At 40.3% G+C, this 72,089-nt stretch overlaps 2 protein-coding genes across 3 annotated transcripts; both read right to left on the bottom strand.

The window, feature by feature from the left end:
- Positions 1-2,899: 2,899 nt before the first annotated feature.
- Positions 2,900-11,357, bottom strand: LOC108668083 (double-stranded RNA-specific editase Adar). 2 transcript variants are annotated; one of them, XM_018155214.2, is made up of 11 exons: positions 11,169-11,357; positions 10,796-10,971; positions 9,591-9,727; positions 9,124-9,217; positions 7,426-7,640; positions 6,398-6,669; positions 5,502-5,746; positions 4,954-5,141; positions 4,616-4,758; positions 4,161-4,357; positions 2,900-3,897 (listed from the first exon to the last, which is right to left on the bottom strand). In XM_018155214.2, the coding sequence occupies exons 1-11, from the start codon at positions 11,269-11,271 to the stop codon at positions 3,745-3,747; spliced, it is 1,923 nt and encodes a 640-aa protein (XP_018010703.1). In that variant the 5' UTR covers positions 11,272-11,357; the 3' UTR covers positions 2,900-3,744. The 2 variants fall into 2 exon arrangements, with proteins under 2 accessions (XP_018010703.1, XP_018010706.1); XM_018155217.2 differs by having other exon boundaries at positions 10,820-10,971.
- A 25,757-nt stretch (positions 11,358-37,114) lies between these two features.
- LOC108668082 (solute carrier family 2, facilitated glucose transporter member 8-like) lies at positions 37,115-48,040 on the bottom strand. The gene is made up of 8 exons (XM_047880210.1): positions 47,749-48,040; positions 46,631-46,759; positions 41,996-42,202; positions 41,414-41,580; positions 40,779-40,929; positions 39,843-39,986; positions 38,656-38,759; positions 37,115-37,396 (listed from the first exon to the last, which is right to left on the bottom strand). The coding sequence occupies exons 1-8, from the start codon at positions 48,038-48,040 to the stop codon at positions 37,196-37,198; spliced, it is 1,395 nt and encodes a 464-aa protein (XP_047736166.1). The 3' UTR covers positions 37,115-37,195.
- Positions 48,041-72,089: the final 24,049 nt, after the last annotated feature.

Raw genomic sequence — 72,089 nt, 5'->3', positions numbered from 1 at the left:
TCTCGTGCCTCGTCGCATCTTGTCTTGTGCTTCGTCTCATCTCATGTCTTGTCTCATCTCGTCTCATGCCTCGTCTCATCTCGTCTTGTGCCTCGTCTCATGCCTCGTCGCATCTCATCTCATCTCGTGTCTTGTCTTGTGCCTCGTCTCATCTTGTCTTGTGCCTTGTCTCATCTCGTCTCGTGCCTCGTCTCATCTCTCATGCCGCGTCTCATCTCGTCTCGTGCCTCATCTCATCTCGTCTCGTGACTCGTCTCATCTCGTCTTGTGCCTTATCTCGTCTCGTGCCTCGTGTCGTGTCTCGTCTCGTGTCTCGTCTTGTGTCTTGTCTTGTCTCATCTCGTGTCTCATTTCATCTTGTGTCTCATTGCATGTCTCATATCGTCTCATGTCTCATCTCCTCGTCTCATATCCAATCTCACGTCTCGTCTCATGCTTTTCTCCTCATCTCATGCCTTGTCTCATGTCTCGTCTCATGTCTTGTCTCGCGTCTCATCTCACATCTTGTCTCATGCCTTGTATCATGTCCAATCTCGTATGTCTCATCTCGTGTCTCATCTCCTTGTCCCATGTCTTGTCTTGCGTCTCATCTCACATCTCGTCTCATGTCTCGTCTCATATATTGTCTCATGCCTCGTCTCATGTACCCTCTCATCAGTCTCATGTCTTGTCTCATCTCATGTCTCAGTCTCGGCAGTAGTCTGTTCAGGACCAGCGTACCTCACTGGCTCATGACTGAACTGAATGTAAACAGCGCGACAGGACATGGTAGAAAAACTGTCCGAATGGCTGCAAATCTCTGAAATTTCGAGAGCATGCTCTAAAAACTATAATCTTGATTTCAAATTATCCTTCAATAATTTCAAAATATGATATCCATGTTTATTTCCTGCCCAAATGTTACCTCTTGCACATCCCAGCTAAGCAGGTACTTGATAGACATTTCTCGAAAAAAAAAAAATGATGTCGTCATAGTTCAAGTTTTTTTAGTTCGTTTCCAAACAAAAGTCAATCAAATTAAGCTAACATTTTGGCGGGACTTTCAAAATTAAATATCTTACGCGTGCCGATGCGGAAAGTGGCTGTCCGCCATTTTGCCAGCATTGTTTACGTTCAACGGTTCGAGGGTACTTTGTGCACATACCTACAAATGGTCTCACTACACTGGGTACCTGAGGTAATCAATGTAAACCTCCTTGGGCAACTGCCACCCCTCAAAAATCACCTTCACTGCGGAGTGCGGATGACTCTGCTCTAACTCCTTGATGGTGACTTGAATTTCTTGAAAGACGTACCATCCCTGCGATCTTCACAGTACCTGACTTGGCTGTCTCTAGTAGCTCAGAAACTTCTACTGATGGGTGAATTGGTCCAATCACTCCACTTATAGTAGAGTCAAAACCAGGTTGAGTGCACTTGACTTGGCATATTCCTATTTTAGATACTTCAAGGAGAGAACTAAGGTTGGAATTTGAGATGGTTCTGAACTCAACTGCCATTAGGCTTCTTCTTGTGTTAGTACGTACTTTAAATTCAGAAAATTTAACAAATGGAGAGTCTCTCAAACCGCGGGCTAACTTGACAGGGTTTCTAAGAAATGTGCTTGAGTTAGAGCCAATTGGTTTAATAAGAATACTGAGTCCCTTACCCTGACTCAGGAGAGTTGCATTCTCAACAACACGGACATGCTTCTTTCTGACACTGTCTGGTACACCTTCACCTTGATCTCCATCCACTGGTCCGAGAGGACCTGAGCTGATGTAGCCGATTGTTCATAACTTCATATTTTTTTAATTTGATTTGAAGACTTCGGGTATGCAGGTAGCACACCTCCCAGCCTGAGCACAACTCAGATTTTGATCACTCCACTTCACTTGTTGATTTCACTTTGTATTTCTCTTTCAGCACTTCCACCAACCAGTGTGGCAGTAAAATAACTTCATATATACACAATAACACACATGTCCGTAGTCGTCCGCAGCTCAAGCCGGAATCCCATTATGCGGCAATAGCAGCATTGGTATAAATCGTATAATTCCTTTTCTGCATCCCACATTTTCGATTAAACTGATTTACAGGAACAATTTTCAGGCGAAAAGCGAGTTTAGTTCTTTTCGTATTTCTGCGTGAAATAGTGACACAAACTTTTTGTATTTCTATGTAAATATTAACACCATCTTATCATATTTTATTATTATGATGTGTCAATGTATTGCTATGATGCATCAATGTATTGGCGTGTCGAGTTCGAGTGTAAGATTGTCAACTCCAATTTACGTGCTTGCCGATTTTAATAATAGCGGTTTCAGCGTTTATTAGGCCGTAGGCCTGTCGCCGATTCTTAACATCGCAGAACATTCACAGCATTTTGCGGTCTCGAACTCGTAACTCACCGCAACAATTCTGCTTTGCTTAACCGCCCGGACTCCTCGCCGATTCTGACCAGAAACTGGCGCACAGAGCTGAGATCGAACCCGCACCTCTCTGCGCCAATCTTGGTACTCTGAACTTTAACCACTGGGCCACCCTGCCCGAGAGTTATTCTGACATCAAGATAAATATTCAAAGATATACCGGCATCTTGAAACAGGATTCGTCAGAATTGCATCAGGCGTGCATTGCATCAGGCGTTAAGGTATCGAACAGATAAGAAAACAAGTATTTGGCAGCAAACAAAGTATAAAGCCATTGCACTCAGGCAACCAGACACTGCAGACAGTCATTTAAGTAGCAAAGCAGGCATCAGTTGATAGGTAAATGACAGCTGAAGGCTTATTTGTTATTGCAATTCAAGGGTTTTCAAAGCGAACCCTAGGTTCACTCATTAAAGTTCAGAAGTTACAAAAGATATTCCCAGCGAACGGCTGCACAAACAGTTGGGGTTGAAAAGAAACAATGATGGCTTGATGAGTCTTGCAGTGCAAAAATGATAATTAATAAAAGTTTCCTACGCTGTAAATGGGCAGTTAGAATCGTACGCACTATAATTTTGACAGACATGAAGATTATTTTTAAATCACCCACAGCGATGCCAACTGGGTAAAAACTAATGACAACAATCGAGAAATGAATTTCTGACTGAAGCAAGACATCTTAGATTGATAATATATCATTGAGTAAAATTAAAATCAAATCAAACCAGCGAAACCCCTTGCAAATTAAAATCAAAGCCCTTGCATATTAAAGTCAAACCCTTGCAAATTAAAGTCAAACCTGCGAAATCCCTTGAAGAACAAAAATAATATGATAGCTCGGCCATCAGAGTAGTTGGTGGAACAGATTCACCCGCACAGCAATTTAATCTGTTCTAATAAAATAACATATGAATGGTCAGGATTTGATCCCGAAGCAAACATCTCAAAAAATCGTTGCCCGAACAAGGAAGATAGGAGGAACATTTCCGCTCGCAATTGAGCTGCGATTGTAAAAAATTTAACACGAGTCGCCTTGAATGAGAAAGGCACCCAACAAACTCAGGTGGTAAATATTTTTGACCCACACGCATTATAGGAATATCGTGGAATAAAATGGCCACTGAGAATAATACGATTTGATTGCTCTATATTCAGTTCATAAAGACTAAAATTGTTAACATAATAAAAGATCGAAATCTCCTCTCTTGCTTCTTGAAAAGAGCGTAAATATTTTTATAGTAATCCTATTACAGCTCTAGATAAACGAGTCATTTGTTTTAAAAAAGAACACATAATTTAAGACTACGACGTCGCTACTAGGCAGCGCACCCTAAGTAGTTTTAGTAATGAGAGTCTTGGCGGCGTCAGTAATTGAAGTGAGCTCACTGGAAGGCAAGTAGAAGTCTCCCTGTTCATAAGGCTTCTTGATCCACGTCCCACAGCCTGCTTGCTGGAAGCCCTGGACGAGGATGCGCTTGCTCTCCTTCACACACAAAATAATAGAATCAGATTTTCATTCATAATTTGACAGTAGGTTTTCTTTTGACTTGTTTTTAAAATATTTGTGTAAGATAATTTACACCAAATAATTCGTCTGAAGTCAAACGGGATTTAAAAATATAAGGATTCATGTGAAGTCATTATCCTCGAAATAGGCTAAACATTGATAAGCAGGCACAATCCATCCTGTATTAACTTCTTATTTGTGTAATATAGTTTAATCTAGATGTTATTAATTTAGCTTACCTGATACTTTTCAGCCTTAGCTTTGATGATATTGTAGGAAGAGTGAGCGTCCTCTGCGAATGTAAGGCCTGAGCCAGGAGGCATTCTTTGCACCAGCTTCAGGAACCTCTTCAGGAGGCTACGCTTGCACAGCCGGGAAGGGTGTTGCGTTTCCAATTTGCCTGTCGCGGCGTGCAAGATTTCAAGGTTGTCCGTCACTGCAGGAGGAAATTACAATTTAATTGCTGCATTACCACTATAAAATGCTACGAAAATAAATCGTCAAAATTTATTCGGACCAATGATTTAAAAACTACGTCTGTGCATTCAAAATTCAATGTATGGATGAGCACGAATATAAGTTCAGATTTGCAGGGAAATGTAACTAAAAAAAATTTAGTAAGAAGTTTACAGAGGCAGGATCTTTTAATAAGAAATAGCTGAAAAATCTTGAACGGAGCTGAAAATCGACTAACCGCAGTCCCAGTTTAAAGAAAGCGACGACGCTTTCTGAGGATTCCTTTTCTCGGCGCTGCTTCCTTGGTTCATCTTGGGCTTGTGCATCATGAACGGCTTAGGTAGTCCTTCAAGATGGTTTTCAAAGCGCCCATATAACGCTCTGCAAAAAGTTGTCAAGTAAATGAATAGAACTACTGCAATAAATGTGATATCTCAATAAACAGCAGGATCAAGGAGGATAGAAGGTAGTATTTGGTTGATACCTGTACATGCACGAGGCGTTCAAGAGCGCCCCCGAGCACGACGGTTGTTACCTGTACATGCGCGAGGCGTTGAAGAGCGCCCCCGAGTTTACCTGCACATGTCCGAGGCGTTGAAGAGCGACCCCAGCACGATGGACTCGAGGTAGACGGGCATGAGGTAGTGTGAGAGCATCGCGCCCTGCACCCCCAGCACGTTCCAGCGCGCCAACTTGTCCGAACACGACATCGTGCGCAGACGCTCGCCCCGCATCACGCTATCCCAGGACTGCACGCTCTCCACCTGGTGCAAAAATGTGTAGAATGCCCAGCAATATTCAACTGCATAGAATTAACTAAAACGAATGCGAGAATGATATATGTTCGTGGAAACTAGGAGAAGATGCAACGAATCTTTGATTATTGAAACGCAGAGAATTGACAGGTTAAGATCTTATACACAAATGAGTAAACAATGAGGAAGATTCGAGCAATAATGCATGTTCTGTGTCATCAATCAAACGTGGCACACCGAATCATAACTGACAGAGAACCGTTCGGCATATAATCACAAGGCAAGTTAAAATAGGCTGATAAATGTAGTAAAGACCCATTATATATGGTATTAAAGCCTCAATAACGGTACATTACAGCAAGTTTGTACCTTAATAGGTATTGGGCCGTCACCGGACTGAATCTTGGTCCTAAGAAGACCGCGACTAGGCCTGTTGGGGTGAGGATCCGCGACTTCGGCTTTTTCCTCGTGGGGGGAGAAGATTCTGGCGTCCCCACAAGGAGCTGTGCTGATGTATAGGTGGAACTTGTAGCGGTCCTTCACCTTCAGGAGTTGTCTAAACTCAGAGTCGTCGGGTACTTGTTCAATCATACAAGAAGCGCCTGGCGGCATCTCTGAAAAACAATAATTACACATTATTTAAAGATTAACTTCAACATGATGGAAGAACTAGCATTCGCTGACGATAAAATCTGAGTTCAGTCTTTAATACACGAGACCTCAAATAGACAAGATAAGTAGTAGTAGCGCTTGGATTACTGGCGCTTGAGCTATCAAGCTATTTCGCACCGGAGGTCAAAATATAACATCGCCAGCGTGGCGGAAGGTCTCAATTATTCAATATCTAAAATTAATCATCACCTACAAGGGGCAAAAGGTCTAAATTGTCCAGCCCTCTGAAGCTGACTCGAAAGAAGCAGCTTTAGCATCTCAAAGAGACGAAGTGACAAGGAGGGACAGGTGAAAAGCAACAGAAACGAAGACACTCGAACAAGAGGTCGTTCACACGGGACGTCGGTTGCCCGCACGAGAGAGACAGAGAAGGGAAATATAAGGAATCCTTCCTACATAATAACGTCGCCCCACAACTGAGACCTTCGATCAGACACCGCGAGCTCAGCGGTGGCGCGCTCAGGAACAATCTCGCTAGGAGCGCGAAATCCCATAGGACTTCTGACGAGCACCGGCACACGTCAGAAGTCCCCTCTAAGGGGATGGACAAGATAAATGTACAGAAGATATACGTAGATACAAGAAGCACTGACCGTCACTTATGATTGCATGATAGAGCTCCAACTGGGCCAGGAGGAAGTGAACAAGGCATCGTCTGGATACAATTTCAGCGTGGCAGTCGTTGATGCACAGGCCGTTAAGGCTCAATCTTTTGCCATTGACACACTTGGCGCCAGTGCTGACACTCAGGATGAATGTGGCATCACAATCTTCGTCGTCCGTGACCACGATGCCCGCCAGTACCCTGCCTTTAGCAATGGTCGAGTTGTTGTTGGTCAGCGTCATGAATTTTTCGCCCACGAGTCTTGGAATGAAAAGAAACAAAATGTAATTTATAAAATATTACGGACGCAATTCAAGACGAGATAATTCCAGTGCAACACGCGACAAAAAAAGTATTACTAGAGCATGGATTAAGGATTAATTAACATTGATTATTAATGGGCAGACTATGAGTCGGGCGACTATAGATAGGCCGCTTCGAAAGTGTGAACGGGATTTCGCGTGGCCTCCAGATTTGTTCTTATGTAGAAGATGGGCCAAGCGAAATCATTTTACATAGTAATCACACAAAAACATGAAATCACAAAAACAGCAAAATTTTGGTCAAACAATGTCTGAAACAATTTTATTCTTACATTAGGGATTAATTTCTATAACAAAAAATAATTTATATTCTATTCTAATTTGTATGTCTCGTTAAGCCTCGATAGAAGTATGTAAATTCAGATAAATTAGATATTAAAATTAGATATTTGTCCGGGATTTCGTCTGGTACTGGTATTGTCCCAGATTTACACAGAAATTGAAACTGGTTGTTGTTATCCAAAATCGGGACACAGGTTTTTGGATCGTCACGCCTTGAATTAAAACAACGAAATGTAGATGCTAAACATTATAAGATATGAATAGTCAGGCATTCAACCAGCAACGACTTCAACAAAATTTAGCATCTTAAGTGCTCGTCAGCCTTACCAGTAACAATATCATGTAGAACTATTATTCGCGCATTTCTTATCCCTAACAATATTATGAATTATCTCTGGTGCTCGTTACTTACTCGGCAACCATATCAGCGGCAGTCTGGGGCATCAGGAGATTCATATTTTTCAGCACCTTAATATGGTTCTTTCCAATGACGGTGAGCCCATTGAAGAACTTGCTCACACTTGGAGCCTGGTTAGCCTGGTCCAACTTGCTGGCATTTGTGACTGGCACGGCTTCATAGTTTCGGTCTTGTGCCGTCATTGAGTTCACCGGAGTCACGCTCGAATCCTGAAAACGAGAGTTCAAGTGAGATGTAGCGAGAGTATACATCTTATGTGTGGTCTTATCGTATACATCTATGTCTTATGACAAGTGTTGTTTGCAAACCAATGGAATCTGTTGTGAGGGATGGGATTATCGATCACTTGACTGCTCACCGTCTCATATCAGATTGTCAACATGGTTTTATCGCCGGTAGATCCTGCACCACTAACTTATTATCTACGTTGAACGATTGGACTCGCCTGCTGGACGAAAGGGAGCCAGTGGATGCATTGTACCTCGATTTTGCCAAAGCATTTGACAGTGTTCCGCAGGAGCGGCTGTTGCGTAAAGTGAAGTCTTTGGGAATTGAGGGAAACGTACTCCAATGGATCAGAGATTTTCTAGTAGGTAGACGACAACGTGTCAGTATTAACGGAACCGTGTCAGACTGGGCATCAGTGCGCAGTGGCGTGCCACAAGGAAGCGTTCTTGGGCCTATTTTGTTCGATGCTTTTATAAACGATTTGCCAGAAGCAGTCTCCAGCGTGTGCTCCATGAATGCCGACGACACAAAAGTTTATAATACAGTGAAGGATGCTTCAAATAAAGCGCAATTGCAAGATGATCTTGACAGCTTAGTTAACTGGGCTGATACGTGGCAGCTTCGGTTTAATGCTGACAAGTGTAAAGTACTTCACCTCGGGAAGAACAATGAACAGCAAGATTACAGTATGAGAAGACATGGTTGCAACGAGAGCGTAATGATTGAAAAGTCTAGTGTGGAAAAAGATCTTGGAGTTTATGTCGACAGGGAGCTGAAACGCAAGCTAACACATCCAACAAACTTCTTGGACTAATCAGGCGCTCATACGAGTTCCTAGATGCAGAAACGATGAATCAGTCGTTTGTTGCTGTCGTGAGCCCGAATCTAGAGTTTGGAAACGTTGTGTGGTCACCGAGATTTGAAAAGGACGGAAATTTAATAGAGAATGTTCAAAGACGTGCAACAAGTACCCGGTGGAAGTCTAGTAGCTACATGAAACTATCGTCAGTCATGAAAAGATCCGGTCAAATGAAACGATATTAGATCTTCTGTGAACAAGGCACGAAAAGGAAAAGAATCGGCGACAGGCCACATCAGGCCTACACTTCAGCGCCGAGATCAATATGTTATGTTATGTTATAGATTAGACGGTTGAATGCAAGTTCCCGACTATAGTTTCCAAATCATGCAACTAAAAACCTATAATTCGCAAGGTCACTAATAATTTCAACATGTGAATTTAATGTATAATGACGAAAATTAATGAAAATTTAACGCAACTTGCTAAATTCATTACCTTTCGAAAAATCCTGAGAGAAACTCGTGCTGATATAATTTCCCTAACCCAAATACGAACTTCCATGAGAATCCCACATATTCTTTGTGAAGTGTGTGTAGATGAATGCAATTGAAATACAGATAAATAACCAATTAAATATGCTCAAGGTAAACATAAACGCTCACCGTGTAGACGACTCTGTGAGTCGAGGTACGTGCGTCGTAGGGTTCAAATTTCTCAGCGCAGACGTCCTCAGTGAAATCCGGCGTACCAGTGTTGCTGCGGGAGGTCAAGACTCATATCAGTATTGGCTGCAACAGCTGACGATCATTTATATTACATATTGATTCAAGTTTATCATAATTCTCACGTCGTAATATTAATATATATTACAACTACTTCCATAAAACTGCTTTTTGATCTACTAACGTCATCCGAAGAATTGTTCGACTACCCAAAAATTTCGATCAAATGCATTATCTGGACACTGATAGCAAACTTTTAGATACCTACGATAACTCAAATGACCAGACCAGTAGATCTGACTAGGATTGACGACACGGCTTATTTAAACCAAGGGTGAGAGTGAGTGACGTACTGAGTGAAAATTCTGACAAGTTATTCGACGTTAAGGGTTGACAATTTTTCATACCCATGATAGCGTGCCACTAGCTGAGTGACGTCAGAAACGGGAGGGCGCAGAATGAAGGAAGCGAGGGCGGCGATCGCTGCGTTGCATTTGGCCTGCTTCTTACTTCTTCCCGTACCACGGTACTCCACGTCATTCATCTGCAAAAATAACGTGATATTAATACGCTAACACATTGCAGCATTTGTAGGCAGACAGGCATTAAAGAATTGTTGGACTCATAGAAAATTTAAATCAAACGCATTTTAAAACTCTGGCCATTACTCGCACGTGTATAGACAGAGTATTGTATATATCGAAATGGACAAGGGAATCATATTAATATCAGGCCTTTACATGTAGAACTTTGAAATAGGAGACGCTTATCCAACCTTTGTTTTTATCCAACCCCTAAGGGACGCCTGTCGGAGACCATCACTGCCGTGCTTCAAATGGACTATTATCACATTGTGTGCTATTCGCTACAGAATATGGTGGCGTAGAGCTCCTAATATTTAAAGCATGATGATTTCATGAGCTGCTTACTGACGGAAAGCTTATTTACCGACTGATTGGTGGCCAACTGGAAATATGCTTGGCGTTCTTTTCAGGGTTGATTGGTGCATAAATTTGGTGGTGCACGCTGCACGGCTGCGTTCCCTTTCCCCAGTACTACGTAGGTTATTATATCAACAAATAAAACTATTGATAGTTTTAACAAGCTTTTTAACGAGATCAACGTGAATTACACTCGAGTTGCCCCCATAACTAAGTCGCCGGGACCAATAGAAGCAAAACTCAATAAAAACTGGATAAGAATTTCATAGATACATTCCAGCACCGTTGAAATGTTTCAGAACAACCGAGAAAACAAATTAATAAATTTCTTATCAGCATTTCATATTTTTTGTATATAGACGAGCTGAATGAAGAAGTGTTGAGTTATGCGTCGTGGATGATAGACACACTCCTCAAGGTTATGCCTCAACACAATAATTAACAGTGCTTGCATTCGCAGACATTTTCACGATGTTGCTCATGGAAAGGTAACGGCGAAATCACATAAGGATAGCTATTAATTTCTACGTCACCTAACAAATAATTTTTTCTAATTGCAGACTCGATTGCTACGATTTCAGGTAGATATGAGAGCACTTAAGTTTAAAAATTCACCAGAAGAATATAATTTTAAAGTTACTACACCTACTAAAATACTATTATAAAATCACCGTTTGTAAAGTGTATGCACTCACGATGACGGCTACAGTGCAGGTAGGGGCACTCTGCTCCACAACCCTGTACACGAGCCCGGGCAGGGTATCGTTCAGGACGCTGATGGGGTTCTTGGGCTGAAGCGCCGCCCCGCAAATGCCGGTGGCAAATGTTTCGCTGCGTCGCCGTTTCGCTGAAATAAGGGGACGGGGGGATGGAATTGAGGAGTTGAAATTTCGAACGGAAACAGGCTATCGCAGCTTGGTCGACACGCTGTGAGCTCGAGCCGTGAGGCAGGGCCAACGTGATGTGGCAGGCGTTAGCATCATGAAAGCTTACCATTTAATATAATGCAAGGATCTATACAAATTTTAAGCTAGAGTACAATACCTCTATTTGGTTCATCATCCAGAACAGCATCTTGAGCGGAGTGCTTATGGCCTCTCAGGCCTGAGCTCGCTTCATTGCTGTCAGCCGTAGCATTACTACTCATGTTTACTCGAATCTCGTTGGGGTTGAGCAGAATGGGCACCTGCCACTAAGCGAGGTATAACAGAGCAATTTGTGGTAATATTTCCTGTAAAAGAAAAGAAGTAAAAAATTAGCACACGTGCATAACGAAAAACGGCCGGTACAAAAGGAAGAAAATAAGAATTTATTGCACTATCATGGAGGAATTAAATTATAGCAGCAAATATAAGCTGCTACATAACATAAGCTCAAAGGGAGGCTGGCATCCTGCCTCTACATCAGGACCCAATATCCTTTAGGTCAGTCCATGCAGGTGTCCCCTAAATTTCAGTGGTTTCCCCTGCACTGTTGAACCATTCCATCTCTGACTACTCTCTTCCGGTACCAAATATTGCCTCATACGCTGACGATCTCACCATCTTTGTCTCGTCCCAGAAATTTGACGCTTCGGAGGCGGACCTGTCAGTGATACTCTCTGGCGTAACGGACTGGTTTGCTTTCAGGATGCTGACCATGGCCCTAGGCAAATCCTCAGTTACACTATTCACTATCATTAACACATTTCCGCCTTGCACTGAAACAGCCGCATCCCCCTGACAAAAACACCTGGGTATTATCTGGAATACCCACTAAACCTTTGACCCAACATCAAGGCCGCAGCCACAAAGGCGATCAGCACCTTGCGTATTTTGAAAACCCTAGTCGGCACAAATTGGGGCTGTTCATAAGATATAATTGTCACATTCAGAACCATCACACTCCTAATCATTAACCAAGCAGCTCCCATTTGGTGCCTCGTCGCATCCCGCACCGCTGTAAAAAGCTGACAAAAGATCCAAAAATCGGCCTTCAGGATCGCAACCAGACGCCTCAAGATAACCTCTATCGAACACCTCCAAACCGAGGCAGGCGTTCTTCCCTTCCCAGTCAAAAATCCAGATCGTGGCGGGCGCCAGTAGGCGCCACACGGTAGATTGGCTATTTCTCCCAAATCTCGTCCAGCTCACGCCCGTCCGTCGTGACGAGATATACGGGCAACACCGCTGCCACTTCCTTAATTTAATGATGATCCGGTTGTCATCTCTCTACAAAGAAACCTGTCGTGCAAAATATCTGATGATCGGAAGTTTAGAAATTTTTAACAACGACGGCTTGGCCGATGAACTGTTACGGCTTTTACCGCTCAAAAAAGTATATAGTTTCTTATTGATTGATAATATATAGGAATAAAGAACGATCACCGGAGGGTTTGTATTTTCGACGATAGAAATAACACGTACAACGATAACGCCAATACAAAGCATCACCAACAGAGAAAGATTTTTCTTTGGATAACCACGGAAAACTGTCACACCAGCGGAAACTTGAATTTATGCTTCTTTCAAAGTTCAGGCTTGAGGCAGTAAACTTTTCGAAGCAGTTCTGAGTACAAACTTTGCTTGAGATATAATAGCTTCTATTTAAGTACAGATTAAGATAAATACTGCGACACGACGTGAATATTTGTTTTCGAATGACCGTACAAGTAGCCTACATCGGCATGATGGAAGTTACAGGTTCCTATTGCTATACTCAATTTGTTACGCGGTTAACAGTGTTAGGCTTAATACAAAAAAGGCAAACGAAATGAACTTTTATTTCAAAAACGACTGGTCCAAAGCTTGAAGAAACAGACCAAGTCTCAAAAAAATAACGCTTGGTAGCGATTCCGATACAGGCTCATCGACGTTATACCGACTAATAAACCCGGCAGAATATAACTGTAGAAGCAAGAGGTAACTTTTAAATTTTACAATTCTACATTACAGCAATCTTATTCCAATGTCGCAATAAGTTTCAATATATCCATTCACAGAAGCAAAATGTTTTACACCATGACAAGCTGAAGGCTCTTTGCATCGTAAAGCGTGTCGCGGAAAGTCCTAAAAAAAACGAACGATGTTTCCCCCCGGATACGCAGTTATTCTATCGAATAAAAGGAATAAATCGCTGTAAGATAATTGGTAATCAAATGATAAGCTCTATGAGCCTAAATGCAAGACGAACTATGTCACTATATTAACAGCCTCGGACCCACCTTTAAATCTTTATCCACCAAGCGGTTAAGCTGTAACTTCAAGAGGCCATGTAAAGGGAAATTTTGAAAGTAGAAAGTGAGGGCAGACTCCAATAATTAACTAGCAAGTTTAACTTAGAATAGGAACACGCTTTTGCAATAAGTTAAACACATTAACGTTATTCCAGTATAAAGCCGAAGCTCAAAAGTTAGGGTGGTCGTGCCACAAGAACAGGCAACGCCCAAATTAAACACCGGAGCCGGCCCTTTCCTAATCAAAGAAAGCACGAACATGCATTATCAACGAAAATGAATAAAACAAAAAACAAGGAGTGATCACTCAAACTTAAATACAGAAATTAGGAAGGAATGGCTTTATACACTCCTACAGAGCAAAATTAAACGTAAGTTTTCATCAACAAGTTTTCCAGCCAACTCTACTATTTACAAAGCAATTACCCAGTAAAAATAATAAATTCATTATTTGACCTATGACTTTACATAAAATAGTATTTACTGATACGAAGAAATTTGGTACAACTGACAAAGGCCAGCAGCATTCGTGCAACCGACTGCATCCTATTTGTCTGCTCATTACACATCGTGTGCGAAAAGTTCCTGGCTAGCGTCCTCGGGCCGAGCCACCCCTCGTTCCCGTCGTCTCCACTCCTCGCGGCGACAGACCCATGAAGGCTACCTTTCTATCCAGATTCAGCCATCAAGTGGCCTCTCCCCTAAGGGACGGCATCATGCCTGTCAGCTGATATGCGGAAGCAAAGCGGTGCCTTTACCGAGAGAAGTCTGCCCGCGTTGCGGATGTTGCTCGAGTCAACAGGGCTCTGGTTGCCAACGCCTTCCATCGCCTTAGAAGAAACCTGGCTTTCCCGTCCTCACCGCTCTGCACTGGCCCAGCTCCACTTGGGCCGCCTGTTATGAGTGTGGGGACCCCCTCCAGTCCATGTGGCACTTCTTTGCCTGTCCTTTTCCCGCTCTCTTAGCGTCGCATAACTGTGACAGTCCCGTGGGGCAGAGGCCTTGTTGCCTACCTTGCTCACCTCCCTCCTCATTGAATTGAAGGTTGCCCGCACCGTCCACGCATGAGCGTCGGCGCAACCAACAACAGCAAGCTCCATAAGCACATTAGCATGCTTTCACACAACTGACCAGGGATATGTGCCAAATATTCACCAAGAATGTGCCTCGTGTAGAAACAACCAAAAGAATTCAGCTAATATGTGCTTAGTTACCATCCAACTGCATTCAGCAGCATGCAAGTGACCATGCTATTGGAGTAAGCTTCAAAGTCCTCATTTAAGATGATAATTAGATCAGTTGCTAATTGAAATCTTGTATAAAAAGAATGTCTTTACATTAAAGGCCCATCTGTGGAGTCTCATCCCTAAGGATTGTGAGCTTTAAACTTTTACAAGACAATTAAACAGGCAAAAAAAACATGAGCAAGTTGGATGAATGCATATAGGCAACTACAGAGTGATAAAAAAATTACACAAATCAAATTACGAATATCACTGAAAAAACTCTAACCAGGAATTCTTGTGTACATACATTTACTCCAAACTGCAGAATCTTTATAAATGATTCATCATCCTAAATTACAATACCTATTTTTTAGGGCTGGAGGCAGATCTTATCAATGAATACCATACCTGACAGCAAAAAAGTTATAACACTTGCAAATTGTCACATGATTGCTTCAAATCTGCATCATAGAACATAAAGTTGTATTTTTTATATACATTGTCTGCCATTGCAAGCGGCAAGACCATAGCAAATGGTGGTTACCAATAACCTCTTGTCTGGTGCAAGCTCAATTAATATCTATTGCTAAGTCCAATGCATGGTTATGGAACTTCAGTTCAGTGTGGCCTGCATGCAATTTAACATTTCCTGAAAAAGATTCTAAAAACTTGTTGAAGCTAGTAAGTTGAATAATGAACTAATTCTATGATAATTTAGCCTCTATCAACTACAGATGACCAGGTAGGTGGATAAAAAACAATAGCGTTTTTTTCCCATAAATGAGAAAATGCGCTAAAAAAAGTAAAAGCACTTTTTGACAGCAAAAAGTAGAGAAAATATTATGCTTCCATGATACTGCTAACACTTCCGGTATTCAATGTTTATGAATTTCAAGATTGGTATAGTTTGGCAAAGTTGTTCTTTAATGCAGGCTTCATTGCATACCAGAGAGTATGGTTTTCGATCTGTATCCATTATACCATATCTTATCCATCATACAATATATCCATTGTACCATTATACCATATATCTTCAAGTCCTATCAAAAGCCTAATTTGCCAAATAGAGAAAAACAATGAGAAAATTATCAGTAAGAAATACTCTCTGGTCATCAATAGAACCTACATTAAAGCCTTTCTTGATCTTGACAAAATTGATTGACTAGCTGATCCATGACCAGTTTATCCATGTAAATTTCAGAAACTATTACCAGAACATTCTACAAGCACAAAAAACATTTCCATAGTTAATATGATCACTCATCAGAAAATAGATAAATTTCTGATTAAAGTAGAAAGTAGTTGATCTCTTTAACATATCAAATCTGCTGATGATATGATGGAAGATGAACAAGTCAATGACATGTTATAGGGAGGAAATTTTGATGATAGCAGTCATAGCACTAACTCATTACTAGCCTTTGTAGTGGAACAGATTTTAAACTTGTGGCAGGCTAGAAGCATCAAGGCAATCATTTCCTTATTCCCTTATTCCAGAAAGGTAAAAGTATTCAATCAACCATAAATACTGAAAATTGAGAACAAATGTCATTTAACATTTTATATCTAAGTATTCATTACTAAATATTGTACTACATCTACATAAGTATATCTGTACATGTGATGTAGGTCAGGTTTGGGTAAATTGGTAGAGGATGAAATGATAAAATGCATCTATGATAATTGAATTGAAAAGGTGTCAGGGAACCATCTTAGTATTAGTGTAACTGAAAAGAAGCACTATATAATGTAAAGACTAATTTGCTCCAAAATGTTTCAGGATAGGTAGTATAGACCAATTAAAATTTAGAAACTGAACAAGTTACCAGCTAATACCAGGCTGGATTGATCTTGAATAGCCTAGATGAACCATCATATATATATATAACTAATGGCCATATATATATAATATAATATAATTATATTTATATAATGCTTCTTCCCTTTCTCAACTGCATGGCCAGCTCAGGACCTCAGGCCCAGCTGTATTATCTTTATATAATCAGCCCACTTGTTGATGGGTGCACTGTGCAGCAATAACCAAGATTCACTATAATGCAGCCCAAATATGATTTAACAAATAATCATACAACTAGTCATTAACTTCAATATGACTGTAAATCTTAGGGGCTTAGCCCCCTGTCCATAAAAATGATATAACCTAGTAATTGGCCTTTGGTATTTGGAATATTTTTTAATATAAACGTTTCAATATCCCACTAGACATTGCTTTTAGAATTGTACATACAATCAGCAGTTCATCTTCAATTACAAATGAGGGATCAATGTATAATGACTATAATCAAAGTGAAGAGTTTTTCATTGTGGAGTCCTAAGTCAGAATCCTAACGAAAGGTTACTTGCAGATCCCGGGCAAAATGATCCTCATAAAACCAGAGTATAAGACCATCTTAGAACTTTAGTATAGGTTCACACTGAAGAACCAACGCCATGAGCATGAATGGGCAATAACAAAGTGAATGGTGGTAATGTTGGTGTGTCAACAGTGGTTGATTGGTACCGTACGTGTAGTGGTCAATACTTGGTACTTGGCTGAGGTGTTTATGTTGGTATTTTGATTTGTAACTCGGTCACCTACACGTAGGTATGTGTACAAAAAATTTTTTATGTTTGATCGTAGTAATAAAAATTATATGGCTAAAAGGAGAAAAAAATCAAGAAAAATATCATATATATATACCTATATAAGTTGGGTTCAAATAAATTGAAAACGCTATAAATTTTTTTCCTTTGTTAAATTGCATCCCAAAAGTAGACTGATTTAAGGCACCTTTTTACCACTTTTTTCTTAGTTTTGTTTTGGCTCTGTCTGCCATCAAAAATGCAAACCTTAATTTAGAGCACTTCTGAAGATCCTAGAAACTTTAAATTTGGCATGCATGCTTATGCTGCCTAACAATTCAAGATTTGATCATCAGAAGTAATAAGTTTCAAAAAAATTTTTATTTATTTTGTTTTAAATTAAAAATTAAAATAAAAATTCACATTTTGGCATCAAGTTTTTTGTCAAACATTCAGAGTTGCCAACCCTGCAAAATGATTTGAATTGCTAAAATTGCTAAACTGAAAAGTAGAAAATAAATAAATATAAATTTTTTTAAACCACGTTTTTTGGGCGGTTACAAAACTAAAAACAATGACATAAAACAAATAAAAAACTTTTAAAAACCACGTTTTTTATTGGACAAAAAAGAAAAACATTAACTCTTACATAACATTACATAACATTCTACATAACTTTAATGTTATGTAAGAGTTAATGTTTTTCTTGTTTGTTTGTTAAGAAAAAGTGGTTTTCAAGTTTTTTATTTGTTTTATTTAAACTTTCATTCCAAGGTTTTCTATGAGTCAATTTTAAAGATTTTTACACCATTAGAAAGTTCTTGTTGCAGGCTTTCTATTCTAACTAAAATATAATATTTTGGTTAATACTTTACTGCAGGTGGAACTTGGAAGTGGAACTGGACTGGGAGTCTGGGACACTGGGTACTGGTGGGTATTTATGGGTGTAAATGATAGATATAAATGGTATAAATTCAACAAAAGCAGAATTGAACAGAATAAATTCCAGTTCCATTTATTTCATACCATAAGTTAGCACTATAATTTAGTATAAATGTGAGATTTACAAATCCATTGCAATTTGCAAGTAAGCATCAGTTATAGTCTGATTATTCTGATGAATGTCAAGAGGGCTACAATATAAAATAAGACAAATATTATTAATTAAATATTTAAAAAGAATAACATGATAATGTTGTATAGTATATCAGTATCAGTGTATCACACATACATATAAACATACATATAGATTTAGCAGGCATTAAAAAACAAATTCTTCCAGCGTTCCAGCCTACGTATACTATAACTATTATAATACTAATACTAAATACTAATACTAAAATACTAAATACTAATACTATGATAATCGATATAAGTTTTTTTAATATATATAAATAAATAAAAATTATTTAAATGCAATCTTACTGATTAAGGCCTACATCAACACTATTAATAGCCATGCCTCAATTGTTAATGTTTATATTTATTCCATTGATTTTTTAATTATGTACAGTACAGTCAACTTGGAAATAGAACTGTACTGTACCAATTAGTAGTAAGTAGGCTACCTAGTAGCCTAGCCCCCCAATTTGTTGGAATATCAGGCAGAATTTTCCTAAAATTGTGGGCAAAACCCATGGTTTCACAGGCCATTTTAGAATATTGCAATTTGTGGGTGAAAACTAAATAGGTCATTCTTTGTATTTAATTTAACACTGAAGGATTTATAGAAAGACCATAAGAACTGGTGGAATTAGCCTGATTCACAGGCATCTTTGTCCAATTCACAAGTGGTTTCAGCCCAATTTTCCACTTAAGCTAGCCTCTAGCCCTCTAGTCTTGGCAGTTGGCAGAGCAGACTAGCAGTTGAGTAAGTAAGTAGACTACTGTAGTGGTAGCCTGGTAGGTGCAAGTAAACAATTTCATGTAACGATGTCTTGCTAACAGTAAAATCATCCTGATCCTGATCAGTCAAATATATCCAATAATCCACAGTTTTGAAATATGAATAGAAACAGCAAGGCACTGTTACATCACTGAATCACTACCGCATCAATGAACTTGAACCACGGTACCTACTAGTTACTACCTTAGTACCTTGTCATTCACTCTTGCCATTCACGCGAGAGGTGGACTCAAAAATCATCTTTTTTGCGAGATCCAGTATCACTATGCAAGTTTGCAAATATCAGCAGAGCTCTAAAATTTGCAGAGCATGCTCAAAGAACTGTTAGTTTGTTTTCTCATCATCTTCCATTAACGGACCAATACGATATCAAAGTATTTTTTTAGCACAAAGTGGTACCCTTTGTGAATCGCAGTCAATCAAGTAGACGACATAATTCAATTTTTTTCTGTTACAATTTCTAAACATGAGCTGCTCAAATTAAGCTGCCAGTTCTTTGTTCACGAGGGCGAGCTGAATCGATTGAGCATTTTCTTTTGCGATGTCCAATAGAGTCTGTTGCTCTCTTGCGCAAAACAATCAGAGCACATGCAATGTTGTGAAAATGTCTCCCGTTGTTGTCCACCAGAAGTTACGTCCACTTAGCAATATTTGAAAGTACCTGCCCAGCACGAGCAGTCGTGGGGCGAAGAGTTTCATACTAAATAAAATTCACACTGAACGAGTTTTAAAAGAAACAAAATAAACATTTAATGAGTTTACAACGAAATAAAATCCACGTAAAACGATTATATTACCATTGGCGTATTGGATTATTTTCAACCAATGACGAGTATTTTTTACTATTCCATGTTTCGGAGAATTTTTAGACGTATTTCACCTGTTGGACAATTTTACGGTCGGAATCGCGGCAGGCATTCAAATTCAATGACAATAAAAATCGTCCAAACTTATAAGCGCAGCTCGATGAAACTTGATACATTTGGGTCGCCTGCCGAAGACCACCACTGCCCTGGATGTAATGGACCATCATGATTCCTGCCTTCCGGAACGTAGCCTTCAACACTTCTGGACAATCGTATCTAGGCCGTGCGTCGAACCAGCCCTCGGTCGAACGGCCACTCGTCGAAGGACGATAAATTTTGGAACAGAACTATGCTATCAGGAACCTAACCTCAGATGCGGTGAACGTAAAATTACGTAATTAAACGATGCCCGGAAGTCATATTCGATCCGCTGCCTGGTAGTGCACGGCAGGTTTTATGCAAGGCCGGAAGAGGACAAAGCCGAGTGATTCACGGCCAATATTGGTGGATGTCCGGAGAGATCCAAGGCATTCGATTCAGGGCTTATTGGTGCACAAAATTGGTGGTGCATGGCTGCGCTCCCATACATTTATTCATAAGGACGTAATGGTGTTATTTCGTTCGTAAATTTTTTATTCCTTCTTCCTCTGTGAGTTATAGCTAAATTTGCATGAAATTTCTCTCTATTCTACTGAACAGATTTAAATGAAACTTTGAATATAAATTCCCATATACCCAATGGTGATGTTTTGCCCCTGGAAATATTTTTGGTCTTGCCTTCGTTCGCGAGTTTTTTTCCATTTCACCTTCATCCATTAGTTAGACAGCAATATGGGACAAAATTTGCAGTGGTCAAGAAATTTCTTCTAAACTACTGAACATTTGAAAGAAATTCCTAACATAAATTCGTAAGCGCCCATGGTGATGTTCAGCTCGGGGCAATTCTTTTCGATTTTGCCTTCGTTCGCGAGTTATACGGCTATATGTAGAAACAATCGGCATTTCTGAGGCCGATTTTGCTGCCGGTTTACAAATTTGCACTGACCAAGGAATATCTCCCAAAGTAAAGAACAGAGCTCAGTGGAACTTTGTACAGGTATTCATTACGACATAACGCCGATGATAACAACGGTAGCTTGGTAAAATTTTTGCGGTTTCTCCTTCCTTGGTGAGTTATACGGCAATACCTTAAATCCACCATTGAACGTATGAATAAAGATATTTATGAATAATTAGAACGTTATTGCATTTAATTCAAGGACAAATTGCTGGGTTCCACATCGGCACATCTTACCAGCTGCAATAACATTAGGTATTGCAGAAACGGCTATGACACCGCACGTGTCACCGACATGCCCGTCGTGGTGCTGTGAAGCGGAGGCAAGATAAAGAATTTACCTCTTTGGCGTAACATTTTCCTGCTCCAGCCATGTATACAATGACCCAGTATCCGGAAATTACGTGTCCCCAACACGAATTAAAGCATTTCTTTTAAAGACATAGCTGCTTTTGTTAGGTTTTTCATTTACTTGTATGTTATTGATAATTTAAATTGATTCTTAAACTATTTACATTGTGTAACAAAGTCTTGTTTCATAATATATTCCTTCAGATTTTAAGGCAAATTGAACCAACAGTATGTTAGCTTGAAAATAGTGGTCAGGTTTGCAAATATCATGCCTATGCCACAAAGGGTGAACATTGAACCTGTCACGACTGTGATAGGCAGCGGCATGTAGATGTGACTTTTCTTGTGGTCAGATAGAGAGAGGCGTTTGCCTCTGGCCTCCTCGTGGGACCCTTTCAGAGCGCACATTTTCGTGTCTACATCAAACTCAAGTCTTGAGGTGGAAGAAAACTTTCCATCTTAGGTATTGTGGTATTAAATATAACGCAGAATTTAGAATTTATAGAACTACTGGCACATTGCCAACTCCCCTTACACAGAGTCAGGGTCCGGCAGGGATGCATGGATGTTTCGAGCAAACGAGGTGGTATAACCTTAGGGGTAAAGAGTGTAGACATCTGATCGTCAACAGAAGCCATTTCAGCAGCAATGAAGACGTTATGAATAGAGCATTGTGTGTTGACTCATTGGTCGATATCTTAAGAGCACGAGCATGCCATACAGCTGTATGTCGATGGCTGGCTTCAATTGCTTGCGCTTGCGGCACGTGTTCGATGTGTCCAGGGGCCGTAGTTTTATATTGTCTCCTTGTACAGTTGCAGCCTCACAGAGCAAGTTCGTTCAAATCAGCTTTTCACATAATTCATGTTAGAGATGAACTTCGGAACACGACCAAGACTCAAAGTGTTGAAAAGATTACTACAACGTCTCTGTGCTTTAATGATTGAACGGCCCGTTCCAATAAATGTGTTGTACATAAACGCGCAATACTCTACCGATCACGCATTCACCAATAAATGTGTTGTACATAAACGCGCAATATTCTACCGATTACGCATCGATTGCAAATAAAGTGCGTATCTTAACAAGTAATTATCCGCACTCTAAACCTAAAAAGTTTGAGGAGTTTCAAAAGTTTTAACCACCTCACGTGGGGTGCCTCATCAATCATCCATACTCTGTTCATCTGATCATTAGGCTCAGAAATATGAGCAACAGCAAAATTTTCATCGTCTCGTTTAAATTAACTAATTAGTAATGTGCTAGCCACGATTAAAATCTCGTTTTTAAACTCCCTCTAGAAATTATCGGCCGTCCACGTTGAGGACACCGGACAACTTCGTTGTATTCTTTCGTTGCATTCATATTTGTAGCAGTAACTCTTCTAATAAGGTTGGATAAATGACTTTGATTAGGAACACTAAACCTCTATAATATTGAAGAGCAGCGCACGCTTCATCCTCTTTCCCAGCGATGAGCAGAAAAGCGGCCGATTCTTTGGTGAAGAAGACGAGCAATGCGAGGAGGAAGGCAGGGTTGGTGGTGATGTGGGCGAGGCAACTGTGCATGGTGGTGCAGTGGTGAGAGACTCTGTCTCTCGCACCCAGCGCCCGGGTTCGAGTCCCACTGAGAACAAGTTCTACCGGGAAACTCAGCTCATGGTCAACTCAGCCATTCATCCAACTCTGGTTGATAAATGAGTACCTGGCTTGTCCAGGGTGTTGTGTAATGCAATCAAATGGTTCTGGCGGGTCAGCGAGCCAGTGATGGTCGTAGAACTACCAGTGATACCGAGTGCCCGGAAAAACTGACCTATCACCCTCCCCCTCCCTAGTCGCCACTACCAGGATGGGCAATTACAACAACAACAACAGCTCCTGCCAGGTGACGTACTCTCTTGTCACGAAAGCTAATAGAATTCCTGCCTCCAGCATCAGTTGGTACAATCCACCTGTCGATCAGATCTGTTTTCAAAAGCCTGTTGCCAGCATGATCTCGCAGAATCATACGATCAAATCAAGTTGTATTTTATTCGTGTCATTACATATTGTGATTATTCCTGTGTCCTTACTTGCGTATTCGCCTCAAATAAATGTAATGACCACAATAATGAAGCTTGAAACATTGGTTCAAGTAAAAGCATTTAAATTAATGAACAATAACGCAGAATTGCCAGAGAAATTAATAAGACTTCTTCCAAATAGCGATGTAAGTTATGCGCTTGTGTTCGTCATGCTGACCGAGTTCTCCGCAAAAGGGCTTATCTCAGGGCTCCATGCCAAAAGTGTGGCAATATTTGGCAAAATATTTTTCTGAGCTGTCAACCAATGTTATATTATACTACAACAAAATTTCAATAAATGCGTCTGGAAAATAATTCTGCGAGTTAAACTTTATATCGCTTCATTTACATGTTGAGCCTTTTCGATTGTTTATGCTTCATTGCCTGTTGAATTGAAAATTTAGATCTAAACGATCGAACGTGAAAAATTTACCTTTTTTATAGAGTGTAAATTGATTTCTCAATTTCTGTTTCGGACGTAGCAGTCCCAGGACACGAAGGATTGCCGCCTCTGATTATCGCTCATCCGCCCTCATGTGGATCAGCCGATGCACGATGCTGTTGCCTGCTTCACGCCGTCGGTAGTGGTGCAGGGGCAGCCGATCAGGGATTGTGCCCAGGAACACGTCCAATCATCTCTTGAAGGTCTCCAGGGTGAACTCCCCTTCTCTTAGATCATTTGGTAGGACGTTAAACAACATAGGCTCGGTTACGGAAAGGGATCCTTCCCGCAGGGATTGAAATCTGACCGCAGATCTGTTACGTGGTTTTGCAAGAGCTTTGACGAGTGTGATCATCGGTTCCGCTTCTCTCGTTCTGGACGTCCGCCAGGTCCACCCCATCTGTCGCCTACCTCTTGCGGTTATTGCCGACAAGAATTGACCGGATTGTTCATCAACACTCCTAGATTGCAAACGAGTCTCTTCTCTTCGATTTCCGAGTTGTCAAGTGCCAGGTAGCGGTGCTCCATTCCAGCTTTTTCGATTCTTCTGTACCTCAGAGCCTCAAACGTGATCCCGTTGAGCTGCATGTTATTCACTAGGGCCCAGTCATATATTGCAGAGAGGTCTTCTTGCAACCTCTCACAATCCGCCCTGTCCGTTATGGTCATTAGTATCCTGGTGTCGTCCGCGAATGACGATGCAGTGGCGTGGTTCACTGCCACATCTATGTCGGCGAAGTGAATGAGGAAGAGGATTGGGCCGAGTACCGTTCCCTGTGGTACTCCACTCTTGACCCTAGCCTCGCTCGATCTCGAGCCTCCAACAACATTAGCTTGTAATCTTTCTGTTAGGAAGCTGTGGATCCATGCCAGCAATTCACCTCCGACCTCCAGTAGTCTTAATTTTCTGAAGAGCACTCCATGGTTAACTTCGTCAAACGCTTTCGCGAAGTCCAAATACACCACGTCCACCCCGGCCCCCTCCTCCAGCATGGCTAGGATTCGGTGGTGATGTTCCAGTAACTGAGACAAACAGGAGCGATTTGTCGAAAACCGTGTTTCCTTCTATTGAAAAGGTCAGCCTCCTCCATGTACTGCACCAACTTTCTGGCAGCAACCTTCTCAAATATTTTGATTACGTGTGATGATGATGCAACCAGCCTGTAATTTTGGGGTTTATCTCTCGCACCTCCTTTGTAGATTGGGGTTATTAGCCCTAATTTTAGGTAACTAGGAACGTTTCCTTCTCTCAATGAAGTGCTCCAGAGTAAAGTCAAAGTGACCTTCAGTGCACCGACACATTTTTTCAGTAACACAGCAGGGACCCCATCCGGCCCGGGAGCCGAATAAGTCGATAATTATTGGAAACTCCTCTCTAGAATCTAGATCCGGTGATTCGAACTCAATGTTCATCAGCGTCCGACCTCTGGTAAGTCTTGAATGACTCCAATTCTGTTCTCCTGTCTTGAGTATCGGGGTTTGCTGAATACTTTCTCAAACTGCGCTCCTAGCAGTTCGCACATGCCCTGGTCGTCTCCAATAAGGAGTAAGGACATCGCTATTTTTCAAATGCCCCACTGATGCTCTGATTTTGGCCTTTGACTGGGCATATTTGTAGAAATATTTGATTACAATGTTGAAATCCGTGTATTAAAGTAACAATTCTAAACAACATTTAATGGCTGACCTCGTATCCCACGGATGGCACTTGAAGCAATTTCTCCCAGGAAGGCGTTGCCCGAAGCTCCACTCACTCCTATTAACACTCCTGTCAGTATCCTGCTAGTGAGGAGCACTCCATAGTTACAGCTCAGTCCTGCAACACAGAAAACACATGCAACACTCCTGTCAATATCCTGCTCGCTCAGACCTGGAACTCAAGCAAAGAATCTATTGATTAATTATTAACATGATTATAATTTTATTTAGTTTTATTTTTAATATCATTATTACCATGATTTTGACACAACATATATGATCATCTCTCAACCAGGGACACGGTAAGACGGAGACCATCAACGTAGCGCGTCTGCCCAGCCTGTTCATAAGAGCGCTGCTCAGGAGACCTCCCACTAATGCACAGCAGGAATACACGGCACTGAACAAAAAAATTTCTGCTGAAGTCATCACGATCACATCTTGGGATGCCATGATGTTGTTGTTTAACTGAGCTGAATTGTTGAGGACTTCCTGTTGCTGGGCGCGTAGCTGGAACGTCGCAGGAGAGGGACGACTGAAATAGCCCAGCCTTGCCCAATACCAGCATAATTTTCATACTTCTTCCCGTGCGCAAGCATGCTGCAGAGCAAATTAGCCAACATGATAACTTGCTGAAAGTCACAGGGACCAAACCCCTTAATGGATGTAAACCAGCGAGCCAATGAGCTGCAGGCCGCAAATACAATGGTCGTAACCCACACGCTAAACCCCAAAATATTTCTATTCCATGCAGCCTAGCTCCTTCCCCACTTTCGATAAAGAACGCCCTGCGCCACATTGCTACCTCTCCAGCCTGTCCGTTCTTCTGGAGGCTAAACCTCCACGCTTACCCCCTTGCAGGAGAGCTAAGCCCGAGCACAATGCCAACTCCAAAACCGCTCATGGAGGCTGAAAAAATTAAAGAGAATCTTAGAAAGAACAACATATGCAGCTGTACTAAAATATCTCTAGTCCAATTGTGCTGTTGGCTTCAGATGATGTTTGGTTTGTCGTCGTTGATGAAACTAGATCTCACGTAAAACGAAAGATGCTAGTGTGCCAACTGAGAGAATATTAAGGTGAAACAAATATCCACAATATCAGCTCATGGAATTTTTATTATACTTGTGCATGTTACGTGTTAATAAAAACCCACTTAAAACTACACCTTCCGCACGATCATGTCATGAATTGGCGTTACAAATCAAATTTATTCCATGCGAGAATTTCAGTTATAATTTGGCACAGGGTTTAACCTGAGCAGATTCAAAACAAAGCAAATAAAGCAGTCAATCAAGATGATATAAGGCCGGAATGTCTGCTTGCGGGCCCGTCGATATATTGTTTTAAAAATCATGCTGCTAATCTCTATAAAGGTCTTTAAAATAATATTCGGGGCTTCAATTACGCTGCTTGAGTGGCGTGCCGTGCTGTGTTGCTGTAACATACGCCGATCCCAGCCCTAATTTAAACTAGGAACTGCATCCATGTCAGACGGTGACGTTGAAACACACATCGCAAGTCCTGAAAATCTTCTGAAAACACATCTCCCTATAAATATCCTAGGATTTTTTTAATTGAGGGATGAAAGTACGGAAAACGTATATACGATGTTCATGCTTGAAATTTTAAAACATTGTAAGGCCATCCCAGGATAGATTATTTGAAAAATGAGGCAATTAAGAAAGTTTAAATGTCTTCACCTTACCTGCAAAACCTGTGTGACACTGCCGGAACCGCCCAACGTTCAACAATCCTCCCAACATGATGACTACAACACGAATGCAATGATTCGATCTGAAACAAGAATGATCGTAATTAAGCCTGTATTTAATGGTGCAGTGCTGCACTCCGGTTCGCTCTTCTACACCTTTTACGCTTCAAAACTCAAACGCTTATATATTAAGCGAGTAAATAAAGCGATGGAGCTGGTTAACCCTGCCAGCAAGTTGTCTTAGCCAGTCTTGCATGTTAACCTAGCTTATGAGGTTAGCACGGGTTGCATCTAAACCTTTCATCATCTCAGTGTAACAGGTTTACAAACTGACCTCGAAATGCTTTGGGACAAAATTCATTATGAGTTCAAATATAGCCTCCTCATAGGGGTCGTGTATAGATCACCAAACAGTTCCTCTGATAACGATAAAGTACTAAATTGTCTTTTACCGAGCATGGTTTTCCGTAGGTCACACACGTTGATCGTTGGTGATTTTAATCATCCAGAGCTAGACTGGACAGATGGATCCTCTCCAAGGGATGAGAATCACCCAGCATCCTTGTTCATGGAGTCTGTGAGAGACCTTCCTAGTCCAGTACGTTACTAAGCCAACCCATTATAGAAGTAAACAGACTCCCAATATTCTAGACCTGGTGTTTACTAGTGATGAATCAATGTTAGATGAGCTTCGTCACGAGGGCACGAGGCTCCATTGGGCAAAAGCCATCACCAATCTTTGTTTTTCAGTCTAAAGTGCTGTAGAGAGAAGACGCCTCGAAAGCGTGAGCGTTTGAATTTTGCGAAAGGCGACTATGATAAATTCCGTGAAGCAGTGAATATTTCGAACTGTATTAAGGACATGAATGTGGCTGAGTCATGGTCATTTCTCAAGGACACGGTTATGTCTGTAGTTGATGCGTGTGTACCTAAGATTAAGCTTGGTGGAGCAAAAAAAACACAGCGGATGAACAGTACAGTTTTAGCTAAGCTGAAAACAAAGAAGGAAGCCTACCAGCGTTATTTCCAGACTCGTAGCGATGCTGACTATAACCTATACGCAAGAGCTCGAAATCAAGCTAAAGAAAGCTGTCGCACCGCAGTAAAAACCCTTGAAAAAAATATTGCTAAAGATGCAAAAAAGAACCCGAAAGCCTTCTTTTTGTACGCTAGCTCGAAGTGCAAGATGAAGGACGGTATTTCTGATTTGAAAGTAGATCAACGAAAGATATCCTCTGGTGAGGGCAAGGCTAACGTTCTTAATCAGTTTTTCAGTACCGTATTCACTAAAGAGGACTTGGACAGTATTCCAGCTATTGAAGAGCGCCCAGCCGGCTCTGAATTAACAAGTTTTGAAATACAAGAAGAAGAGGTTCTCAAGCGCCTTATCGCTGTAAATCCAAACAAGTCATGCGGACCAGACGGCTTCCACCCCAGATTACTCAGAGTTAGCAACTGTCCTAGCCTAGCCCTTTGACGTAATTTTTTTCGAAAAACTTTGAACGAAGGGATTTTGCCGGCTGACTGGAAAGAAGCTCAAGTGACACCATTATTCAAAAAAGGTAACAAAAGCTGCCCACACAACTATCGCCCTGTCAGTTTGACAAGTGTCGTTTGCAAGGTAATGGAATCTGTCGTGAGGGATCGATTGATAGATCATTTGACTGCTAATAATCTCCTATCAGACTGTCAACATGGCTTTATTGAATGGACCCGCCTGCTGGACGAAAGGGAGCCAGTAGATGCAGTGTACCTCGATTTTGACAAGGCATTTGACAGTGTCCCACATGAGCGGCTGTTGCGGAAATTGCAGTCTTTGGGAATTGACAGCAATGCACTCAAATGGATCAGAGATTTTCTAGTAGGGGGACGCCAACGTGTCAGTATTAATGGGTCCGTATCAGACTGGGCTCCAGTGCGCAGCTGCGTGCCACAAGGAAGCGTTCTCGGGTCTGTTTTATTCGTTGCGTTTATAAACGATCTGCCAGAAGCTGTGCCTAGCGTGTGCTCGATGTATGCTGACGACACAAAAATTTATAATACAGTGAAGAATACGTCGCTAAAAGTACAGTTACAAGGTGATCTTGACAGGCTGGTTGACTGGGCTGATAAGTGGCAGCTGCGTTTTAACGCTGACAAATGTAAAGTAATCCACCTTGACAAGAATAATGAACAGCAAGATTACAGTATGAGAAGACACGGTTGCAACGACAGAGTGATGATGTCGAAGCCGACAATGGAAAAAGATTTAGGAGTTAATATCGACAATGGGTTGAAATTTTCTAAGCACATTGAAGGTCAAGTTAATAAAGCCAACAAACGACTTTGACTGATCAGACGCTCTTTCGCGTTCCTAGATGCAGAAGCGATGAAGCAGTTGTTTGTTGCTGTCGTGCGTCCGAACCTAGAGTTTGGAAACGTCGTGTGGTCACCGAAACTTGAAAAGGACAAAAATTTAATAGAGAGTGTTCAAATAAGTGCAACAAGGATAATTACGGGCTTGAAAGGCAAGTAATATGAGGAAATATTAAAGATTATGAAGCTTGCAAGCTTCAGTTATCGACGTCTGCGTGGGGAACTCATTGAAGCATACAAGTATACTCCTGGCTTATACAAGGTCCCAGAAGGATTACTAGAATTTGAAAAAGAACCAACACCAGGGGCCACGGCTATAAACTAAAAAACTGCGTTGTAACACATCCATGCGACAAAATTTCTTCTCGCTTCGAGTCACCGACATGTGGAACAGCCTCCCTCCCTCCCTCCCTGAACAGCATCGTTGACGCTCCGAGTATGAACGCCTTCAAGAACAGACTAGACGAAGCTATGCAGGAGCATATGTTCAGTCTTAAAATGCCTAGCAAATTACGGCCCAGGCAATAAGTCCAGACGAAGCTATGCAGGAGCATATGTTCAGTCTTAAAATGCCTAGCAAATTACGGACCAGGCAATAAGTCCAGCAGCTATCTCAATCAATCTTCAGCTATGGAAAGATCCGGTCCCAAAGGCCGGATCCTTTGTGAATCAAGTCACGAAAAATTCAAGGATCGGCAACAGGCCATGGGCCTATTTCTTCAGTGCCGACACTTCTATTCTATTCTATTCTATTCTATTCTATGAGTATGAGACAAATGCATGGTAGCATAAAAACCATTCTTATGCAAGCAGGGAGCGGACGTAACATTGATAAGCACATTTGCTGGGCCAAAGTGAGTCAGGATGAGCCACACAATGGCGAGAACTGAACTGCGTCGCTATTTGGAATACTTCCATCATTTCTCTGAGTGCTATCATTATAATTTGTTGTGGCAACACAGCAGATGCACTGCGACGGTCTCTCAGGTCTGAGATCGGTCTCCCGGAAACGTATGAATATTCTGAACGAACGTCAACTAACGGGTTAACTAACTAGGCACTGCCTGGCATAAAAAAAATTAATAATTTCATTCAACCACATCTCTTAATTACAATTCTTATTGAAACGCGTTCACCAGGCGCTACTCGCGAGGTTTTGTGTGATAAATAACAGGGCGATCCAGCGAGGCAGAATCCAATGATTTTTATTATGATTTAGATAAAATTAACAATAAGTTATGTATTGAAGTATGTGCATTGCAAACACGTGTCCGTAAACCCATAATATATTTCGGATGAGAGCAACGAGCAGCATTATAGTGGATTTATACGTCGCCGACACGTGCAATTTTTAGCGCATTTCCTCATTTATGGAAAAATGCACTATTGTGCTCGTCATGTCTGTCTTTCCGTCCGTCTGTCTGTCCGTCCGTCTGTCTGTCCGCCCGTGATTTCACGTTTTCGTCGAAGAGAAAATGCGCTCTCTGTCACTCACTGCATTGAGTACTGAGTTATATTTTTTCTCCATTGTCATTGAGCAAAGAGGAGCTCGAGCGAACCCCTGCTGTACAAACGACCATGTATGAAAATTAATAGTAAATTTGGGTCGTTTCATTGAAATTATGTACATGAAAATAAATTAGTGATATTTTTAATTCGTCTCTATTTTTATTCATTTAAATTAAAACAATTTTATTATTAATTTTCACGTTTGTTTTGAGTTTACTAAAAAGACACGAAAGATCATGTAAAATGTTCATGAATGTATGCAAGTAGGAGAAAATCGGAGGATCTGTAGAAATTTAGTTGAGAGCAATGTGAATTACTTGTACCTTCTCGTTGCCAGAGATACCAACAATATTGGGGTAAAATCCGAAAATTTTATAGAAAAGGATAGAATCTGGCTACTGAATTGGAACGGAAAAAAATAAACTATTTTATAGGAACGGATAGAATCCGGATATTTGATCGGAACGGACCAAATACAGCTGATACCAATTTGAGGCCGGATGAAGAACTTACTGCTTATGAGCAAGCAAGCTTATTGCTTAAGCTATTTAAAGGTTACATGTATTTAAGGCTGAAGACCTGCGGCGCTATTGAATATCACTTAATATCATAGGCAACATTTGCCTGTATCGTTACTTGCGCACAGACAGTAATGTGGAGTGTGGGTTTAGACAGTGGTGGCCTCTAGCATGCATTTCATGGCTTCCACTATACGAAAGGGGATTGTTGATGAAACAATTGAAATGAGGAGGGGGAAAAACTAAAATATATTGTCGAGGCGTTTTTTGAACTGGATTTATGGCAATTGAATGAAATATAAGGATAATGTTGAAAATACTATTGGAATTAATGAATTATTTTCAGAACATTTTAGTTCACCCTGATGATAAGAAAATTTGAAACTATATCGCAACAGAGAGCGTGCTAAGGACGTCAACTACTTTCCATTTTATCTGCCTGAATTTATACGAACAAATGTCAGGTACAAAACGTTAACGACTTAGGAGCAAAGCAAGTGTTCATTAAAACTCATTCATCAGAAGAATTTATTTGCTAAGAGATGTCATGAGTGGTCACCCCACCTCGGTGTTCAGCCTCTGTCAACAGACTTAGTCGCTTCTTGTATGAGCGCGGCAAGAGATGTAACGTGCAAGAACCTTAATGTAACATAATGAAGCAACAATAATAATAAGGCAATACAACTTGTAAACCAACTTTGTTTCTCATAGTAATTTTCTATCATTTTACTTTAGAAATAATGTAATGTGAACGTTGAGAGATTGTGAGGCGCTGTGTAGCCAGAGCGCTGCCATTTATGAAGTTTGGGGAACATTAGAATCACGAACATCAGAATCTGGCAAAAATCTATTCTTGAATAGATTATGCGAGTTTTTATTTCTCAAACTAAAGGACATCCTGTACAAAATTGTTATTTTGTTGTTCATAGTCCCATAAATGTTTGTTATTAATTTTGTACATGAAATTTAGACAATGTTATTTAGCATATTATTTTTTAAGGTCTTATCTCTCGGTATATCGATATAGGCAAAGTCACATACAGGAACGACACCTATCTTAAAATTATGCGTCAAAGTTTGCGTGTTGTAAGTCTGGCACCGCGAATACAAAACGTATTATTAAAGTAAATATAACTTTGATGTCAAAAAATAACAAATTTATTTCGAAAATAATTGATTCACTTGAAAGCACATACTTTAGTATTTCAACATAATTCCCACTAATATTGAGGCACTTATCATTCTCGGGACCAGAGTTTCTATGTCATCGTCAAAGAAGCTTGCCGCCTGAATAAACAACCTGATAAGAAAATTTCATAAAGAACACTTCTTGAGGCAGCAGGAAACTTTCAGCAAAGAAGGAAACCGTGAATCGTCTGTTATCTTTCATTTTACTCTGTACTTTCGTAACCAGATCATCGATAATGACTGCATGGAGGTTTCCCACTTCGTTCTTCATCATAAATGTTTGCCATCTTTAATTAAAAAGCCCTAACGCATTTCCGCACCATTTTAAATGTTTTCAGCATACACTTGGGGCGAGGTGGCCCAGTGGTTACAGTTCAAAGTATCAAAATTGGAGCAGCGAGTTGGATTGCATTGGACCCTAGCTTCCTGTTTTATTTCTGGTTAAAATAGGCAAGGTGTCCGAGCTGTTAAGTACAGTGAATGTTGGAGCAGCGTATTCGAGACTTATAACAAACTGTGAAAAATCTGCGATATTCAGAATCGGCGAGAGACCCGATGGCCTAATCTGCAAAGTTTTTTTCAACAAAGCTCGTTTATTTCATAGTATTAAAAAGCCTCTATTATCTGTTGTTTGACGTTGAAGGGGTAGTGCGAATAATTTTGTTATTCCGACCTGAATAGTCTTATATTAATGTAATTTCATGGCTGCGCCTGTGTCACTCGCCTGCGGTCACTCCTAGTGCCAACAACTTCTATCAAAAAACGGCAATTCCGGTTCTTGCAGTTGAATATTCACGGGAATTAAATATTCAATGCTATAATCTCCCATACGACTCCCGAGAGAGATATGCAGGGCAGGATCGTTCATTTGTATCACACCCTCGAACAGTAAACCAGATATGAAGTTCGTGAGTCTTGAAAACGATTAATGAGGTTCTGGAATTTAATTAATGTTTCGATTATGATGCATAAATACACTCTAAATCGACGTCCTGTGAACTTTGGACGCAGATAAAGCACGAGACGCTTTCCCTTGGTTTTCAGCGCTTACTAAACTCTATGGATACAGACAATGGACAAGCCTAAGTCCTCGATAGCCCCAGTCCAGCCACGTCACACAGTTTCCTCTTTGATGCCTGAGCCGCCCTGACTGCACAGCGGCGCCATCAAAGTAGCCAGAAGGTGTGAATAGAAAACGGACAAATCAGCTCACAAAAAATGCCAAAATGGTCTCACTCTCATGTAAGAAATTTTGCAGTTTACGGGGCAAAAAGTTACATATTAGGGTAGCTCAGCACACAAAAACTGAATTAGGTGTAAGGCCATCTTTCATTATAACCAGCCATTTCAATTTGAAAAAGATAAATTGGTAAATTTTGCTGAAAAAAAAACTCGGCAACCTTGTTTGTAAGAACTGCGATCTTTGCCTTACACGAGAGAAAGTTTGGTTCGCTATTTATTGAACATGAAATATTTCATTAATGCCGCATGTTTTCTTTGATTGTTTCTCGCCCGGGTCTCAATAGTTACATTTTATTAATTAGTTAACAAAAGTTAATAATCAGAATTATAATTCAAGCTTGAGATTTGCTAACTCAATTAATGGAACCGAAGACTAAATTTTCCGTCAAAGAATCGAGATGATCCTTCATTGGGGGGAGGAAAGTCAAGAAACAGACAGGAATTCCCGCTTGTATGCCAGTCATTGAGATGCTTCTATAGATGGTAAAAGTTTAATTTAAGAAATCAATGTCTGAGAAACATTTTATTCTTTGAGAAACTGGAGTTGCGTATTTGATAAATTGAATATTTCAATCTCTTGTTAAAAATATTTGGAGAATGCTCGAAATTTTTGTTTGAGTGAGAGACTCGAAATTTTTGTTCGAGCACCTAATAAAAAAATGAAAGTGGGCACCCAAATTCAAGCAGTATGCTGTATTATATGTCGTGTTAGAGCAGCAGGGTCCGCAAGATGAGATGCATTCAGAGAACGGGGTAAAAAATCTGCCTTAAGTCTACGGTGTTCACTACTAATATTTAATTAACTTTCAAATGCTAGTTCACACACGTATCTCTCGATTAACGAAATAGCGAAACTTGCGCCCTATAATATAATAACATGAGGGTAAATCCCTCTGAAATATTTTCACGCGTTTCATCTCATAATTCAAATTGATATTAATACCTAGATTTGATTGTTTATCCAATTATCTTTATCTTCGCCGTTGAAGCATCATATGGAGGTCTTATCCCGGCTGAGTTTTCCTGCAAGTCGGAGCTCATTGTGGCGACCTGCCCTCCGACATTGTGGCGACCTGCCCTCCGACATTGTGGCGACCTGCGCTTCGACATTGTGGCGACCTGCCCTCCGACATTGTGGCGACCTGCCCTCCGACATTGTGGCGACCTGACCTCCGACATTGTAGCGACCTGCCCTCCAACATTGTGGCGACCTGTCCTCCGACATTGTAGCGACCTGCCCTCCGACATTGTGGCGACCTGCCCTCCGACATTGTGGCGACCTGCCCTCCGACATTGCTGGTCACTCCCTGAGAAGAGTGGCTGCGGCCCTCTTTGAGTGACCACTACTCGTTCGATGACCAGCTGTGTTTCGTTGCAATTCTCATTTCGAGTCTATACCTTTTAAATGGCATCAATATGGAAAATTTTATGTTGAATTTCATTCAAAATGCTGTGTATTAGGCTTGCTGTCACTTTCAAATTCATTTTACTTCCCGCATTTCTTTTTCATTCTTCCCATTAGCCGACTAGCAGTGTAACAATCTTAGGCTACTTATTATTCTCATCTTATTGGTTCACTAATGACAGCTATAGCAAAAATTATTGAATTTTAGATGCCATAGTGCAAAAAGCGAACAAGATTATTTTAGCTATGCCCTCATTGACAGATTTTTATCTCACTTGCAAAACTTTATGAGTTGCGTCGTCCTTCTCAAGCTTTCGATCAGTTTTATTTTAACTTTCGATCTCTTTTCGTTTTATTCTATACAATCTTTTTCGTTTTCTGTGAGATTGCAGTCTTCATATTTTCGCAGGGCTACTTCCGCGTTGAGTTGTACTACGATCACGTTGCTCATGTATCTGTACACTCAAGTTCAATGCGCTCGTTTTATTTACTATGGCGTTAACAAGGAGTTAATACTTTTCTATATTTACTCCCCGCGTAGCGTACTGAAAACTTATTAATCACCAATTGCGCTTATTCTTCAGGATTGCAGCACGTTTCTTCCAATCCCTTGCCAGGATTTTCACTCCCTTCTCAACAGAGTATCCAATAGCGTTTGAATGTACTATCAGCTTTTGTTCACCATATTTCATTCCATGGAACATCCCGAATGCTGGGGAAGTGACGGTTTCGACCTAAATACCAAATTCATAAAACGCAAAACCCACTCATGGGAAATTCACACGCCCAGAAGAATGGATAAATTTTTTGCTTTGCTTTAAATCCATTCTCATTCGTCACAGTAATCGACTGAATTCCAAGCTCCGATACATCTTAACTAAAGGTGCTTATACACGGCGATAGTATTAGCTGAAAGTACTTCACACTTCCAGCTTTGCCAGCTGAAAGCTTATACACGAAGAAAGTATTTGCTAAACAGTATTTTCGAATCCACAAGTGTCAGTGCGTGTTAGGAGCCGTCGAATGAGGTTTGCGCTCGATGGAATATGAAACGTTACGGTAATGGCGAGTTTGAGGAGGTAATGATAAAGCAGCTGGTGGCATTGTTAAAACTTTGAAGTGTGAAGTGCTTGCTGCGAATACCCGCAGCTAATACTATCCCCATGTAAAAGCACCTTAACATATTTGGAAATCATAAACACTGGGTAAGTGTAAGGTAAATATTCCCTATTAGGGGAAAATCAAAGTTGTAATTATTGCATTAGCGGTAATTATACGATGAAAATTTAATTTACTCAACTAGCAGGTAAGAAATTTACAGCCCCAGCTTGTGTGTTGGGATGTCCTTGACCTGAACGAAACATTGTCGGCACAGGGTTTATGAGTAGGGCAGATTGCAGTAGCAACGATTGCCGGTGCCTGCTGGTGTTGCCGATGTATAATTGTATATGTTCCTGTCGCCGCTTTAATATAGCAAGGTTTCAATCTTAGAGCTGATCGGAAAAGTAGAGTGTCGATAAACGGAATTAATAAGGCTTTCTCATTATTTTTTTGTGACGGGTAATTGTTTTTGCTATATTCTAAAGTTTCATAGAAATCACGGTATCGCTCAGCATAATGTTTTTCGGACGGAAGTGTGAGGGTAGTTAAATTCAATCCAAAGCTCTGTAACTTTACTCAGAGCATCAATACTGCAGCACAACCATCTCTCGCTAAGCACAACTAATGTTCAACAAATAATGAATAGATAAGGAATTTTATTTTTAATAGTAAAATTATAAGTTTTTAATTAACACTACCCTTGGTTTGTCGTGGTACCCTGTTTGATTCTTTTCACTGCGGTGCTGCATCCGTATGATTTTTTACTCTCGAAGAGCTTAGTAATTTCGTCAAGGCGTTTGCCTTTAGTTTCCTTCACGACTGCGGCGGTGAATATGCTGGCAAGTGCGCAGATGCTGGCGTAGAGCCAGTAGAAGCCGTAGCTACCTAGCGCCGTCTGCAATGTAGGGAACACGTCATTAGTTCATGGTATTCATGGTAGCGTAGAGCCAGTAGAAGCCGTGGCTGCCTTGTGCTGTCTGCAATGTAGGGTCGCACGTCATTAGTTCATGGTATCGTAGAGCCAGTAGAAGCCGTGGCTGCGTAGTGCTGTCTGCATAATGACGAGCTTAACTAGGGAGGCTTTTGATAAAGCAGTTGGCGAAATTGTTACAACTTTATAGCTGAGGATAGGAAAAACTTTGTCTATCAACGCAGTGTGTGGGTGAAAAACTGTATAGAAAAGGAAAGAAAACTAGCAGCATAATCGACTTTATTTCATGAACGCACGGAGTGACACAAATACACACATCATGGCTGCTGCAGCCCAACTGATGTCACTTTCCAGTGCAAAAATACAAACCCTATTGACTACAAGCGCCCGCTCTCAGCTAATTTCCCCCGGAAAAGATATTAGTCCCATATTTGAAGCTAAAATTACTTGCGCTAATACTATCGGCTAATACTTTCCCCGTGTATAAGCACCTTATGTTTTGTGACGTGAATAGCTGTTGTCAAGCTATGTCTTCTGTAGGTTTCTACCGCCTGAGGGCCGGTAGAAACCTACAAATAACCAGAGGTGGGCAGTAGCGCGCTACATGTAGCGGCCGCTACATTTTCAGTAGTACATTTAAGCAATTATAGCGGTAGCGGTAGCGCCCGCTACATTTAGAGCATGTAGCGGTAGCGGTAGCGGCCGCTACATTTCAAAGTAGCGCTGCCCAGCTCTGCAAATAACATTGAAAAAACGTCGATTGCAAGTTAATTTCGTTTCGTTGATTAAACTTTTTACAACGTTTAATCAACGTTATTTATACGTTCAACGATGATGCTGTGTGGGGTACAATCTTACAGCCGTCTGCGTCGTAAACAAGTCGTTATTCTTGCATCAGTTGTGCAACTATTTGTGTGTGCAGTATAATGATGAATTAATTTTAACGAATTATCACCCTGGGAATTATAAATATTTTATTAAGGTTTTAATATCGAACAAAATGTACACTTCCTTATGTTTTCATAATTTAATACAGTAGGTTGTATTGCTTCTCACTGGTGTTCATTTGAATACTTTATTGAATTTCAAATTGACATGCCATAAAAAATTAACTTGACACCTGAAGTAACGGCTACGTACATATATAACTTTTTAAACCGCTAGGTTCCCATTGAATGGATGAATTTTATTAAGAGAATGTCTGATGGTAAGAAGCTACTTACGCTGAGCGCGTCGTATGTGACGATCGTTATGAACGACAGGGTCCAAACCACTGTCACCGTGAGACCGGCCGCCGTCTCTCGTATCAACGGTGGGAACATTTCACCTGTTAACATGCCATGTTTCGATTAGTGTTTGAACGAACGTGGGCCCGATAGAAATAGTTCATAGTTCCATACTGGTTCTAGGTTCTATGGTAGTTCTAGGTTCTATGGTAGTTCTTGGTTCTATGGTAGTTCTAGGTTCTATGGTAGTTCTATGTTCTATGGTAGTTTTAGGTTCTATGGTAGTTTTAGGTTCTGTGGTAGTTCTAGGTTTTATGGTAGTTTTAGGTTCTATGGTAGTTCTAGGTTTTATGGTAGTTTTAGGTTCTTTATTAATTCTAGTCCTAAGTTATGCGGTGTTTCTAGTTCTAGATTCTATGGTAGTTCTATGTTCTATGGTTGTTCTATTCTCTATGATAATTCTATATTCTATGGTAGTTCTATGTTATAACGTAGTTTCAGGTTCTATATGGTAGTTCTAGCTTACATGACAGTTCTAGGTTCTATGGCAATTCTAGTTCTAAGTTATACGGTTTTTCTAGTTTTAGATATCATGGGAGTTCTTCTAGATTAAATGGTAGTTCTTGTGCATTGCAAAGCACCTAATTCGAACACATCGTCTTTCACCTCAGTATATTCACCGACTCCGACACCTGTCAATCGAGATGGGAGTTCTGTTGTCGTTATTGGAAGTTTAGACGGCTGAACTTCAAGGTTTACAAGGTCAGTTCCATCCCAAAGACGCTTCGACGAGTTAATAACCCTTTTCAACTCTCAAGTTTATTTTACTCCTAACTGAGGCTCGAGGCCTCAGTTAGACCAAGAATTACATCTAATAAAATCGCAAAAAATGTTTTTCCAATGATTTAAAAAAAATTATTGAGTCTCAGACTTGCGTAAAACATGAAAATATTCAAATACTATCCATTACTTTCATTTAGGTCAAAGTGTTCAACGTCCCTTCTCAGTTGTTTGCTGAACAATGCTGTAAACAAAAGTAAATAGAGAAAAGGAAAGCCAGGGAAAGTTATATGAACCAGTTAAACAAGGGCAAAAAATTCAACCTTCATACAATCTGCCGCTGAATACTGATGAGAATTTTATTAAAAGTAACGAAGTGCGTCAATAGAAACGCGTAAGCCCACCCAAAAGTATCCACGGTATGGGCCCGTAACCGATGCCGAATGCCACGACGTACGCCAATAGCGAGGTCAGGGGCAGCCAGGAAAGATGTTGTTTGGCCCACAGTTCATTGCAGCTCAAGAAATAAAAATATAATCCCAGGCATCCTGAGGACAAAATTTGTTAAATCAATGGTCATTAACTGTAATATGTGTTGAATATCACAAAAGAAACAAGGAAGGCAGTAGATTTTATTCGCTATTAGGTACCCTGAAAGATCAGTCGAATAGTAGTAGTAGTAGTATAATGGTTTGCTAGCGCTTTAGCTATCAAGCTATTTCGCACCGGAGGTCAAAATATAACATCGCCACCGAGGCGAAAGGCCTCAATTCTTCAAAATCTCAAAATAATCATCACCTATAAAGTGCGGAAGGTCTCAATTGTCCAGCCCGCTGAAGCTGGCTCGCAAGAAGCAGCGTTAGCATCTCACAGAGACGAAGAGACCAGAAGGGACAGGTGAAAAGCAACAGAAACCAAGACACTCGAACAAAAGGTCGCTTACACGCGATGTCGGCCGCCCGCACGAGAGAGACCGAGAAGGGAAATGTGAGGAATCCTACCTACATAATAATTTAACCCCACAACTGAGATCTGCAGTCAGACACCGCGAGCTCATCGGTGGGGCGCTCAGGAACAATCCCCCAGGAGCGTGAGATCTCATTGGACTTCAAACGAGCACAGACACACGTCAGAAGACCCCCATGAGGGGGATCAGTCGAATAAATTTAATGATGAAATATCGTCGATGTTTGAAGTTCTCTACTTTAAGGAGCAGACGTCATCGACTCATTTTCATGAGACAATTTCAAATATTCAATTAGAAATATTCACATCATTTGAATCCCTCAATCAAAAATAATCATTTCATACTGCGAATTCTTATTTGGTTTTGAACTGACCGAAACTAGCACTCATGACAGCGCCGGAGACAAGCAGCAGTGTCTTGCGTCCAGCTCTCTCGATCAAGAAGATCGCCGCCACCGCCGTGATCAGCTCGACTCCGCAACAGGCGATGACGCCCGTTGCCTCCGACATGTTCGTCTTGGTGCTCTGAAGAGAGAATTTAGCGCTTAGGCGTTACTTCATTGAGCTACCAACCATATGCAATGACCAACTCGGGACGAGTTCACAGTAACACGACGTAAATCATTACATTCTTTCAGGATGTACAACTGTCCATTTTGTCGCTAAGCGCTGGGCCTCCAATCTTCTTGGTTATGTGGCAATCCCGATGGCTCGAGGAAAAGCTCCAGGTCAACTGATTGTAATTGATTTCAACAAACTATTAAAATATCGAACTTGCTTTGTGAGTTTGTTCAAATATAATGCATTAGATTACCGGACATAGTAATTCTTTGGTTATCTTATTCATTAATTTGGAATGATCAATATCGATTCACTTCCACTCGTAAAGGAAGGATGATGTACGTATATATCCAATAATATAAAGTTGCACAAAACATTAAATTTCTTCAAATGTATTTTAATATCCATTAAATGCTACCTTAAATACTGTGGAGAAATTCGCATAAACCATTCCTATGCCGCAGAGATGGAACATGGAGGCCGTCACGACTGTGATGAAGAGCGGCAAGTAAATGTGTCGTTTCTTGAGGTCAGATAGAGCAAGGCGCTTCCCTCTAGTCTCCATCTGTGACTCTTTCAGGGCGCACATTTCCATGTCTACATCACGGTCGGGCCCTGGTGTGAAAGAAAACATTTTATTCATCACAACTCTGTTCTTATAATGAATAAAAGTTAAGTTATTCATATCGTAATTAGGCGAATTTCCATTTAGCATTTGTTTTCAAAGCCTTAGTGGTGTCGGCTCGTCGAAATTCATTCCCTCTTGCAGTTAATAGTTTTCTGTAGAACAAAACACCAACAACGTCATTAGCATAACAAACGCTTCATGGCTCTAATGTTTGATAACATGATGCAATCGACATGCATAATAATGTTGTATGGCTGTGGCTGTCATATTACCCCGTTGTTGAGGTAAGTTGCGCTAAGGTGAAAATGATATACCTTTATCGTAGTAAAACTTTTTAGGTCAATTGAAAGGATAAAAAGAAATTAACTCTTCAAAGGAGAGTCCTGAGAAAGAACACTGAACCTCTGTAATATTGAAGAGCAGCGCGAGCTTCATTCTCTTTTCCAGCGATGAGCAAAAAAGCGGGCGATTCTTTGGTGAAGAAGACGAGCAATGCGAGGAGCAGGACAGGGGCGTTGGTGATGAGGGCGAGCTGCTGCCAGGAGACGTACTCTCTTGTCACGAACGCTATCAGAACGCCTGCCACCAGCATGAGCTCGTATAGTGCACCTGTCAATAATATCAGTCATTCATAGAATTTCTAGTAAATTTTGATTACTGCAACTTTCTATGCATTCTATGATATGTCTTGAAAAATTTTATTCAATTTTGTGGGTAAGAATGTAAAATTTGTGTCTCAATTTATACTCTTCAAATCTCGGCATGCTAATTTATTCCTCGACTTGGATCATCATCAACGCAGAGGCTGCAGTTGTTAAATAGAAGTTTTCCATGGTTTGAGCCCAGTGACGCTTGGTCCGAGTTCCGTCCAACCATGTGGTATTGAACCCTTTGTTGAGCTCGGACAGGCTCGTTCCTAAAAAATTTAGATGCGGGACTGCCTCTGAAATAGGTTTCGCCTAGGACTCGGGAAGCGCTTAAATCAGACGGGAGCACATGCCGGAGGCCAGCTTTGCCAAACTTCACATTTAGTTCATATTCCTTCCCATAGGTAAGAACGCTAGAGTGCATAACGGCCTATAAAGTCAAGTGCCCAAAGCCATAGCGCCGGATGCCCACAGCCACAAAATAATCTTGCCAAAGGTAAGCATGGCCATACTGGATCTGGCCAAACCTCCTCTGGCCTAACCTCTTCAGGCCTATAACCCATACGAGCTGCAACCTTTCTCCACCCAAAACAAACCTGAGCGGACCTAACCTAAGCTCATTGGCTGCAAGAAGTTAGAAAGGCGGTCTAAGTGTGCTGGTAGAGCCTGTCATTGGCTGCAAGAAGGTTGTGAGCCGGGACAGCGTGAATAGACTAGGCCAGAAGAGGTTAGGCCGGAGTAGGTACAGCCGGACGGGGAACTGCCCGCTTATGAGTGAGCATGCTTAAGCATTGGCTGAAGATCTACGGCGCTATTATCTTTCGGCAGTGTGTTGCTTGTCTGGATTACGGAGTTCAAGCGTAGTCTGCGGCTTCTAGTTCTGAGGCTGAGTAAAGTTAATGCATGATGGAGCTAGGCGTTGGCTGCAGGGCTTATTTAAGAGTAAAATTTGTGGCCTACGGCTGCGCCCCCAATCAGACGTACGGAGTATATCTGCTTCCGCTTAATGTTTGAAGAGCAGCCTCAGCCCAGTCAAAATTTAAAAGCAGCTGTAGGTCGCCTTTCGGTTGCCACTCTCTCCTTAGAGATGAATCAAGCGTGAAATGTCTGGCTCCTCCATTCAGCTGCCGAATATGAGCTACTCTGGGTAGTTCCATGGTTAAAAATATAAGGGTCAAATGACACACGAAATCAGCGGCTGATCGGGCCACCATTGGCTTATCCTGCTCAGTGGCTGACATGAGTTCTTAGCGCGAGCGTGACAAGCCCTGCCTTTAGTCCTGACGCTGCTTGTGCATTATGCATCGGTACGAACTTATCAACACGCGAGCGTTTCAACACTCCTGCATTGCGTGTACGTCAACATCCCTGCGTTGCGTTATCTTCAACTCGCTTGCATTGAGTGCGTGTTGCTCACGCGAGAGTTACGTAAGATTCAACACGCGTGCAATGCGTGTCTTTCAACGCGCGTGCTTTGCTTGTCTGTCAACGCGCGTGCTTTGCGTGTGTATAGTAAAACGCGTGGGTATTGCGTTATCTCCAACACGCTTGCGTTACTTTTATCGGCCCCTGGCATCCTTACCAACTGGTCGGCGGACAGTTTGCTGCTGAACACACATGTTCCAACAGGGTTACGAAGCGTATTTGTAAGTAACTAAGTTGCACGGTTCGCACGGTTCCGTTATTATGAACTCTATTCGAAGTGAAATCTAATTATTGTTTTGAATTGGATAAAATTGAGCCTTGCATTAAAATTGAGTCTTGTAGATACACTTGCTGTTTCTTGTACATGTTGTAGGAAAACTTTGGGTCTGAGGACTGATTATTGCGTGAAAAGGCTTGGTACTGGTGTATAAGTAATGGAATGTTTGGTTCTTATTGTAAGTGGGAGAGTGTTGTTACTGACTGATGAATTGGTAGGAATATTTTGGATTTGCTGAATGGAGAAACTTTGGTAGTGATGAATATATATCAAATAATTAGTACTGGTGAATATGAGACTAACGAGGGAATGTTTGATACTGGTTATTGTGAGAGGATGTGATACTGGTTAATGTGGATGCGAGTGTGTATTTCGAGAAGTTAAGGTACACGGGATTGGGAAGGATTGCATTACCGCGAATAATTTTCTATATTTTAGGAACTTCATACCTGGAAACAGGAATTAGCTACTATATTGAAGCTGCGCTATGTTGGAATGGTTAGAATATGGTTTGCTAATATTTTGGGATAATTTTGATGACTGATTTAACTGATTATTGCTGGAGAATGCTTAATAGTGTATTTGAATATTTGGTGTTAGCGAATATGAGAGAGGGTTCAATACTGGTTTATGTGAGAGAATGTTCTGCTCAGCCGTACGTTGAAAATGTTCGGTACCGCTACTACCGCAATAGGTAGGAATGTTTGGTACGGGTGAGTGGGTAGAATGTTTCGCACATGGACAATGTGGGATAATATTGAGCTGTGTTGAGTATTGGAGAATGTTGATCGCTGAGGGCTATTGCATATTGAAGAATGTTTGGTTTTGGGCAATGTGTGAGAATGCTGAGTGCTGTTGAATATTGAAGATTGCTTTGTTCTGGCAATGTAAGAGGATCTTGCATTCCGGTAAATATTACAGAATGTTGTGGAGCATGTGAAAAGTTGGGGTTGAAAGTTGTATTAACTGATATTATTCCCGGTTCAAACTCGCGTTTACTTGCCACTTGTTTTATTGTGCCGCGGTGATACATGTCTAGTCTGCTCATATATATAGCTTACATCGATTAAAATGTCTCCTCCCTTCCACCCAGTATAAGGAGGGAAGGGAGAAGGCATTTTTAGCGCATTTTTTAGATTCAGCCGTGTCTGTCCCGAAGGTATCAGGCAACCGAAGGTATCTGGTACCAAATACGCGTGGCCCCCACTCGCCCCACGGTTGTCCGGATCCCAATAGACCGGATCCCAATCAGGAGCTCATTTCCCTCGTACGACCAGAGCCTGAAGCCGCTAGACATAGAGCCGCTAACTTACGCGCTAGGCGAGCTTGGGGCGTCCTTGTGCCAGCGGCTGATAGGAGTAAAAATTTTTATAGGGAGGGCGATTGCAAGCTCGTAGAGACTAGAAACTTGTCTCGGCCAGCTATTGTCATACTCCCAGGCGAATAGAAAGTCGTAAAGGGCAGTTTGACCAGAAACTGATATCAATTGAGTGGCCGATCTGACCCGATGTATGCTTTGCATCAGTTGTTATTTGAGCTCCTTATATCCTTATGCGTTAGGTTTAGATCTCCAATTCATCTTGGCAACTGGATCAATTTCTGGAGCGGAAGGTTTTACGCATAAAAAATCAACTGGAGTTTCATAGTTTAGGCCAGGCTGCTGGCACTCGGCTGTAGGCACTGCATGACTTGCAAGTTGAACATGCTCAGACGTGACTGCAAGGCCTCTCTGTAAGTAAATTCGTCCTTCGGATTCAATTACCTTTGGCTGCATGATGGAGGGTCATTAGGCTAATTAAGTGGAGTCAAGTAAGGGAGTCAAACATCGTTATTAATTAGTTATTTTTATTTGAACTGTAAATTTTTTAACGGCTGATTCCGGAATTTACCATCAAGCGCAGCAACGTAAAAATGATTAATAAAAGCTACGTGAATTTTGGCGCCTTCAAACGCCTTCAAGAACAGACTAGACGAAGCTATGCAGGAGCATATGTTCAGTCTTAAAAAACCTAGCAAATTACGGACCAGGCAATAAGTCCAGCAGCTATCTCAATCAATCGTCAGTTATGGAAAGATCGGGCTCCAAAGGCTGGATCCCTCGTGAACCAAGTCACGAAAAATTCAAGAAGCGGCAACAGGCCATGGGCCTATTTCTTCAGTGCCGACATTTCTATTCTATTCTATTCTATTCTGATAGTTATGGTTAACTTCTTTGTGTCGAGGTGTAGCGAACTTTCGGCCGAAGCCTAGGTGGTACCTGAACTTTGTTAGGGGTGGAGCTTTGTGCGAACACCACATCCATATATATAACTCTCTTTACCTTGCCATTAGAAACGAGTAGCTCTTCAATATAAGTTACCTTGAATAATCAAGATCGTGTATTTAACTATCATCATCATTGGATCAGAAATATTCTATTGACTTGAAGGGATGCGGACACATCGCTTCCTAGGGATGTGTCCAGACAATGTTCGCATCATTTAATACAATATGGACAAGGACTTCGCAAAAATTTTCATTGATATTTACCAAATGGGAGAATTTATGACACATGTAGCAATACTGAACAGCAATGAAGACACGACTACATTTAGGGCTTCCAAATGTGGGGAATTAATGGTCTAAAAATTCCGAAATTTATGAAATAACTTCTACCTATATGACCATTTATTTTATTTAAATACTAACCTAGCATCCCACGGATGTCACTAGCCGCAATTTCCCCCAGGAAGGCGTTGCCCGACGCTCCACTCACTCCTATGAACACTCCCGTCAGTATCCTGCCAGTTAGGAGCACTCCATAGTTGCTGCTTAGTCCTGTAACACAGATAAAACATGCGAAGCACCAGTCAGTATCCTGCCAGGGTAGAGCACCCCATAGTTACTGCTCAGTGCTGGAACACAGATAACACATGCAACACTCCTGTCAGTATCCTGACCATGAAAAGTACACCATATGCATGATGCTCAGTCCTGCAATACAGACTGAAGTTACAAAAATAGTTACACTCACAGCAAGCGTGTTTTTAAGTATAGATTCCATATTACTTTGTTTTCCGTCATTTTAAAAGATTATTTAATTTTTATCATATGAATTTAGCGGCGTTCTACGAAACTGCCGAGGAGTCATCTATTCGGAAAAGCTTAACTAGATCTTTTCCCCGCGTGATGAAATAATAACATTATCAATTTTGCCTGTCTCTATTCTGTGATCTCATCTTACTCAAGCAATAATAGTCTAGGAAAATTTATCCATGCAATCAAAATCAGAATCAGTTTTTTTGCATGATATAAATCTTTCAAAGTGTGTACTTTCCACGAACTTAATCCATACAAAATTGAAGCCTCTTTTTTAGCCAAAATGAATACGGTTTCGGGTATATCTATTGAATAGAGCAAGCGGTGCTTTATCTCTCAATTACAAGCATAAATGTTTGATATGCTTGTACGAAAAGTATGAGAAATCAGAGAAGTGAAGAGAGCATCTTTCACTCAAATACTTGCATGATTTTGACCGAGTACCTGAAGGCAAAGAACATCTGAGTACCTGAAGGCAGGGTGGCCCAGTGGTTACAGTTCAGAGTACCAAAATTGGAGCAGAGAGGTGCGGGTTCGATCCTAGCTCTGTGCGTCAGTTTCTGGTCAGAATCGGCAAGTAGGCCGGGTGGTTAAGCAAAGAAAATTTGAAGCAATGAGTTGCGAGTTCAAGCCTGCAACAAGCTGTGGATGTTCTGCAATGTTAAAAATACGCGACAGGTTTACGGCATAATAAACGCTGAAACCGCTATATTATTATTATCTCTCACCCATGAGGCAGCAGCCCAGGAGGCACGGTAAGACTGAGACCATTAAAGTAGCGCGTCTGCCCAGCCTGTTCATAAGAGCGCTGCTCAGGAGACCTCCCGCTAATGCACCGCAGGAATACACGGCACTGAACAGCGAAATTTCTGCTGAAGTCATCACGATCATATCCTGGGATGCCACGATGCTGTTGTTTAACTGAGCTGAATTGTTGAGGGCTTCCTGTTGCTGGGCGCGTAGCTGGAACGTCGCAGGAGAGCTAAGCCCGAGCACAATGCCAACTCCAAAACCGCTCATCGAGACTGGAAAATCATTCATAAATTTTCGTGAAAAATTATTGTTTTTGCTAAATAAATAAATTGTTATTGCTAAATTATCACGAGTTTAAATACGTATGGAATGCTGTAGTTTGTAAGAGGGTACACGCTAAGAAATAAATAGCTTCGGATCTAAAACCACGCTTCGAAAATAAAATGCATGTTTAAATTTGAGAACCGCCACTCTCACCTGCAAAGCTGGTATAATACTGTCGGAGCCGCCCAGCATCCATGTAGCTTCTTGCCTTGTCCTCCATGGTACAGAGAAATTATATTCTTATTTATTAGGCCTTGCTGAATTTACCCTCAAAAGGCCGTCCCCTCTCTCGGTATGGAAACAGCTCTTAATAATGCATGTTCTTATAAATATTGAATACAATTTTGAATTAGATCAGGAAATGAAAATTGAACTCGTTTATAAATAATCTCTCGTTGCCAATATATTCTCGAAGTTCAAAAGGAGCCTGACGCGTTCGTGCTATCGGTCACTCACAACTTTCAGCCGCACCGAATATAAGAAACTGACGTTATTAAATATTTCTGAAGTAGATTGATATTTTGTAAATAAAGTTCTTGTAAAAATGTTCTTATGTTAAGAAAAATGGTGCTTTGTATCAACAGCTGATTGAATCGGGCATCACTTCAAGATTCTGAATCATTTGGACACGTTGGTAAGTCTCTATTGTAAGCGGACTGGGTCCGGTAAAGGCAGTTATTTTTAGATTCAAAACGCAAAAATAGCTATAAAAATACAAGCATTTTGTATCATTTAAAATACGATTGTTAATCCCGAGCGAATGTGGAGTACTCTGAAGCGCTTTGAGTCAAGATGGAGTGCCCTGACACACTAGGAGTGGCCCTGAAGAACTGAGATACTTGGAGCAAAGATGGAGAGCTCTGAGATACCTGAAGCATAGATGGAGAGCTCTGAGGTACTTGGAGCAAAGATATAGATAGAGCTCTGAGATACCTGAAGCATAGATGGAGAGCTCTGAGATACTTGGAGCAAAGATGGAGAGCTCTGAGATACCTGAAGCAAAGATATAGAGCTCTGAGATACCTGAAGCATAGATGGAGAGCTCTGAGATACTTGGAGCAAAGATGGAGAGCTCTGAGATACTGTGAGCATAGATGCAGAGCCCTGCAGTACTTGCAGCTAAACACTCTGTAAGGCAAGTGTTTTAAAAGAAGTTCATAGCCAATTTAAATGTTTTATACTGTGCTGTATATGCGCTGCCGCTACCACTCAGCTGATCAACTAAAGTAGGATGCAAGTACACACTGAGCTATTGACGATGATTTATTACTAGATTAATTATTGCCTCCATGTCATTGTTGATAGCGAATACGCTCGTCTCAAAGTATCATATGAAGTCGCCACGTAACGGTGGCTGAATTATTTTAGGATTATATTGATTATGAATTTCTCCTGTTTCTTCCATTTTTCACAGTTGCATTTACGCAAAAAGGGTTTCTTTTAAAATGTTTCGTTTTGAAAGAAATTGCGAAACGTAAGCTAAATAACGCTTCATATTATTGAGATAAATTAGTACACTGAAAGTATTGCCAGTTCTATTGCATAATAAGGGTCCTATATCAAAATAAGGAATGATGTTTCAAAATGAGGGTCCACTAAAAAAGTTAAGGTACTATAATGTAATCGCAATTTTATATAGATGCTTTCTTCGTCTACAGTTCTGAAACGGGGCCGTCATCGACATCATGGGGTCGAAGAAAGAAGAGAACCCAAGGGGTCGATAAGTTGATAGGAGTCGAAAGGAGGTCGATCAAGGAAAATTAAACCAAATGAAAACGTTTTGAAGGCCTTTCATTCAGAAACAAGTTCCAGTAGTAAAGTTAAAATTTTGCACAATTTTAATATAAGATATAAATCGAAAATCTCCGATAGAAATATGCAAAAAAATACCGAAAAGACTATAAATAAGTTTTAAAATCATACCGTTAAGTGTACGATCTATTCAGCGCCACATTGATGAATTGGCCTTTGATGGTGAAAAACAAACATCAGAACCCCAATGTTCTAAGTTTGCTATTCTACTTGACGAATCAACTTTTTAAAGTTCAAATTCTCATATATGAGAGCTATAATAACCTTTAAATACATCTGACGAGTTCGTCTTTGCTGATTATCTTGAATCTTTTCAGAAGGTAAATGATTTTTCAATGCTTGAAGAAGTATTTGAAAGAAAAGTTGTTCTATAATATTAGTGCAGTTTAGCCGACGATGCACCAGATTTACTTAGGCATTTATAGAAGTTTACTTGTTTTTTTTTAAGAAAAATATTCCTTTTGTGTATGATGTTCACTGAATTTAACACGGACCGCATATTTTAGTGAAGGAATTAAGTGTTGAAATAAATGAAGCATTGAAAGTGTGCATCAAATCTCTCAACATAATAGAATATATAATTTAACGAAGAATAAAAACGTGTGCAAGGCGAAAATTTAACAACCATTAATACTCGAATAATTATCGTGGTTTTCAAGAAAAAAAATTTTTTTAAATGTTCACTGTAACAAAACGATTTCAAATATTTTTTTTCAAATTACGAGTGCTGAGTGCATAAGAAGTCTAAGAGCTTTTCAGACAGTGACTTGAGATATATTATGAACATCTAAATAAACATAGAGTTACTTCTTTGCAATTTTCCAAGATCTATATAACATGCAAGTTCCCAAATGGCTTGTCTCTCGATTTGATAGGAAAACAGAAAATATGCTAGTTGTGAATTTGACTAAGGAGATGAATTTGTCGAAATGTGCGTAGAACTAACTGTAAGCTTATGCGCTGTTTGACTGTAAAACACTTATGCCAATGCAGCCAGTAAATATCTCACGTCCTAGCCACATTTGAAGCTGTTTGTTGCATTCCCAACTCAGCATACGTTCAAGCTGATTTATTGCAAAGGTCAGTCAGCTTAAACAGATTTTAATTTCTATTGAATTTTTAACATGTGGCTTCCAAAAAAACGAGAGACATTTCACGGTAGGAAATCAAAAGACAATGGTACAATGTAGATATGGCGTCTACAAATACCACGAGTAGATGACCACAGAAAACGCAAAATCCTCAGGTGAATTTTCAATTGTGGAGCTCCGATTCAACTTTGGCACAATTTTGTCATAGGTTGTGATTAAGACTTACAGTAATGTGGAGGCCGAACTTGGCGCTTAACATGAGTGAATGTAGAGCTACCAAAGATAGACAAGCCACGGCAAGCAAAATGAAAAACTGCCCGCAATAACTGGGGACAGTTTTCCGTTACAATGTGACCGTATCATAACGTGATATTGTATATAATGTGATAACATTATATGCAATACGCAGCACGTCGCACGCACTCTCCTCCAACAGGTGGGAGCTACACTGGCCGTACGCTGCATGACGGAGCTGCCACTCAGCATGGCAATTGGCCCGAACATGTGTTACACTTGTTGCTGCTGGTAAATTTGCTTGTGGCACGTGTATAAAGCAGCTTTGTCGCTGCTCGAAACATGTTAACAAGCAACAAGTGTAACACTTCGTGCGAACTGCCATACTGAGTGTCACCTGCCATAGTGATCGAGGGGCAGCTGCCATAGTGAGAGGCAATTGCCGCTATGAGAGCAGTTAACATTGAGATTACATTGATGACAATTTTGTTACATCATTGAAACTTTTCATTCAATTAACTAAATAAAACAACTCATAACAGAGTAAAATAACAGTCCTCGATGAAGGAAAATTCCAGGTGCGCGATTCCGTTTCAAAGTAAAATATTCGGCTTCAGGATAGGATATTCTGCTTCAGAATTAACCAGCCGAACACTGGCGCATTGTTCATCGTTCAATTGGACTATTTTACGTGTTAAAAATAATAAAATCAAAATTAAAAATATATAGAGTATATACTTCAAATAGACATTATTTTCTTTAAAATTTTGAGCTAAAATAATGTGGGTTTTGACTATTTTGCGTGTTAAAAATATTAAAATCATAATTAAAAAAACATGTTGAATTTACTTAAAAACGGCATTATTTCCCTAAAATTTTAGTTAAAATAATGTGGGTTTTGGCTAATTTCGGTGTTAAAATATTAAAATAAAAATTAGAACTACATAGCATACTCGTGATGCTACATGACGCTACGTACGCATACTAGTGATGCAACAACTACGATCAGCAGAGTGTCTCATGTCTTGTGTGGCAGCAACTACGATCAGCTGAGTGTCTCATGTCTTGTGTGGCAGCAACTACGATCAGCTGAGTGTCTCATGTCTTGTGTGGCAGCAACTACGATCAGCTGAGTGTCTCATGTCTTGTGTGGCAGCAACTACGATCAGTAGAGTGTCTCATGTCTGTCTCTTATACACATCTAGATGTGTATAAGAGACAGCTGNTCTTATTGCTCATAACTTTATTGCTCATAACTTTATTGCTCATAACTTTATTGCTCATAACTTTACTGCTCATAACTTTATTGCTCATAACTTTATTACTCACAACTTTATTGCTCATAATCTTATTGCTCATAACTTTATTACTCACAACTTTATTGCTCATAACTTTATTGCTCATAACTTTATTACTCACAACTTTATTGCTCATAATCTTATTGCTCATAACTTTATTGCTCATACCTTTATTACTCATAACTTTACTGCTCATAACTTTATTGCTCCTAACTTTACTGCTCATAACTTTATTGCTCATAACTTTATTGCTCATAACTTTGCTGCTCACAATTTTACTGCTCAAAACTTTACTGCTTGCGTTAATTGCTCAAAACTCCCGTCATCTTGAGTCAGCTCAGGCAAGATAACTTCGAGGTCAAGTCTACGGATGTTGCTCCCAGGATTTGCCTCTTTCTCATCATAGTGCCCACGCGCTCGGTGGCAAGATGTATGTCAGCCCGAGTATGATATTCATGAAACATATTTATGGATTAAGTGTATAATGCAGTGCGGTCTTCATTGTATTTTGAGTATTTTCGCCGCACTATCAAATAGAAACAATAAGCGTTAGTGACTCATAAACTAAGAAACTTGATTTACCTATGTCAGATAAACAGAGAAAATTGTGTTACAGTTCAATAATAATGTTCACAGTATGGGCTATGACTGCCTGATGAGATATTTATGAAGAGATTGATCGAGCTATTGGCATTGAGGAGCTTGCAGCTCTGATTGTGATGAGCACGCATACCGGCAGCGGCCTCCGCTTCGCCGTGAAGAATAATTACACTTATTTTCTACAAATGTTTTTTATAATGTTTATTATACTTCACTTTATTATATCTGATAATGTAACGAACGTAACAAAGATTTAAATTGGCAATACGTAATTAAAATGGATGACTTCAAAATGTTAAGGAAAGAATATGGCCTAACAGACAGGCACAGACAAATAATCAGTGCGTATGCGGGATTATCCAAAAGATCCGAGAACATCTCCATGGAGTTACTGAAATAAGGTTCTGCCTGTAAAGATCATTTTACTATGGCATTCATACTCCGTCTTCTCAATCAAAGAAGCACTGCCGTGAACAAATCGCACACGAATTTGATGCTTACATACCAAGAACCGAACTCAATCTGGAAAAAGAACTTGAAACTGTCGAAGATAATTGGAATATAAATTACACCGGCCAGGCTCGCCGCTGGGGCCGGAAGTGGAGATGACCTGGCGAGGTGTGAGGTCGCCAGTGCGCTTCTGATTGTCCGTGTGATTGCACGTCGTTTCCGCGCTCCTCGAGCCTGGCACGCAACTCCACAACACTCTGCACTTTCTCGAGATATTCGACAATATAAAAACCAATGATATCAGCATCAACACATGTGATTGAAATCTTATTATATTTATTACTCGGCGACGTCTCTAGTCTTTTGTTAAAACAATTGCCTCATGAAGATAAAATTGGTCAATCTTGATAAATATTTATAAGAAAAATAATATTAAATTTATAAGGCACTTCTGATTCTGCCAATTTTGCTTCAGTGGCTCACAGGTGCCCATAATTTGATTGAAGGTATTCAAATGTGCTATATAGTAATGGATCGCATATTTTTCAATTATTTAGAATCGAACTTTAAAAATAAATTATTTGGAATGAGCTGAATTTGGTAGTGATTCCCAAATTGAAATACGTAATTGCACATCACACAACTACTAAAACCACTTGAATACTCGCGTCCAAGTGATCGCTGATCTTGAGTGGCGGCGGGAGAAAAAGAGCCAGAATCGGTCCGGCAAATGACATATCAGTGCTAGGTTAGCCCCTTGCTTTTGCTGTGGATATGAAAGTGCAATACGTTTTATACGACCCATTCAATTTAAGAGTGATGCCGGACATTGTAGCGTCTTCAGATCCAATTAAAGATCTCAAAATTTAAAGAGACAATCTTGAAGAAATAAAAATCGCGATGAATAAATTTTCAGCTTTTATTATTCAGCTTCGAAATGAATTCAGTTTGTCGGACATATTTCTGCTATGGATGACTAAACTGCAGTGAAAAATTAGACTAGCTTTCCAGACTAAACTTTACTTATTTATATTATCTCCAATACACATGACATCATATAATCAAGTAAATATTATAAGGAAAAATTCGTACAAATAACAGCGTATAAACATTATTATGTTAGGAATTGTTGGTTATATTTTCCCTGAATTAATTTCTAACATGTTTATTACTTGCAAGAATCATGAGCTGTGCTTGTACGAGAGCCGTCTGCGTGCAAAATTTACCAAGAAGTTCAGTTATTTGTTCACGTGACCTAAACAGATGTAGGACATGAGCATTCGTGACATGTTCAAGACATTCATTGATTGGTTGATGAGACCTCAATTGATGTAGAATATCAGCCTTCGTGACATAAACCCATTTGTGGGGCTCTGAAGATTCCTTATCTAAATTGGGACGCTCGAGTTCGAGAAGTTTGAGATTCCTTCTCCTCACTCAAACACAAGTAATGACTTATCAATTTTGTCATTTTTATATCGTGTGATGTTTAGTGATTTATAAAGATGTGAACGTGCGATGTGAACTGATTAATGAAGATGCGAACGTGCGATGTAAAGTGATTAATGAAGATGTGAACGTGCGATGTAAAGTGATTAATGAAGATGTGAACGTGCGATGTAAAGTGATTAATGAAGATGTGAACGTGCGATGTAAAGTGATTAATGAAGATGTCAAGATCTGCGTTTCTCAAACCAAGAATAAACAGAAATGAGCAACCACAATATTTAATGGGATTGATGTCTCGAATTGATTGTATGTTTCCAATTAGAGCATTTTCAATAGAATTTAGGTAAACAAAGAAATTTCTTGCGTTCTCTCTTTAAAATAATGGTATTCACAAAGAGCAATCGTGCGCGTAAGGCATCTGCAGCAAATTTTTTTGGATTAGGCCGTCCCGAAACTAGAAGGTTCCAGAGAGAATGTGAATGTAAATTTCATAATAATGGCAAGAATTAAAATACACAATTGCATAGGCAGTTGTTTTCTCGGCCGAATAGTGCCTCATGTTCTAATAAGCGAAGGCTCTGTTTTTGAGCCTCAACGGTACGCCGCACTGTCCCAGCTAACTCACAAATTGTTATCAAGATTTTAATCAAATTTGCAGAATTCAGATAAATGACATAAGTGCGAGAGTGGTGAATCAAGCAACCATTCCCACTGTCGTACTAGGTATTCAGTTGGTGGTTTTTTAACGATTGACAAACACGCAGTGATGATGAAATTATTTTAATATACTACCTTATAAAACAAATGAAAGGGAAATGACCAGGCTCTGCATGAAGATTGCTTGAGTCATCCTGTCTCTGTTTCTAGGCCTCGAGCGGCCAATTAATGAGCCTGTACGGGTCCAAATCAGTGCCCAGTTTTGAAGGAAATCCATGGACAACGGATTTTAGGGTTATACTTATCTTTGATTGTGGAAAAAATGTGAGTAAGCAGGTGAATAATTTATCAAAGTAACGTTTATTAATCAAAAGTTAGACGAAGAAAAGGAAGGAACACGTCGTATAGAAGGCGTAATTAACTTCTTGGTGAGAGTTCTTTAGTAGGAGAGGCGTTAGGTAGACTTATCTAATTGGGCATTTCTGGTTCAATTGTATCTAAATTATTGCTCGATCTCTACGTATACGTCTTGTCATTCTTGCAGAGTTTCAAAAATTAATTTTTTTACATGAATCTTTGTCACGAAAAACTATAACGATTAAAAATAACCAAGTTTAGTTCAGTGAACTTTCGTTTGTTCGCTTTTTAAGTTAGGTTTGGATTTACATAATAAAATACCAAAGAAATAATTGCGAGCAACTAAAAAAGCCAGGTGATAGAATATACCTAAATATGTGAAACAAACTCTAAAAATAATTCTCGTTGGGAACAGAGAATTGATTTTAAAATGCTACTACGAATGTAGTAGCATCGCATAAAATCAATACGAATTTTTTGGCATCGTAAATGAATTTGTCGAAGAAAAAACATGGAATACAAGTTCAAATAGTCAAAAAACTTATTGAAAAATCAGGATTGTTATTGCGAGTTTTCATTTGGTCAATTTTACTTTGAAAGGTGGGCAGTTGACCGCCCCAGCTTCTCTTATAATTGTGATGAATTGGAAGAATTTTTTAGCTTCTGAGTGCCGCTGAAGCTGGACGAGAATTTCGACTGAAGAAGAAGCGGAGGAGCCATGATGGTCTACGACAGACTTGCCGCGGCGCCCCACCAGAGGAAGGGGAGCGAGGACCTGATCCTGGCCGGTGGGGGAGTCAGGCAGTCCACGCACCGTCGCCTCTCGGGCACCTTAGTCAAAATTCCGGCAGAAGGAAAAACCAAAAAGCAAAGTCCAAATGAAAGAAGCCTCCCGAAATCACCAAGAAAAGAGACGATAAAAGATAAAAATGCTTTATCGCCAAAGAAGAAATCAAAATCTCCATCGAAAAATTCGAAATCTCCCGAAAATGGAGACGGAAAGAGAAAAAATTTTAAGAAGGAGCTCGAAGTCGGAAGCAAGTCTAGACTTTTGGAAGTACCTGTCGCTACGTACGGCAAAAGTTCAAAACGCAAATCAAACGAAAATAAGTACGAAGAAAAAAAAGTAAATCATAAAGGTGGAGTAAGAAAATCTCCATCGCATTCGCCACCTCAAAAATCTCATCAAAAAACGAGCGGTTCGTCGGCGAGAAGTCCAAGGCAAAAGCCTGTTGCGTCTCCTCAGTCCGATCGGGATCAAGCCTCAGAATCACTGCGAAAAGCCGATAATGCCAGCAAATACACTCTGAACGTCGTAAAAACTACGAAACCCTCCTTGATCCCTGCTCCGGCAGGTTCTAATCGGGCTCATAACCCTCCTCGAGATGCTGGGGGTGCTCCAGCTCCTGCAAAAAGAAGCAGTTCATCTAGACGGTCTTCAGATTCAGCCCTACGACCACCTCGCTCTGCCCCAAGCATTACCTCCAGAAGAAATTCTCACAACCCGGAGCCATTGAACAAGTTCCAGGCTCGACCCAAATCGTCCCTGTCAGTCCCCTCCCAACCGCCTAGACGCAGCTCTCTAAATACGGCAGACATCAACAGCTCTTCTAGACGAAGTTCCTCCAGCCTTGGAGGAAACCAAGACGGCAAACCTACCACTATCAACGCTTTAATTGTAGCAAACAAGCTCAGGGAAAGTGAAGACAAAACCCAGGTTTTGGTCAATTTGAAGCGAGCTCTTAAGCAGCATCGTCGAGTCCCGGACGATTTCAATCGGCCTAATTTTTTTCAGGAAGTTAATGGTCTGCTAAACGATGATTCTCCGGTAGTCCGTTCCGAAGCCACATTGTTGCTTAAGGACATCATTCCGTACATGAGTAAAGATATGGATGATAACATGAACACGATCTTACCCAGCGTCGTGGGCAATATGGGTCACAGACATCCTACCCTGCAGAGATCTACAGTAGAATTCCTGCGGTCATACGTGCCTGCAACGACTGAACGCCAACAGGTCTTGGATATGATGGTGGAATATGGTCTTAAAGGAAGGAAAGACTCGGCAAAGCGATACACAATAGACAACATTTCTAAGGTCATAAACCGAAACTTTGCTTCCAGTAAGCTTGTTCCTTTAGTGTCGTCGTTAGTGATCAGTGCTAGCGTCCCACGGTTGAAGCAGCCTTCCATTGATGCCTTGCTGAGAATTCGGTCTGTTTTAGGCGAAGAAAAATTTTCAGAATTATCGGCAAAACTGAAGAGTGATGACGCCAAGCGCCTGGACGATTTCATGGCTGAAGCCGACGACCCCGACTTGCCTGACAGACACAGTCAAGCCGAGGACGACGGAGACGAAACGAATGGTGCTGACGGTGGTGCAGGTGGTGGTGCAAGTGGAGCAGGTGGTGCAAGAGAAGCAGGTGGTGCAGGTGGTGCAAGCGGAGCAGGTGGTGCAGGTGGTACAAGAGAAGCAGGTGGTGCGTCGATAAGTAATGCGACACCCAAGAAAGAGAAACAAAGCAGCCTGGAGAAAGAAATGCACGTTGTCGATCCCAGAAAATTGAACAAATTGAACGTTAGACGGAATGATGTCGAAATAATAAATGAAAAGGAGAAATCAAGAGGAAAAAGAAGCAGGTCGTTGGAGTCGAGTGTTGCTGATGTAGCCTCGAATGGACAAATTGAAACAAGAAAGTTATTTTCGGAGAAAATGAGACTTGACAGAAATGGTCTTCCCGCAAGTCCACGCAGGAGTGGTCATGCCGAAGCAGAAGATGAGAGTCGTGTTGATACGTCAGACGAAAGCATAACCGTTGTACAGAGCGCATCGATTCCTCAACAAAACCTCCTGCCACCGGCGACTCTGGCCAAACTCACAAATGAGGTTAGTTTCTTTCGTTATAATTTTTTTCCCCGGTTTTCCAGCTAACTTCGTTTCATCTGCAGCCAAATTTCTGTGATATGCTGCATTTTTTAATATATCTTATTCATATTTTTTTAACATTATAATATTTTGGTTATTCACCGTGACGAGAGTACTTAATAATTGTGTGAAATGATGTTTCATGCACTCAGGTACATCCATCAGGCTGGGCCGAAATTGCTCGATAACAATAATTTCCGATTGCTTCACTTTCGAACAAATAGAGGCAAAATATCGACGTGGTGGGCATTGTAGATGCGGGCTCCGGAATTTACAACAGAGCCAGGCTTCCAAAATTCAACCAGAGACTTCTAATTTATATTAATAATACCTTGATTTCTTTTAAAAACTCTTGCTTGGAATACAGACAAACGGTAATCGGATATTTAAACGATCTGGGATCTCGAGATTATTTTTATTTAAAGTACAGATCGTAGATGTTAAAAGATACGATAACCTTACCGTATCATGGGACTCGCAACGATCGTTAACCTAACTAACATGATCCTTGCCAAATCATGATTAGAATACTGAAAATAAGTTTCCAAAGCCGGAATTTTTGCTTTATTTATTTAAAAAATAAAAATCTGGAGAATAGTTTGGAGATGCAAATGCATTCATGCACTATCTGAATAACATTAATAAAACGAATTCTCAACCATACAATGAAGTATCCCTCCAAGCCAAATTTTCCACCCACGTTGAAATCTTCATCATGCAGAGGTGACCACAGGTAAGACAATCGAATGTAGAACGTTACATTTTCGTGACAATTGAAATTGTTTATTTAAATCATAATATGTATATGATTTGACATTGCTTTAAATTAGGAACACATCAGAATGTTATTCACATATTCAGGCCTTCACGCCTTCTGGGTATTAAAACAACACTAAACTTTCATTTGGTCGAACATTAATTACGTAATTAGAGTATTTATACCTGAAAGAATAACCAGCAGAAAGATATGCAAACTAGCCTCGCCAGGTATAGGCAAGTAGGCAACACGAGCCTTCTTAAAAGATGTCGAGGAATTAAAATTTAACATAGGCTCCAGAATGACCCTTTGAATTGATCATACTTGACTATTCAGGCTTGCTCGTCGCGACGAGGTCAGGTCATAGGTCAGGGCAACGTTTCATAGGTTTGTTTACAAGGGAAAATGACACCTCCTGCTTGGTCACGAGTCTGTTGGTCAGGGGTGATTGCTGCGGGTATTGATTGGCAGGTCGAGCGTGAAGGTAAATGCTGATTGGCATGTGAACAGGTGAATGCAGCCAACGCTTTTTATGAAGAACGATTACCTGAAGGGTGATTTTTATTTTTACTCTATTTATTTTGACTTTTTTTCATAAAGGATTTTTATGAACTATGATGAAATGAAAATTATTAAGTAATAGCAGATTGACACAGAAACTACAAATTTTTTAGCTTTCAAACACGATTAAATTGAATGAATGTACGTAGCTAAACTCTCTTACTCTGTGATTAATGCTTAACATTAATATATATTATCAATTATATGATCAGAGAACTGCTAAAATATTCCCAACTTATAGCTGTAGGATTCGCTGTCATCGCAGTAAGTGTTCTGAACTTATACATATAAGTTCAGAAGTTCTAATTATTAATTATGCTACTAATTAACAAACTTGGGAATTATTCAACGTTAACGTACATTCTCGAAGCCATTACTGATATGGTCATTGCTGATGTTTGGGTTTATGCGTGCAACCTCAAAATCTGGCGAATCAAATTTCTCCGATAATTTGTGGCAAAGAATCATTGATCAAATAAATAATCTAGATATAATCTCTTGAAAGTATTCCCATTGTTTTAGCAGTTATTTAATCCTTTAACGGATCAATCAAAGAATGTAACCGCGGCTCGGAATAATTTTGACATTTTTCAAAAGTGATTCATGTTGGCGAATGACTTATTGACACATCTATGTAATGTTTACTTGTATTCTGTACATGTATTGTGTACAAGTATTGTGTACATGTATTGTGTACATTGCATTATGTACATTGCATTGTATACAATGTAATATGTACATGTTTGTGCTGTCCTTGACGGATTTATAGCTTTTGTGCCCTCAAGGGAGGGTTTGATTTCATTGGCAATTACGCGGGAAATTCTAGCAAAAATTTAATGGGACTGAAGACAAATATTGCCATTAATTAATTTTTTATGATCTTGAACAACCGAGCATTGTGTATGAAGAAATTTTGAAATTGTTGAAAGTCGAGTTATTGATTTTCCTAATTAATGAAATTGAATTAAAGTCTTCTTTGGAAAAACTGCGACCAGCGAAGTGCTTACAAGTTTGGAATTGATTAAAAAATTATCTCACAAGTATTGAAAATAATTAAATGTAAGAAGGCTACCTCATGCGTGAGAGAAGGTTACGTACGCCTTCTAGGAAGGTCAAAAGAGCTGCGTTTCGTTATCAGATGAAGGTGCGGTCGATGCCACTACTGGGTCACTAGAGCCCTGAGTTTCACTGCAGCTACAATTAATAAAGTTGCGAGTTTCACTGCAGCTACAATGAATAAAGTTGTGAGTTTCACAGCAGCTACAATGAATAAAGTTGTTAGTTTCACTGCAGCTACAATGAATAAAGTTGCGAGTTTTAATGCAGCTACAATGAATAAAGTTGTTAGTTTCACTGCAGCTACAATGAATAAAATTGCGAGTTTCACTGCAGCTATAATGAATAAAGTTGTGAGTTTTAATGCAGCTACAATGAATAAAGTTGTTAGTTTCACTGCAGCTACAATGAATAAAATTGCGAGTTTCACTGCAGCTACAATGAATAAAGTTGTGAGTTTCACTGCAGCTACAATGAATAAAGTTGCGAGTTTCACTGCAGCTACAATGAATAAAATTGTTAGTTTCACTGCAGCTACAATGAATAAAGTTGCGAGTTTCACTGCAGCTACAATGAATAAAGTTGCGAGTTTCACAGCAGCTACAATGAATAAAATTGTGAGCTTCAATGCAGCTACAATGAATAAAATTGTGAGCTTCAATGCAGCTACAATGAATAAAAGTTATGAGTTTCACTGCAGTTACTAAGAATAAATGATCAATGCATGAGCTCAAAGGAATTCTGAATATTCTTGAGAAGATGAGATAGAAAATAGAATTGAGCTCTTGTTTATGTAAAATTTTTATTGTGGCGTTTGTATCGTTATATTTTTGTATTATTTGTTGTATTGTGTTTTGTCGGAAGAATTAGCCGTCATAAATGCCTAAGATATTCAAATCTGATCAAGGTCACATCTATTGAAGAACGTTCCCATGATCTAAATAAATAGCGTATATTATCAGCGGATTATCATCCTCTGTTATGAGATGAATGAGTACAGATAACACACATCATTTTTATCCAAGTAATATTGCAATGATAACTTCGACTGCCATATGAATGACGTTTATTGTCTTGATTATCAGCTTCTCCACTGAGGATAAATAGACTAGCAGAAACTATGCTTACTGTGTTCCTATCATGACTATCGAATTATGAATAAACACTACAAAAATGGGTAATACATCATTCAAATAGCGATGCACTTTAATTTGCTTCTTTTTCGGTCATCTTGACCCATTTGGCCCATTGACCTCATCTTGACCCACTTCGCCCCCAATTATGCTTAACAATGCTACGTCCGACATTGCTTTTGCTGTAAGGAAGTATAAATATTTGGACGATATGATCCATATGTTCCTTCCAGTGCATACTTTATGTGTGGTGCAATTAACTGTCAGTGACTTGTCATACGGTACTTACCAGAGTAATGTGGCCAGAGCTTTTTTATCAAATTGTGAGGGTAACTTGATTAATGTAGAAAAATGCGCAGTATTGCTATAAATTTTCTGTTTCAACACTAAAAGCCTAGCAGTTGCACACCACCTTGAAACACTGTGAGGTCATTTGGACCTCTTGCGTTAAAAACGGCTAAATAAGCCTCTTTTACCGCCTGAACCCCAATGAATGAATGAATGAAATAACATTTTAATTGCCAATTTTACTAATTATAAGCTAAACAGTTTATAATTTGAGCGTCGAAAGCGGCTTCCGCGACATGTTGTCGTTGCGAGTCGAAGAAAATTAGGTAATGTTCGTACAATCCTGCTGCCAATGTTATATATGAAACGCTCTCTAAACTTGTACTGACAAGTCTGTACACAACGCTACTAATGTGTACAACTTTGTAGCGAGTAATTAAAACGTTCTCTGCGTCTATATGATGTTCTGTAAAGAAATACAGAAAAGTAAATTTACACTGAGGTCACAATGACCTCATCGTGCATGGAGGTAGAGCACTCAATTGTACTGAATATAATTGATGCATGAAATTATTATTACGTGATTAGATATATAATAACGAAGTCATAACGAAATAAAAGTCATACAATTTTGCGGCAATCAAACGAACCATTTACATTTTATGCCTATTCTATACCTCACCGTGCTTCTAGTGTTAAGTCCTACACAGAGATCATTCGAGAAAAAATATCGATTCAGCTCGCAAATTTTTATATGAATTCTTAATTATTTATTGAATTTATTCATTTATTCCTAATTACTCAACGGTCTCAAATAAAATTTGGGTTCAATGTGGATACCAAACTAATAATTTTTACTTATATCGCACTTAATTTAGCGAGATTGAGTATTTCATCCTTCAGAAGTATGCTAACAACTCACAGCTAAACTCCTTCCCAACAACGCATGACCAACGGACTTGAGTTCTAAACTCTAAACTCTGTACTCACAAAGTTGCTTACATTTCAGCAGTTGTTACAGAGACCTTCATTTTAAATAATGGTTGCAGCTGGTGAACGTTTACTGCTGTTAACGGTCACTGCTGTTAACGTTTACTGCTGTTAACGGTCATTGCTGTTAAGGGAATGATAGTGCATTCAACAGAGAAAAATTTAAATCTAGTATGCGTTTTCTTTAACGGTCACTGCTGATAACGGTCACTGCTGTTAACGGTCACTGCTGTTAACGGTCACTGCTGTTAACGGTCACTGCTGATAACGGTCACTGCTGTTAACGGTCACTGCTGTTAACGGTCACTGCTGTTAACGGTCACTCACGGTCACACCAACAATCTTCGCATGCCAGCGCGTAATTTGGATATTGAGCGACATCTCGGCGGGCTGGTAGGAGGGGCTAGCCAACATTCTAGGCTATATTGCTATGATTTATTTTCAGGGAAAGTCAATACGCCATCAACAGCGCCGCTTCTCACTGGAAATGATGCTGTTAATGGATCCCTTCGTTGTCCAGTCAAAATTCCATAGAATATAAAATTAACTCCAAACCACGAATAGAATGAATGGAGTCTCTATCTCCCAACATCAATGGGAATGCAAGCCGAAAATGCTCGGCACGTCAAAGCAATTCAGGTATGAATCGCATTACGTTATATTGTCGATTTTAGAGAGCGGTTAATTATGTGTTCAAGCAAGCTACAATTACTCACTATTCCTCACTGCATCTACAATTGGTTAGGTAAGCCACAGCTGCTGCGGGCCTTCCATCAGCACGTACTTGACCTCATGACGTCCAAGTGTGCAAGCAAGAAATTCATTTCCGCTTGTCATTTGTTTACCGGTTGTTTGACCGTCAATTGTTGTGACCGCATAGGGTGGCAATAATTGGACATTATTAATAATTATTACTTAGGAAGGTTGCTATTAACCCACCGAAATTATGCTAGTGAGAATAACTTGGAGTTTTTGCTAGTATATGTTTTTAACTATGCATTTTAAAGACGATGTGTAACAACATTCTCCAAGTTTATGAGAACCGCTTGTCAAAATAAACGATGTTATTATACTGTTACAAGTCAAAGGAAATTATAACATTTATCAATGAGGTTGTGCTTAAAACTTTGAATTTCTATGGCTCACAGTGTCTTTCTCTTCGTATGGATCCTCACATCCATACGTATGGATGTGAGCAGCATCAAAAATAAAAGAAAAGAAATAGTGATTTTGAAAATTTCCAATTCCGGCGCATTATGTTTTCCCTAGAATTCAAGCCAGAAAATTAGCACTCGTACACAGAATTATTGATAGGAAAGTTCAAATTAATAAAAGTAAAAATTAAAAGCTGTAATTTGAATTGTTCCTAATCAAAGTGAACACAAGGGCCAGTGAAGCGATGCGTGTGAGACGATGAGTAGCGGCGCTCACTGCCTCAAGAGTTCGCTGAAGAGACATGAATAAATAAGAAGTCAATTACGAGCCAGCCAAAGCTGCTCATGATAACAGCTACACTGCAACGGCTTTATTTTAATTGACTGAATTCTTAACGACTGTACGCTGTGCTCTGTGCGTTGTACAACTGCTGTAGGTGTAGCAACAGCGCTGCAACACTTGCCATTGTCCCTGAGTACAATTAGTACCCTATTGCTGATGACTCATCATCATAATCAAATTACCGAGTTTGAGTGTTTCCGTCCGGCAGCTGCAAAGCCTCAATCATAATTCTTTATTCATGAATTTCTTGATAAATAAATATTATTATATTTATTATAAATATCATCAAGTTATTATAAATATCATCTAAATTTTAAATATTGTCAAGTAATCTTTCTCATCGCTTTATTTGGAGGATAAAATTGATCAGGTCATCGGCCCAGCTAGTGTTTACGATCCCATCTCGCGTGACATTTTTTCGAAACTTTGTACTTCCGTTTTTTTTTTTTTGCTAGAGAAAAGCAGGTGTCCGCCGCCGGAGTCGCCTGCAGTCGTCGAGTAGCGATGCGATTGAGAGGTTGCGTAGCTTGGCGAACCTGATTATCGAAAACATACGTAGATTCGAGATATTTTGAACTATCACTCCATGGACCTATGAAAGCTTTTCTCGTGAAGTAGGAGTTCCTGTCATATATTTATTTGCATCGTTGTGTCATTCAATACAAAGGAGTGCCGAACTATTTTCTTGTTTGATGCACGGACAGATGGTTTACTGAAGCCAACGTCGATTTGGTGAATTTCGTTTTTAGATCTCACCAAGTAACGCTGCACGAATTAACTACACTTTATTCTATTTTGGATGAGTAAATATAAAGTAACCGAATGACTAAGGGGGTCAAAAATTTTTCGGCCCGAAAATAAAAAATGATAGAACATGAAGCGGTTATTTCGTACTTCACAATAGCCCAATTCTCTTAACATAAAATCTTGGTGAAGGACCGCCTGCACGCCTCACCGAAAAAGACCGTATCGTTGCCGGCCATCTCCATAATATTATACTGCGAGACGTGAAGAAATCAGATCAACTTCGTTCATTCACTGCAAATTCAGGCCAAAATAAATGCAGTTCCTTATAAGATATCGTGCTCATATTAAGTGAAGTCTTGACCTTGGATATTAGATTTCGTTCAATAATTATGAACATTTAGAACAAGCGAATTGGATGGAAATGCTCGCCATGAAAGATAACTGTGTGAGTATACGCATGTCATTCTGATAAGAGGAAAAGATCAAGATTATCAGTATGAAATAACACGAGGCATGCTGAGAAACCAGCATGCCTGTATTTTATAACCAATATCCGTTTCTGTGCATCCGCGCAGTGTTTGCTAGAAACCTTAATATCTGCTATGACCTAGTCGGAATTTTCGATTAATTTTTCGCCGTACATCATTGAAAGCGACTGAAAATAGTTAGAAACCTTTGTTACAGTTAATGGTTTCTTCTACTCATAATAATAAGTCTTTGCTATTTCAAAAAAAAAAAAATAAATAAAACATCGATTACTTACGTTACAAAATTTGTGTGTGCTTGAAGCCTGGCGCTCTACTCCAATAGCGCTATATAATGTACAGCCCTATTGGAGCTCGCTCCGCAATAGCGTGTTGAGGTACTATTTGGACCTGAAATCTTGATGATGGGATTTGCGATNTTTAGCGTTGTAATAACTGTTCACTTGCTTGATAATGAATATTGATATATTCGAAACGTCGCACTGCAATAAAATGTCATTCGGTAATCTACTTTTTGATCTCCAAGCTCCAGCTAGAAATTTCGTTCGGCTTATCGAAAAGAACAATAAGAAAATCGTAAATAAAAAGTACGCTCTGGTCTTCAACCAAACCTGTACTAATTTTATGTAACCATTTTTACCTTTGTATATTGTTTGTTTGCAGAAACCGATTTGTAAAGAAAAGGAAAACGAAAAATCGTGTATTCAATCCTTCGACATACGAATATACGTAACACTACTCATAATAATAAGTCATTGATATTACAAAAAAAATTAAATAAAGCATCGATTACATACGTTACAAAATTTGTGTGTGCTTGAAGCCTGGCGCTCTATAATGTACAGCGCTATTGGAGCTCGCTCCGCAATAGCGTGTTGAGGTACTATTTGGAGCTGAAATCTTGATGATGGGATTTGCGATTTTGGATGATAGAATTCAGGATGGCGGGATTCAAGATGATAGGTTAGAGATAACGGGTTTTTGAAACTACAAATATCATCTATTCAGTGTAAACGCGACGGTGACTTCCGAACGCTCTTAACTTCAGCGCCAGCCAGCCAGACAACCGAACTTTAACCGCAACACAACGCACGAACTCTAACCGCAACACAACGCACGAACTCTTTAACCGCAACACAACGCACGAACTCTTTAACCGCAACACAACGCACGAACTCTTTAACCGCAACACAACGCACGAACTCTTTAACTGCAACACAACGCACGAACTCTTAAACTGCAACACAACGCACAACGGTACCAAGCTAGGAAAATAAATAGGTTGTTGGCCCGAATGGTGAGGATCAGGCAGTACAGTGCCATCCTCTTCGTCCTCACCCGTGGGTCTGCTACGGTAGAGCTCTGAAGATTCCCTTTTCTCTGCAGAGCTTAAAAGTTTAATTGTCGAGCTTCAGTCCACTTGATTCCGGCGCGGTTCCCAAAACAACGGGGACTTTTCAGAATAGTTTGTCTAAGACGTTATTTTGGACAGTCTTCCACCGCGTGTTTCAAGTCACCGTTAAATAAACAGGTTCCAAGGTTTTCCCAACAGGTTTTCATTTCGTACCTTCTTGCCACGATAAATGCTTCGTAGAATAATATTAACAATAATGACGTCCGAAAATCAAATAAAATACTTTAAAATTTTTTTTTAAAAAACACGTTTTTCTTGTGGACTAAAAAGTAGAAAATAAATTATAACTCGCCCCAAAAAACGTATGTCGGGCAGATTTATGATTAAAGCGAAAAGCACACAACACACGAATATTGGAAATTTGATGGTGAACGTACAGCCCGACCTACGTTTTTTGTGGCGAGCCATAATTTATTTTCTACTTGTTAGTCCACAAGAAAAACGATTAAGACTTGATTAAGTATGACTTGACGTACGTATCGATGTTACGCAGCGTCAGCGCCTGCTCGTCTATAACGTCAGCGCTTGTCATACTATATATATATACTATATGTATACTCACTTTACTCAATTAAGCTAATTTAGGTCTCTAATTGCTAGTTTTTATGATTGTAACTGAAATTTTTAGGCAAAAATAGCCTGCATGCCGAATTTCAGATCTCTAGAGCAATCAGAAGTGGGCTAATTTTCGTTGTCATTGTTAACAACAAACAAATTCACAAACAAACAAACGCGAAGCTAAGTTGAGAAAAACATGTTAAAATATCGGCTGTGCCGCAACTCAAAGAAGTCAAAAGTTCACGGTACAAATAAAGTTGACACATGGAAACGGTAGAAGAGCCTCTCCAGGGTAACTACCGCTCTAATATGATCCAAATCGTTCAGTAGGTTTATCCAGGCTTTAACATTGAAAAGTCCACCCAGAAAATCACTCTTAACGTTAGGATGATTGAACTGCATCAGAAGTGACTGCAGCTTCATGATATCATTAAGATCCACGAAACCTTGCTTGCTTTTCAGTGCAGAAATCTGTTGACGTGACGCAAGTGCGTGGTTATTAGGTGGTAAACTATCTTGATACACGGGCCCATCGTGGCTGCTGACGCCGAACAATTGCGAAGAGATAGTAACGATTCCTGAACAAACCCCAAAATATGTTCTCTTTAACACGTTTTACCGTTCGTTTTGTTTCGCTAGAATGTTACTGAAAAAACATAAAAGATTAAATTATCATGTACCAGTCCCAAGGATTTGTTCTGCAGCGATCATCTGTCACAGGAGCTTTCAGGGACTCTCTTTCAGATGCCTTTGCTACCACAACTATAAAAGAAATGAGAGCCACTAGCACATTAGTCGTGGCAATTTATGAGCTGGCCCCTAAGTACACAATAAAATTTTTTGGAGTGGATTGGAAAAAGATTCCAATCATACTTGCAAGACCTACCTGAAAAAAAAAACAGAAATGAGCCCTTCACGGGAGCAGATTAAAAAAAACTGTGCGCTTTCTTGCGTGAAAAATTCGAGACCAAAATGACTTGACGGATTTGACATGACGACATTAGAGAGGTTGTTTAATTTTGTCCGGATTATTTAAAGGGACGGGAGGGACTCCACTGCTTTGCCAAATAAAGTAGAGGCTGTCAGGAAGATCAGAAATTATCTCTTCCAAGCCGCAACGCCGCTGAAAGATCCTAACAAGGTTCCTAAGATCACAGCTAAATTGATCGAGCTGATTGAGGAAGGATGCATGTTCTCTCGCATCTCTGCCAGGTAAACAAAAGACACGAAAGATCAGTTGCAAGAAGATATGGACAAGTGCTCTAAGCTTGGTGGAGACAGTCTGGCTTAGTGACCCATCTTATACTCCATGAAGGAAAGCTGTAGCGTCGAGATGAAATTAATAATTGCGTTATATATAATTTAGGAGCTAAATTAACGCTTTCCCTTTACTATGTTTTATTGAACATAGTTTAGATTTTCAAAGAATTGAAACTTCAATGCACTAGATTATTACCCGACATTGTTCATTGAACTTAATGGAAGATCATTTGCAAGTGAACTGAGGAACATCGGATCAAATTTTTACACACTAAAAATTCAGACGGCTCGGACAGTATCGATGTTCTCTGCTGGATACGGTGGAAGACTGACGTGCGTGGGTCGCTCTCTAATTTGTCAGGTTGCTGTCAGTATTCTCGAGTCCCAAGTGACGTAAACCCCTTTGAAATGGACTACTTATCTACCTAAGAAGCCACTATCCAAAAATCTGAGCGGAATCGAGTATTTTTAATTGAATTGTAAGCTGTTGAAGACTTGTTGGTGAGGTGAGCGACCGACAGCAACCAAGATGGCGGCAAATCCAAAGTGTTCGTCCGAATGCTGAATATTGCCGGCGCAGATATAAGTTGCTGTATCGTATACGTCGAACTAACTAATCAAAAATCAAGCTCTCAACGGTGAGAGACACTTTTCCTAGCTTTCTATCGCCAAATAGAATGAAAATATGACATCAACTAGGAGTAGGAGGGGAACGGCCTCAGCCCAACTCTGGCAGAAGGCGAAAGATTGCAGAATTTGTACGAAAATCGTAACTGCGAGACACAAGGCGCTGAAATGCGAAATCTGTGAGCAATGGTCCCACATTTCGTGGGAAAAATTGAAGATGATGAATGCGAATTCTTCCCGAAGGATAGTGAAAGGGATTGCCCCCGTCAACATTGGTACTGCACCAAACAATGCAACAAGATAGCTAGCAAATTTTTCAATAGAATGACTGAAATTCAGAGGCAGGTTGACAACCTAACTGAGCATGCAGCACTAGTAGACAGAAAGATAACTGATGTACGTGAAGGAAAATTCACCCAGAAAATTATAGACTGTCAAAGAAATAACCAAGGCAGAAGTTCATGTACAGTCATCTGAAGAGAAGCTGGAGAAATTAATGGGCATATTAGAATCATGAGGCGAAGAGCACATTACAGAACTAGATGAGAAAGTGAAAAGAAAGCATAATTTGACGTTTCATCTTCCGGGAAGCAAGAACAAGGACAGGGAGGCTCGACTGAGGGAATAAAAAGAACAGATCAACGAACTGCTGAAAGAGGTTAAATTTGACCATAAACTGTTGGAGCACCGTCGCATCGGCAAGTTCACAGAGGCAGCCAAACCAGCTCTCTTGTTCTCTTGTTCTTGTGCTCTCTTGTACATGACATATTGGCTTTTTGATTAAATTTGCCACAAACATTGGAAACTACGATTCATCTATCTACATCTCTACATCTCTTCTCTACATCTACATCATACATCTACATCTACATCTCTTTACCTACCCCTCAGTCCCCACGTCCCTGAGCATCTCATCATTGTGGGACAGTCCCGTGGAGGCAGCGTCGTTCCTTGCCACTCTCTCTGCCTTCGCCCATCTCTCCCGTCTTCCGGTCCCTCTCCCCCCCCGGCCCACACCTTAACCCCCCCCGCGGGCGAGCGTGACGGTCGCAACATACATGTGAAGACTGCGTTGCTCGTTGCCATCCTCACCACGCGGGGACGGTGGCCGAGCTTGCCGCTATGCTGGAGCTGGAGCTTACCAACTTAACTACGCCTGGCTCCCTCTGTGACGACCTACTCCGGTATATGCCCAACATGCCCAACAGCAGTGAGAGGCTGAGCAGGTTCCACGGGTATGTGGGGCAAAATGGGGCGGCCGCCTCTGTGGCGATTGTTGCCGCTCTCAACTCGGAACTCGTGCCGTAGGCCAGCTTTGCCAAACTCCGAATTTAGTGCATTTACCTTTCCGTAGGTCAAAACTCTTAAAAGGCATAACAGACTATGACGTCAAGTGCTTGAAGCCATAGCACCGGATATTCACAGCCGCGACTTAAGCTTGCTAAAGATGAGCATGGCCATACTGCATTCGACCAAACCTCTTTCGGCCGAACATCTTCAGGCCTAACCGCCACAAGTTGCAACATTTCTTCACTCAAAACAAACCTGCGCGGACCTAACCTAACCTACCCTCATTGATTGCAGGAGGCTGAACAGGCGGTTTCATCCGAGCGTACCGGTATTGCCGCACGATATTTCGGGCAGCTTATTCGCATGGAGTGAAAGAGATGGACAGTTGGAAACGATCGTCACTATACTGGCACCGTGTAAGCTGGAACACACGAATGTTATCTATCTTTCAATTA

This window comes from Hyalella azteca, unplaced genomic scaffold, assembly GCF_000764305.2.
Source record: "Hyalella azteca isolate HAZT.00-mixed unplaced genomic scaffold, Hazt_2.0.2 contig4963, whole genome shotgun sequence".
NCBI classification, from domain to species: domain Eukaryota; kingdom Metazoa; phylum Arthropoda; class Malacostraca; order Amphipoda; family Hyalellidae; genus Hyalella; species Hyalella azteca.
The sequence above is the reverse complement of the archived record's forward strand: the minus strand, read 5'-3'. Positions and strand labels throughout refer to the sequence as shown.

Coding starts and splice junctions, on each gene's coding strand:
- LOC108668083 (XM_018155214.2), bottom strand. CDS start 11,271: ATGAGTAGTAATGCTACGGCTGACAGCAATGAAGCGAGCTCAGGCCTG. Junction 7,641..9,123: donor CTCACAGAGTCGTCTACACG/GTGAGCGTTTAT, acceptor TCTCGTTTTCAG/GATTCGAGCGTGACTCCGGT. Junction 3,898..4,160: donor CTAAGGCTGAAAAGTATCAG/GTAAGCTAAATT, acceptor TTGTGTGTGAAG/GAGAGCAAGCGCATCCTCGT.
- LOC108668082 (XM_047880210.1), bottom strand. CDS start 48,040: ATGAGCGGTTTTGGAGTTGGCATTGTGCTCGGGCTTAGCTCTCCTGCG. Junction 38,760..39,842: donor CATACCGTGGATACTTTTGG/GTGGGCTTACGC, acceptor GCATGTTAACAG/GTGAAATGTTCCCACCGTTG. Junction 37,397..38,655: donor TCACATACGACGCGCTCAGC/GTAAGTAGCTTC, acceptor CCTACATTGCAG/ACGGCGCTAGGTAGCTACGG.